This window comes from Balaenoptera acutorostrata, chromosome 20 (assembly GCF_949987535.1).
Source record: "Balaenoptera acutorostrata chromosome 20, mBalAcu1.1, whole genome shotgun sequence".
Classification (NCBI taxonomy): domain Eukaryota; kingdom Metazoa; phylum Chordata; class Mammalia; order Artiodactyla; family Balaenopteridae; genus Balaenoptera; species Balaenoptera acutorostrata.
Genome location: NC_080083.1, coordinates 51874270 through 51937342, shown reverse-complemented (window position 1 = coordinate 51937342; position 63073 = coordinate 51874270). Strand labels below are relative to the sequence as shown.

Genomic DNA, 63073 nt, shown 5'->3' with positions numbered 1-63073 from the left:
TTTTATTTTTTATTTTTATTTATTTATTTATGGCTGTGTTGGGTCTTCGTTTCTGTGCGAGGGCTTTCTCTAGCTGTGGCAAGTGGGGGCCACTCTTCATTGCGGTGCGCGGGCCTCTCACTATCGCGGCCTCTACTTCTTGTGGAGCACAGGCTCCAGACGCGCAGGCTCAGTAGTTGTGGCTCACGGGCCTAGTTGCTCCGCGGCATGTGGGATCTTCCCAGACCAGGGCTCGAACCCGTGCCCCCTGCATTAGCAGGCAGATTCTCAACCACTGCGCCACCAGGGAAGCCCTGTATTTTATTTTTACAAGAGATAAATAGACTGACACCAAGCATTGTACATGGCAAGATAAAGATTGACTGAAGGCCTGGGCCTCTTGGCTCAACCCCTCGCTGGGGACTTCTGCACAAGAGTGGGTAAAATAGGGGGTGGAGATGAGAAATTTCCAGGACTCCTTGACCCAGGAGCCCAAAGACTGTGGTACCAAAAGCCTGGGAGAAGCCCTGACTTGGATGCAGTCAGGCTGAGAGGATGTGACAGTGTCACGGTTGGTGGGGTTATGAGAGTTGGAATGTTTAGACAAGTGTTATGTACAGAAGTTGTCTCTCCCAACCTGAATTTACAGGGATTTTACAGGGATGGCTGGGGACACTTCCCCTACCCAATGTTGTAAAACTGAAACACCGGAGGCCACAGTTAGGCATGTAAGAGTTGATGGAAGTAAGGGAAAGATGTGTAGAATTGGCATGTGTGAACAGGCATTGAGTGAAGTGTTTGCATCTGTTTTACCTGATTGTATTATGGGGACGGACATTGTACCTGCCTGGGGGACATTCCCTCCACCTAGTCTTATAAAACAGAAGGCATGTAACTGCCTTTCAGGACATGCTAAATGGGAACCGGTAAGGTTGGCTGAGCCCACACAGTGCGGGGGTAGAAGCTGGGGTGCTAGTCAGGGACAGATTCTCTGTGCGGTGGCCCTGTGTGGAGGGTGAGAGCCTGTAAGCACCCCCCAGCGACGGCTGCTGGGACTTTGGACAGGAGAACTTCCACTTGAGGGGGGTTTACCCCCCTCAAGGTTTACTACCTTGCCACCTGACATTAACTGGAGCTACCCCAATGACTGAAGGACATAAGATGATCTTAAGCTCTGACAAAGCTATGATGTCTAGGACGACGTCAGAGAAACACTTTAATGGGGATGGCAGTCCCCAGAAGGGTTCCATATAAATATGAAAGTGGAAATGGTTTATACCAGACCAAGCTGCCTGGGGAAAGCAAGGAGGTGTAAGAGGCAGGAAGCCTCTTTTGCCCCCAGCACTGACTCTGGAACTGCATGAGGAAGTGCTGGATTCTACCTTCACTTGGACAGTGCCCTATCAACAGCTCTCGACTGACCAACAAAGAGCTGTTTGGTTTGTGGACGGCAGTTCCAAGGTGAATGGACAACATCTCGTTTGGAAAGCTGCTACGTATAGACCAGAGAATGGAGACTAACTGAAGAAGGTAAAAGTGGACCAGCTCGTTTGGGCTGAATTGCATGCAGTTTTTCTAACAATGATGGAAGAACTGAGCAGTGGTAAAAGCCCATATGCTTGAGTTATTACTGACTCATGGGTAGTGGCCAGTGGCCTGGCTATATGGTCAGGCAGGAGGGCAGTGGAAACCTGGCTTATTAAAGGATGCCCATTTGGGGCACAGCCCTGTGGAAATCACTGTGGGAATTTGAGGGGCACATTAGAGTAGGACATATTAGTGTCCATCAGAAGAACCTCTTTCCAGGTTTGGAAGGTGACTGGAACTGACAAGCTATCCCCACGTGCTTCCGTGAGATGGCCACCTGGGCCCATGAAACCTGTGGACATGGGGCACTGCAGCAACGCAGAGATGGGCTGAATCTAGACATACAGGCAGACCTCATTTTATTACGCTTTGTAGATAATGTGTTTTTTACAAATTGAAGGTTTGTTATAACCCTGTGTCAAGCAAGTTTATGGATGCCATTTTTCCAACAGCATTTGCTCACTTCCATGTCTCTGTGTCAAATTTTGGTAATTCTCACAATATTTCAAACTTATGCACTGGGGAACCAAAATACTTGTGTGGCTCGCTTTATTATGATATTCGCTTTATTGCGGTGGTCTGGACAGGAACCCACAGTATCTCTGAGGTGCCTGTAGTCCTCTTGGCCCTCTGAGGCCCAAAATGTCAGTAACAACTGTCCCGTCTGCCAACGTGAGACACCGAGACCACAGATGGCTGCACAGCAGGTGCCCTAGTGGGCAGGCCCTGAGCATAGGGGGCAAGTCAGACTGATGCCAGAAGCCTGGGGTTACAGGGGGTCCTGACATGAAGAGGCGCCAACTCTGGACTGTGCTTTGCTGCCCTGGTGAGATGCAAATGCTCAGAATACTACGAAAGAATCACAACAGAAGATATTGCACCAATTTGGACAGCAGACCATCACTTCTTCAGACCAAGAAACTCACTTTCATGTCCACCATGGGACAGACATTATTCTAGATGTTTCTGTGAAGGTGTTTTTAAGATGAGATTAACATTTACATCAGTAGACCTTATGAGTAGGGCAGATTACCCTCCATAATACAGGTGGGTGGGCTTCATCCAATCAGTTGAAGAGCTTAATAGAAAAGACTGACCTCCCCCTCAAAGCAAGAAGGAATCTGCCCTAGACGGCCTTCAGACTGGAAATATACCACCAACCCAGGTCACCAGCCTGCTGCCCATCCTGCAGATTTTGGACTTGCCAGGCTCCAAAATCACATGAGCTAGTTCCTTTTTTAAAATTTTTTCTTATTTTTAAAATTTTTTTCAACTTATTTTTTATTTATTTATTTTTGGTTGCATTGGGTCTTCATTGCTGTGCGTAGGCCTTCTCTAGTTGCGTCAAGCAGGGGCTACTCTTCTTTGCAGTGCATGGGCTTCTCCTTGTGGCTTCTCTTGTTGCAGAGCACAGGCTCTAGAGCATGTGGGCTTCAGTAGTTGTGGCACGCAGGCTTCAGTAGTTGTGGCTCGCAGGCTCTAGAGCACAGGCTCAGTAATTGTGGCACATGGGCTTAGTTGCTCCGCGGAATGTGGGATCTTCCCGGACCAGGGCTCGAACCTGTGTCCCCTGCATTGGCAGGCGGATTCCGAACCACTGCACCACCAGGGAAGTCCCGAGGTAGTTCCTTAAAATGAATTTCATTCTTTCTCCCTCTCTCTATATTTATAGATACATATAGATGCTGGAGCACAGCCCCTACCCTGCAGCTGTACCATCCAAAATATTTCCAGACTGTCCACTGGGGGCCAAACTGCCCCAGTTAAGAACCGCTGTGTATATAAATCTTTTCTGTTCCTTGCTGCTAGTTTGTGGTTTCCTTCATATGTGTCCTTTACATTTCTTGACAGTTTACTCCTAAATATTAAAAAACTATCACTTTGTGAATGAAATTCACAATTCATTAAATTATCTAATTTTACTGATTTATTTTTTTTGGCCATGCCACGTGTCTTGCAGGATCTTAGTTTCCCGGACCAGGGATTGAACCTGGGCCCTCTGCAGTGAAAGCACGGAGTCCTAACCACTGGACCGCCAGGGAATTCCCCTAATTTTACTGATATTTTAAAACTATTTTCTTTTACCCATTTTTAACAGGTGAGCAAGTGAATTATCTTAAACATATTGTTTTATATTTATATTTTATACAAATATAATGTATATAAATTTCATATAAATATATAATTATTTTTAAGTTTTTTTTATTTTTTATTTTTTTATTTTTGGCTGCATTGGGTCTTTGTTGCTGCACATGGGCTTTCTCTAGTTGTGGTGAGCAGGGGCTACTCTTCAATGCGGTGCACGGGCTTCTCATTGCAGTGGCTTCTCTTGTTGCGGAGCACAGGCCCTAGAGTGTGCGGACTTCAGTAGTTGCGACGCATGGGCTTTAGAGCATGTTGGGCTTCAGTAGTTGTGGCTCGTGGGCTCTAGAGCGCAGGCTCAGTAGTTGTGGTGCATGGGCTTAGTTGCTCTGTGGCATGTGGGAACTTTCCGGACCAGGGATCGAACCCATGTCCACTGCATTGGCAGGCGGATTCTTAACCACTGCGCCACCAGGGAAGTCCCATAATAATTTTGCATAATAATAAGAATCTATTTGTATACATAATACATGTTTCTGTTTCATATATAAATTCCATACGCTTTTAAACATCTGGGCATCTTTAAGCATAATTGTATCCAGTGGCATTGAAGGCCTCAGGCCACAGAGAAGGGCAAGCCAGCCGGCACTTGCACGTGACAGCACTAGTGCTCCAGGCCTGCTCTGGGCCTGGGGCCAGCAGGAGGCGGTCTTTGCTTTGGTCCTGGCTGATACCTGGGGGACTCTTGCACCCCCCAAGCCAGTCTGGGAACACAGACACCAGGTGGCGGCATCCGCACTTTTGAGACGTCAGTACTGAGTTCAGAGGGCCCTGTGGCATCCACATGGAATTTGGGGGTCCACGGTGGGCTGTGCAGGCAAGTACCACGGCTGCTGCTTTCCCTCCCACTGGATGGAGTACTTGCCCCAGCTTCGGGGTGTGTGTGTGTGGGAACAGAGCTCCTCCCTCTTAGGGCCACTTAGCTCTGCTGCTCCTTCTTTTAGATCTGGCACTCACTAGGCCCAGACCAAGAAGAGCAGAGGAACCCAACAGCAGGGGCAGGTGTGTCCGCTCCACCCGACACACCAGTTTATAAGGTGCGCTAACAGGGAGCCTGCTGGTTTGCAAGTGAGGCTGTCATTCAGGGTGGCCTGTTCTGCATGTCAGCTTAGGAGCCATAGAGCAAGGCAGTCTCCTCCCCTAGTTGAAACACCCTTTTTTCTTGGTAATAAAACCCAGCAGATCTGAGCAGCACATTATTCCCAGGTGTCACTCACTCCGTGGCTTGAGTCCATACTTGGAAACTCGGAGATGCAGGCTCAATGGCTTTTCCAAGCGCCAGTGGGCATTTCCATCACTGGATGGGGCCGTTCAGAACTGTCTCTCCTGAAATTTGTGGCCTTTGCTCGTAGCAGGGACCTGGAAATCCCAGGTCCGTCTCTCCCCCGACCTGTGTCTCTTCCTGAGCCGTTTTGGTTTTTTCCTGCTCTCTGGCACAATCCGCAGGACCCTCAGTGGAGGACATGGAAGGTGGAATTTACGTGTCATTTCTGGCACGTTAGCAGTTTGAAGCAAGGCTTGGTGGGAAGTGAAGCCCTGGCTGACCTGGAGCTCTCTACCCACAGCTGACCAGAGTGGGGGTGGGGGAAAACCTGATGGAAACACTGAGCAGGGGCTTGTGGGGACGGGAGGGCACGGAAGGAGAGGAGAGGAGGCCCTGTGGGAGGCTTGGCAGAAGGAAAGGAGGGCTGGGGGCAGCCAGAGCATGGCCGAGTCCAGGAGCCACCAGGGTGGGTGGCAAGGCCCCAGCAGCACCTAGGCCACGTCAGCAGCTCTGGGGCTGTCCAGCCACCATGTTGCCAAGCTCTGTAGGCAATTCTGAGAACGGGGACACTGAGGATGGATGGGCCCCTCCGATAGCCACCTTGGGGGTGGTGTTGGGGGGCCTAGCAGGACCCCAGCATTCAGAAGCTCACCCTGTAACCTGGGCGAATGGGGAGTATGTGCAGGTGGCACGTTCTCCAGGGAGAGTGCCCCGCCCCTCACCAGATTCTCAGGTCCCAGACAGCCTCTGCTCAGAACCTCGCTTCATCCCAGAAGGGAAAAGACAGGTTCCAGGTGGCCAACACCCCCTCCAGGGTCACAGTCACAGAGCGGTCCCCACCGGGGCTCCAAACCACCGCTGCACCCGTGTTCAGCTGTTATGGGCACCGCAGAGCACCGTTCCATGGCCTCAGACTGAGCCGTCCAGCCAGTCAACCCCTCCAAAAACCGGCTGCTCTGTCCTGCAGGTCTTGGGAAAACTGTTTTCAGGGCTCTTCAGGATCACCTGCCCAGCTCCAGGATCTCTTCACGGAGGACATTTACTCCAACCGAGAGTCGCTTCTCAGAGCACTTAGGGAAATAGGAGCGGGTCGAGGACACAGGGCAATGGGAGCCCAGACCCCTCAGGCCAATCTCCTGGAGTACAGATGTGGCCCTGCCTGTCCCCTCTGGGCCTGGATGTCTGGCCCTGGGGTCAGAGTGGCTGGGGAAAAGGCACAACCACAGGGGTGGCCAACGCAGGCTGGTGTGAACTGTTCCCGCCCTAGAGAGACCCAGGGGTGCTGGGGCCCTGGGGCCCCATGAGACCAATGGGGGCCATGCTGGCCTTCCAAAAGCCCTCGGAGGGCATCAACAGTGCCACCTGTACCAGCCTCATTTGGAAAATACTAAAATGCTTTGTTAAAACACACCTGCATCAAGCCAAAAGGTGAACTAGGCACGTGGCCCATGAATGGTTGACACTTCAAGGTCTGGCGACGCTCTCCTCGGTACCCTGAGATTGGGGGACATCTGCCAGCCAGTCACTGTGGGTCCTGTGAAATCTCCACAGGCCCACCACGGAGGGGGACCACTGGCATCTACGTGGTCTGCCTAAGAAGGTGGCACTGGCCCTGTACATCCAAGAGCCAATTGAGAACCTTCCCAGGGAGCGGCAGCACTGAACTGGGAGGCCTATCGTTTCAGCAGGGAAAGGAAGACTTGAGACCGCACTGCCCTGCAGGCCATACAGAGCTTTCTCGGGGCGCCGTTTACAGCCTCTGTAGAACAGAGCTCCCCTCACCCCTGCAGAGTGACCAACTGGAAACCGCAAGGAGGCTGAGGGCCTGGGCCGATGGCCCAATGAGCTAGACCACCAGCTGAGACAGAGGAAGCTGTTGTAGGAAATTCACAACCACACGCAGAAGCAGAGGGTTTCTTACCAGACTGCAGTAGGTTTAATAGTGGCCCCAAAAGATACGTCCAAGTTGTAACCCCCGGAACGTGCAAAGGTGACCTTTGGAAAAAGGATCTTTGCACATGTAACTGTGGATCTTGAGATGAAATCACCTTGGATTTAGGGTGGGCCCTACATCCTCCTTATAAAAAAAGGAGAGACCACCACGTGAAGACAGAGGCAGAGATTCAAGTTCTGCGAGACACAAGCCAACAACACCAAGCGGCACCAGCAGCCACTAGAAGCAGGGAACGGATTCTCCCTCAGAGCCTCCACACTTCTGGCTTCCAGCACCGTGAACGTTAAGTTTATGCTGCTGCAAGCCATTTGTGGCGATTTGTTACAGAGGCCCTAGGAAACAAATGCACCAAGCAATAGGTGTTTTCCCACAAGCTTCCTTATATTGTCAAGGTATCAGAAACTCAACAGGTTGGAGCTTGTGTCAGAGTTGAGAGAGCAGCTCTCCTGGGGGGAGGGGAACAAATCCCCTAGAACCATCTCAGGATGGCGTAGGACACAAGCCACCTGGCAGGCCTGTCCTCCTCTCCCAGTGCTGGAGCCAGAGGGCAGATGTCAGGAATTCTATAACCTGGGTGCCTCAGTTTACCTATCACTGCAACTCAGCACAGAACCCCATCTTCTAGGGCTTATCCTGCCCTTATAAAAGCAGCAGATGGCCAGAGGCCAAGCAGTGCTGCTTCTGCCTTCTTGCCACAGAGCGGGCCAGCCATGCTTCTCTGCCCTGCAGTCAACCATTCGTTCTGTGGGTGTCCTCGAGCCAGCGCAGCACTTCTGACAAGCCAGTGCCTTTCCAGGCACTGATTTCTACCGTGGTGATGTTCTGCTTGGCACCAGCAATGAGGTCCGGGAGCCTGATTAACGACTTTATCTCTTCTATGGTCATGTAACAGGGCAGGTCACTGGAGTGAAAGCAATACCTGTCAGACTGGGCTGCCATTGCTGCACCGCCCCCCACCCCCACCCCAACGAGCCACCCTCCTGGCTACACTCCACAGGAGCTCCGCCCTGGGGCACCCCCACGTTCCCTCTCAGCTCACGGACACGTACATTTTATTGAAGAGAATCAGAACCGATGCTTCTGCAAGTTGTTCTGCCGAAAGGAGACCCAGGAGCTGCACACAGGATGCAGAGAGCTGGGTGGGGTTAGAGGCATCCACCATGAACTAGAAAGAAGTAAATGGAAATTAGGACCCCCCTGCGATGGAACACCATCCCTGCCAAACCTCCTCTCCTCGCATCACGCGCCTGGCTCAGGAAGAGCAAGAAAGGTTTCCGGAAAGGCAGGAGCAGAGGGGAGCGAGCTGTGCAAGAAGGACCGGTGTTATCTGTTTCCACCTACGCAGAAGTCTCTACTTGTGTGGCCATTACTTTTCCAAGGACGGGTCCTAGAATTTGGGGCACAGGCCTTGCCAGGATGGGACGAACCAGGGGATATAGAATTCAAACATAAAACGTAAAAACACACCCAGGGCAATAAGGCAGTGAGTGGATGGCACAGTTACCTGCAGAAAAAGAACACTGCCCTCAGCAAGCCTTCTGTGAGTTTTCACATTAGCCTGGGCTCAGGAGCCCTAGGGATCAGGCTGGGGTCCCAGAAGGAAGCAACTCTAGTCTGGACCCTGTTTCCTTGACTCACACAGTTGCCCAGGAAACCAAACTCTATCCCACACAAAGTGAAACTGGGGACTAGACAACGCTGGAATAGGGACATACTTCCCCAAAGGAAGTTCAAAAGACTACGACCTACCAGGAGAGAATGACAGTTTCCATAGTAACTGGACCAGATGGGGCCCATGCACCCCCCCAGCTCTCGGATGGTGATCCTTCTCTGAGCCACGATGTCTGTTAGGTTGGTACCCACCTGTGGAAAAAACCAGGATGCACAGAGACCACCACAAGTGCTTTCCCACACGGAACTCCTGGATAGCAACGTGCCCAGCCCTTTACATTGCAACCTAATCCCCGGCATAGGTCTTCTCAAGTGTTTAGGCCCTAAGGCGGAACCCGTAAGGGAGAAGGCCTGAAGATGCTCCCAGGCGTCCAGAACCCTCAGGGCTGGCTGTGGCCAGGGCACCAATGCCCACCAGAGGGATTCGCCCTGTGCAGAGAGCAGCAAATGCAGTCCGACCAGTGGTGAGGGGCGGGAGGCTCCGGATCCCCTGGGGCTCTGTCCGGGGGCTCCCCACGGCGACACCACCTCCTGAAGTCTGTACTGAACACACTGACCCGCCAGACCCCAGCTTCCATTTAAAGGAACCCAGGGACTTCCCTGGGGGCACAGTGGTGAAGACTCCGGGCTCCCAATGCAGGAGGCCTGGGTTCGACCCCTGGTCAGGGAACTAGATCCCACATGCATGCCGCAACTAAGAAGCCCGCCTGCCGCAACCAAATAAATAAATATTACCCCCCCCCCAAAAAAAAGGAACCCAAATTGCTCTGCTAACCACAAGGAGACCCGCCTCTCCTAAACCTGCAAGAGACCGGACGCCTACCGTGGGCCGCGTAGGGGGAAGATCGCCCAGGTCGCCCTTCCCATCCCGGGAGCTCAGCTGTGCGAGGTAGTCAAGGTCTCCGAGCGGGACCGAGGAGGGAGCGCAGGCCAGACCCCGCCCCGGGCACCCCGCCCCCCGCCCGGGCGTCCCCTACCCCGCTCGCCACCAGCGCCCCCCGGACCCCCAGGCCCCTCCGGACCCCCATCCCCTCCACCCGGCGCGGAAGGATAGTCTGCAAGCGTTTCACCAACAGCGTCTTCCCCACACCCGTGGCCCCGAGCAGGAGACACATCCCACTCCCCGCTCCACTCTACACCCGTGGCTCGGCGTCCTGGCGACGCCAGGCCTCACCCCCGGGCTGCTCATTGGTTCTCGGCGCTTACCGTCTCAGTGGGCGCGGCCCAATCTGCGCCCAGCGTCTGGGGCGAGCGGAAAGGCCCGCCTCCCCGCGGCTCGCGGGCAGGCCAGCGAACGTGCGCGTGCGCGCACCCGAGGCGGCAGGCGGAAGCGGAAGTCGGGGGCGCGCCGGCTCGCAGTGGAGAGAGCCGCGGCGTCAGGTCGGGTTCCTGGGTCGCCATGGGGCGCGGCAGCGGCACCTTCGAGCGTCTCCTAGGTAACGCGGCCCCCGCCCCCCGGAGCGAAAGCCCCCCGGCGCCAGCGCTCCGGGGCGACCGCCGCGCCACCCGGGCCCTGGGCGGGCGCGCAGGCGACGCAGGGCCGGCGGTCCGGGGCGCGGGCCCGGAGCCGGCCGAGTGAATGAGGGTCCGCGCAGGAGACGGGCCAGGAGCCTTGGGGAAACGACCACCAGCGTCTGGCCGAGCAGGCCTCACGTCCTGAGTCACGAAAACGGGTGACTCAGTGAAATAGTAAAATCTCAGTAGACTCTCCCCACCAAAACCTAGGTTGCGTGGGATTTGGGAGTTCTGACCCATACATGGGCCCCAGAGGGTGGAGCCAGCAATGTCCTCTGTAGGACCTGCCAAGCTCTTTTTTAGCGCTGCTTCCCCAGGGACCCAGACCTGCGCCCTGTGTCCCCACTGGGCTCCCGGAAGCGCCCAGGGGTAGGAAGGCGTTTCCTCTGTTTTCTGGGGTGGATAGCTGATCCTTCTGAGCCTCCTGGAGGTCACAGATTTTAGAAAGGAAAATCGATTTTTATGGGCGAGCCCCCACCCCTCCATGAAACCATGTGTGCTCTGTGTTTGGGATCGGTGCTCTGGGTACTGGAATGGTCAGCCGGAGCCTGCCCTCCTTATTCCTTGAATATGGTTTCGGAGGGACCTCAGATGAGGTGCCTTCCTTGCTCATTGAACATACAGGCCGAGGAACTCAGCTTATGAGGTTGTTCAGCCCTTCAGTGGTCAGTCCAGAAGTTACTCCCAGATCCATGTTGACCATTTGTACAACTCCAAGGAAGATGGTGCTGGCTGGGCTGGAGAGCAACCCCTGAGCAGCACATCTGTCTGAGGCCACAGCAACATAGACTAGAGGTGGTAGTTGGAGAATCCTTGGTGGGTGAATCCTGTCTGCGCCCCACAAAACACTTGAAACAGAGGACTGGGGTCTCTGCTGCATGTCTCTCCAGCCATGCCTCAGCTGAGAGCTAATCAAATAGGTTAAGCTTCTGAAAAACTAGGAACTCTGAGGGATGAGGCAGCAGATTTCTCTTTGTTGAGAAGCAGCTGAGCATAGTGTTGAATTCTGGCTCTGCGCCAACAAGCTGTGTGACTTCAGGCAGTGACCTCACCTCTCTGTTTCAGTTTCTCTGTCTGCAGAGGGGGTGGAAATACCGCCTAACTCTTAAGGTTGTGTGAGAATTGAGTGAGTTCACATAAAGTGTTTGGAACAGCACTTGGCATGTAAAAAGCTCACAATAGCGTTCTCCATTGTTATTTTCCGAGCTGTTTGTCTGTCTTTCAGGAAGGACAGTGCTTTCATGGTTATTGTCAGGTGTCAGGAGCATTTTCAGTAGTTTTCTGTTTGGTCCAAATGTCTAAAATGGGAAGGGGGTAGTCCCTCCTGCCTGTTGCTGAGCTGGGGGGCCACCTGGGGAATCACAGAGCAGGATGAGCCCCTGCGTTTCTGCCTTAGACAAAGCGACCAGCCAGCTTCTTCTGGAGACCGACTGGGAGTCCATCCTCCAGATCTGTGACCTGATCCGCCAGGGGGACACACAGTAAGTGCTCCCTCAAAAGCAATGGGGTGGCCACCCAGTGGACTAGGGTTGCTTGGTGCCCGCTCATCTTCCAAGATCCTGCCCGGTTGGAAGCTGGCCATGTTAGGCCCTGGTGAAGGACTGTGTGGTCTGTGTGCTGGGGTTTTTGAGATCTTGGGACGATTAAAGGACTTTCTGTGTACAGCTTGGGAGGGCACAGTTACCTGGACATTTGCCTGGGGGGTATCTCAGGGACCAGATGGTGGCTGGGCTTTTCTCAGTTTTAGAGGCTGTTTTCTTTCTCATCTTCTCTTTCTGCTTTTATCAATGCCTTTTTCTGTTAGAGCAAAATATGCAGTGAGCTCCATCAAGAAGAAAGTCAACGACAAGAATCCCCACGTGGCCTTGTATGCCCTAGAGGTAATCAGACCCTGTATTCCAGGTGGCACTGGTGGGGATGGCAGGGATGGGCGTACCGCCAGAAGTGGAGGCACTGGGGCCGTGGGGCAGGGCTGGGAGCAATGCCTCAGCTGTTCCACCTGAGGCTGACACGTGTGGGCCCTGAGGTTGACTCCAGTATCTGTCCTTGGTGATAAAACACAGAGTTAGAAGAAGCAGCTGTAGCCCTGGCTGCTTCCTGCCTCAGAGGCTGTAACGCGGGCTTTCTTGTCCGGCTAGGTGGCCTGAGGGCCCTGTTGAGGCCCGCCTTCTTATGGGGAGGTGGGCCCGTCCAGGACGGGGAGTTTCTGCCCTGACCTGAGACTCAAGTCTACCCCTCCTTGGGGTCTGCAGGTCATGGAGTCCGTGGTGAAGAACTGTGGCCAGACAGTTCATGATGAGGTGGCGAACAAGCAGACCATGGAGGAGCTGAAGGAGCTGCTGAAGGTGGGTACTCTGCGGGGAGCAGAGAGGCCCAGACTGGGGTGCGCCACCCCACGGGCTTCTTGGGGCTTTGCTGGTGGGAACAGTGCCAGGTGCTGGAGGGCTGGAAGACGAGTGTTCGTGGTCCCTGCCTGGTGAGGTCAGGCCTTCCCAGAAGTCAGCGGGGCTGCGTCTGGGGGTGTGGAGGAGACCCCACTCCTCCTGCAAAGTTGGGAAGGCTTCCTGGGGGGCAGGAGCTGAATCTTGAAGGGCAGGAGATGCTCACTGAGCAGTGGAGAAGGTGGGGAGGGAGCTGTGTGCCATGGGCAGAGGATGTAAGTGGAAGCCTGGGGTCCCCAAAGGGCTTGGGTAGAATTCTGAGCAGGGAGGCACATGAGTGTGGAGGGAGAGTTGGGGAACAGCAACAGCAGAGCAGGGACGCCAGGGCCATGGGTTTCACGGCCCCCGGCCCCCCCATGGGTGAGGGGCATCCCACGGAGCTGAGGCTGCCCTGGGTGGCAACCAAGGAGTGAAGCCCCAGCACCGACTCCGCCGCCACTGTGGCCTGGGCCCTTTGGGCGCCTGTGGGCCTCACAGCCAGGAGCCCGTCTGGGGCTGAGCTGACAGTGGGGCTTCTCCAAAGCCCTGACTGGTGACTTGTCCAGCCCCTGCTCTGGCCTGGGTGGCGGCAGAGGAGTTAGAACCCGCCCTCCTTGTCCTGGCACAATCGTGTCCTGTTCACACTGCACATGGTCTGAGTCCTCACAGGGGCAGGGCTACTTGGAAAGGGGTCCACTGACTGGACCCCCATTACAGGGAAGAGCGGGAACCCTGGCACGTGAGCTGTGCTTGGCGTCTTGAAGCAGCTTTCTTGACCCACCGTCCTGAGCATTGTGTGTGGATAGGATCCTGAGAGAGCTCTAGAAATGTGATTGTCTGTGCTTTAGCTTGTTGGTGGTGGTGGCTCTGTATGTGGGGAACTTTCTGGAGCCACTCCCCTGCCTGCCCGCGCTGCCTATGACTGGAAGGAGGGGGCCAGCCGACCGTGCATCTACTTTCTCAGCCCAGGCCTGATTGGCTTTGCCTGTTAGAGGCTGGCCTTAGCCGGCACCAGAGTGGGTTACAGGCTGAGGAGCTCGCTAGGCGGTCAGGGTCCTGTAGGGCATGGGGATGGGGTGGGGAGAGACAGGTAGTTATGGGGCAGTAGGGGTTGGAGAGCCTCCACCTGAGGGATGCGCAGCTTCACCTAGGCGGTTAAAGATAAGTCCAGGTCCTGAGTGGGCAGACAGGTGCAATGGATTTGTCCTTGGGGGTAGCGCTCCCTAAAGGAGGCCTGGGTCACTACATGGCCCTGGTGCCCCACTTGGGGGACCCGCCCCACCTCTGCCAGTCCCAGTTGCTCGGAGTGTTGGGGTCTTGCCAGCTGCTTTTTCATGCTGAGATGTCTCTTTGGCAGCTGCCTCTCCCAAGGTTCTTATCTTCTTTCCTCCCTTCTCCACAGAGGCAGGTGGAAGTAAACGTCCGAAACAAGATCCTGTACCTGATTCAGGCCTGGGCACATGCGTTCCGGAACGAGCCCAAATACAAGGTCGTTCAGGACACGTACCAGATCATGAAGGTGGAAGGTGAGTCAGGGTAGTGGGGAGCAGGAGGGTCCAGTGCCAGGCTTGGGACATGCCACCAGGAGTTGAGGGGCTGCCCTGCACAAGGGGGGCCCAAGGGCGGCTGTGCCCACCCCTTGCGCGGTGGGGGTAGCACTGTGCTCTGGGCACAGTGGAAACCCCTGGAGAGTTGTAAGTGAGGGTCTGGCAGCCGAGGTGTGCTTCTTAAGGCCCACTGTGCGTTCCTCCTGGCTGTTGCGGTGCCAGTGGAGAGGTGGTGGGCTTTGGCAAGGAGGGCGGTGGATTCAGGCCTTGTTTGGAGGATTTGCTGGTGCTCTCGCCAGGCATGGAATGAGAGGGCTGGGCTGGGGCCTCTCTCACCTGTGCTGCGGGGGAGGAGGGCAGGTCCTCTGGCCCTGAAGATGAGGCACGGAGTGGGAGCAGAGGCAGTGCCTGCTGGCCGCGGGGTGGGCAGGACCGTGCAGACACTGTGATGAGGTTGGTGAGCTGGCCTCAAGCTCTCAATCCCTGGACGTTATACACGGGAGAGAACGTCCAAAGCTTTACGGGGGGGAATTCCCTGCCGATTCAGTGGTTAAGATTCCAGGCTTTCACTGCTGGGGGCCTGGGTAGATCCCTGGTTGGGGAACTAAGATCCCCATAAGCCACACGGCATGGCCAAAAACAAAAAAACAGAGCTTTTATGGGATTCCCAAGGGGTCCACGTCTCAAAAAACAGCTTAGGAACTCCAACTTTAAGAGCTCTGGGAAGCATGCTTGGCTGGGGTGCAGGACCAGGAGCCAGATGGACTGGGGAGTGTCTGTGAGGCCTTGATGAGGTGGGAGCAACGTCTGGCTCTGTGTGTGGTCCCCAGGACAGAGCGGCCAGTGGGGGGCCACCCCAGCTGGGGGGCGGGCCGGCTGAGCTGTGCCCCAAGGCGCCCTTGCCCAGTGTGGGGTCACCGTGCCTGCTGCCCGGGGGCTCTGGGCCTCTTCTGTCTGTTTGGGGAGGCAGATGCCAAGAGCTAGGATGTGGCTCTGGAGGCCTCAGGGCAGATGGATTCGGGCAGGTGAGGCTGTGGGCCTTGCCCACTAGGGCAGCACTTGGCAGTAACAGCGGCCTTCTTTCTCCAGGACACGTCTTCCCAGAGTTCAAGGAGAGCGATGCCATGTTTGCGGCGGAGAGAGTGAGTTCACGGGGTGCTGGAGGTCTAGGAGTTAGGCTGCTTTGAGAAGGCAGCAGGGAAGCCCTGGGATCTGGGCTTGTTGGCAGCAGGTGAGCTGCTGATCTGTCTGGAAAACGAGAAAGCTTGACTTTTTTCAGTAGAATATGCAGCTGTGTCTGCAGGTTGAGACAGGAACCCAGTTCAAGGTTCCTTAGGGCTGTGGTTCCCACAGCCATGAAGACAAATACTTATATATCCCCAAAGCTGTGGGAAGGTCTTGCTGTCAGGTCTTTAGAAAGAAAGAAAGACTGTTTTGGAGGGGGATCCTTCCTCGAGTCATGTCTGCAGTGAGTTGGCCCCAGTCCCCTGCACACACCTGTGGGAAGCGGGGATCGGCAGGGAGGGCAGGGACTATGTGACCCGACTCTGCCTGTCCCCAGGCCCCTGACTGGGTGGATGCTGAGGAGTGCCACCGGTGCCGGGTGCAGTTCGGGGTCATGACCCGCAAGGTGAGTGCGCCCGCCTTGGGGAGGGACCTGGCTCCACGCCTGGCCGGGGCAGACCCCAGGCCACCTGCTGTCATCACAAGGCCACGGCACCCACGCACGGGCCTTTCTCTCTTGGCTGGGACCTGGTGGTGTGGGGAGTGTGGTCACCTAGGGTTGGTGTCTGATGGTCAGTGCTGTCAGGTGAAGTTCGGGCGAGGCTGCACCCCTCTGGGAACAGGAGTATACCCCACGCCCGGGGCTGGGGGTTTGGGTCTGCATTGCCTCGGCCAATAGCCCCTTGGCCGAGTCTCTTCAGCTGACTTGGCCTGTGCAGCTTGGACCCTCCCTCTTCCCACCGAAGCCCAGGCTGGCCGTGGCAAAGGCTGGGGCCTGGGGCATCTGAGCAGGCTCACCGGACTCACCGTCCAGCAAAACTCGTTTATCAGGACAATTCATGCATGTTTTTTGTGAATTTTTCTTCTTAATTTGACTTCTTTTCCTCAAAGTGGAGGCTACAGTTTAGAGCTTGCAAGTGCACCCTGATCCCCCAGGGCCTTTGTGGCCTCCTGGGCTCGCCTTCTGCCCACCCTGGCCTGGGAGACCCGGTCTGGCGCGTCCTGCAGTGGGCGGTGCTGGGCGGGGGGTGGGCGTGAGGGGTGGCCGGCCAGGCTGCCCTGACCTGTCCCGTGTTGCAGCACCACTGCCGGGCATGCGGCCAGATCTTCTGCGGCAAATGCTCCTCCAAGTATTCCACCATCCCCAAGTTTGGCATCGAGAAGGAGGTGCGTGTGTGCGAGCCCTGCTACGAGCAGCTCAACAAGTAAGTCCCCTCGGACACTGAGCGGAGCCAGCTTCTACCTTGGTAATCAGGGGGCGGGGTGGTGGTGGGGGAGCGGCAGACTTGGACAGAGCCCGGCAGGGCCCCCGGCTCTGAGACCTGCTGGCCAATTGCTCAGGTTTGTTTTTGTAACGTCTTAGTTTGGGAGTGACACTTAGAGAAGAGATGCAGGAACAGTCTGGAGACCACACACCCTGCCCCTCCCACAGCCTGGGTCCTTCGGCCCCATTGACTCCATCACACCTGCCCTCCCCGCATCTGCCTGCGTGTCCACACGCATGCACGTTGTGTCCTGGACCAGTTGAGACCGAGCTGCAGGCACCCTGTCCTCCTCGCCTTGACCTCCTACGTGTGCTTCCCGGGAGGAACTTGCCCCATGTGACTGCTGCCGGCTGTCGAGTTGGGGCATTTGGCATCGGTGTGGTTCTGACACCTACTCCCCAGTCCCTGTCCAGGGTTCCCGTGTCCCAGTAACGTCCTGTGGCGGTTTTGTCCTGTCAGGACCCGGCCACCCCATCAGCTCCCTAACCCGGCATGTTTCAGCTGCTTCATTTTTTGTGACGAGGACGTCGCTAAGGGGTCTAGGCTGTTGTGGCACGTCTCTGGGTTTGGGTCCAGGGTTTCCTCGTGGTTAGAGACAGGTTCTGTGCGGCTGGCCTGGGAGCCTGTGCTGTCCATCTGTCCCAGCATCAGTGACGGAATCTGATCCCTTGGTGAAGTGGTGTCTGCAGGCTGCTCCACCGGGAGGTCCTTTTCTGTGGAAAGCCACAGGCTGGTGGGTGTTTGAGCCCCATTTGCAGGAGGGGGAGCTGTAGCTTAGGCCGGTGACTTGCACAGGGCTCCATAGCCCAGAGGTGACAGCTGGTTTGAGGGTCCAGCTTTTCTCTGGAACATGGTCTGTGGAACCCCCGTCTTCCTTCTGTGGGGATGTCGGAGGGAAGCCCCAGGCTGTGTCCTGAGAACTTGTGGGGGGCCAGGGGCACAGTGCCCGATGACGTACAGCATCCTGTCTCCTCCAGGAAAGCGGAGGGAAAGGCTGCCTCGACGACGGAGCTGCCCCCGGAGTACCTGACCAGCCCCCTGTCGCAGCAGTCCCAGGTACTGCCCGGGTCTGCGGGGGCGCCTCGCTCGTGGGCCCGGCTCACCCTGCCCTGTCATCCTCAGCTGCCCCCCAAGAGGGATGAGACGGCCCTGCAGGAGGAGGAGGAGCTGCAGCTGGCCCTGGCCCTGTCACAGTCCGAGGCCGAGGAGAAGGAGAGGATGGTGAGCCGGGGGTGGCCTCGCTGAGTCTGGGGGTGCCAGGGGAGTCCAGGGGCACCCTCGCAACACTCTCCTCCTGGTTCTCCTGCAGAGACAGAAGTCGGCCTATGCCGTGTACCCCAAAGCGGAGCCCACACCTGTGGCCTCGTCAGCGCCCCCCGCCAGCAGCCTGTACTCTTCGCCCGTGGTGAGCCCGCCCTCCGGCTCGGCCCCACTGGCTTAGACCCCCTTCCCATGGTGGGGTGGGGAGGCGGGGGGGTGGTGCCCCAACCCGGAGGCACATGTCTCATGGGCAGGGGCAGGGTGTGGCCTGGCGCCCGCGGGTCTCAGCTCCCTGGTCGGGACCCCTGTGGGATAGAGGGCACTGTAAAGGCTGGAGTTCTCACTGTCTAGACCCTGGTCTCTTCCATGCCCCCCAGAGCAGGAGGAGGTGAGAACCCCTGGGATCAAAGGTGCTCTGCGTTTTTCTAGCTTTCAGTGGGGCCGTCACAGGTCTGCTTTTTGGGGATGGACCTAGCCTCTCTTTGGCCTCAGTTCTCTTTGTAAAAAGAGGGTGGGTGGCAGGTGGGAGAAAAGGTTTAGAAAGTCACTTGCAAACTCCGCAGGGCTCTGTGGGTGGGGCTGAGAGCAGCCAGGCCACCTGCCCACCTGTTCCTGTGGTTCATGGGAGGGCTGGTGGGGCACCACGCTGCACCCTGTCTACGGTTTTGGAGCCCCTTGGGGCTCGGACTGGCTTTGGCCAGCCTTTAGGGTCCACTGTCATGACTGCGTCATCCAGGCCTCCTGAGCAATGGCTAGGGTTGATGCTGCTCCGGCCTATGACGCCTCACACCCCCCACGTCTCCCCAGAACTCATCAGCGCCTCTGGCTGAAGACATCGACCCCGAGGTGAGGACACCCTGTGTGTGGCGCTTTCCCCTTGCTGCCTCCTGGCCCTCGGGAGTGACCGCCTCTTGCCTGTGCAGCTCGCCCGGTACCTCAACCGAAACTACTGGGAGAAGAAGCAGGAGGAGGCTCGGAAGAGCCCCACGCCATCTGCACCGGTGCCTCTGACGGAGCCCGCCGCCCAGCCCGGGGAGGGACACACAGTCCCTGCCAGTGTGGAGGTAAGGGGGCTGCTCTCAGGCTCCTGGCCATGGTCCCTTGGGAGGGGGCCGCCAGGACAGGCCAGGGGTGGAGTCGCAGTCACTCTCTGGTGTCTTCCAGACTTCCCTCCCGGAGACAGACCCTCAGCCTGTAAATCCGGCCGGAGGCCCGTTTAGTGAGGTAAGCCATGGCTCCCTCCTCAGGCTGGGGGCATACTTGGCCTCCTGGAGCGCAGTGTGCTAGGCCCCGCCCAGGCACCTGTCAGGAGGGCCAAGCTGTGCCCGCAGTGACTTCCTGGAGGCAGGCCATTGCGGCTCATGGCTCTCCGTTAAACCTCCCTGGGCTGGCTGTGGGCCAGAGCTCGGCTACCCACTGGCTACTCGCGGCCTACCCTGAATGGATTGGAATATTCTGGGGCTCTGCACTTTGGTGCCCAGTGGAGTAAGAGGCTAGGGCCAGGACAGCCTGGTCTCGGCCACACTGCACCTCTGGGCAAAACCCAAGTCTCCCTGGGCCTTAGTTTCCTCACGTGTGAACTGGGTGCTGAGGGTGCCCCTTGCAGACCCACCGGGAGGACCAAGTCAGATGTGCAGCAGTCTCGGAGCTCAGCGGCCAGCATAGCCAGATGGTGGGTCCCTGCCCCTGCTCGGGGGCCTGGGGGCGAAGGAGGCACTCAGCCAGACCCCCTGTGCCCCGGCAGCAATACCAGAATGGGGAGTCGGAGGAGAGCCACACGCAGTTCCTGAAAGCCCTGCAGAATGCCGTCACCACCTTTGTCAACCGCATGAAGAGCAACCACGTGCGGGGCCGCAGCATCACCAACGACTCGGCCGTGCTGTCCCTTTTCCAGTCCATCAACAGCATGCACCCCCAGCTGCTCGAGCTGCTCAACCAGCTGGATGAGCGCAGGCGTAGGTGCCGCACACACCCTCCCGGGCATCCCTCCGGAGCCACGGGGGCTCCCGTCAGGGGCTGGCCACATCTCCTCGGGGCAGTGGGTGCCCTCGGACAGGCATCATCAGGCCTGGGGTCGTGTGGGCAGGGCTGCCCTGAGGGACCTTGGGTTCTACAAGACATAGTCCCAGTGGCAGGGAACGTCCCACTGAGCGCCGGACAGTCAGGTGGAGGAAGTGTGTGCATGCGTGCATGCGCGTGTGCGTGCGCGCCCTCCCACCCTGGAGCCCTTATGCCAGCTGCGCCCTGTTGACAAGCGCTCAGCTGGGGAGCCATTGCCAAGGCCCCCGCTCTGCCCCCTCCCCACAGTGTACTACGAGGGGCTGCAGGACAAGCTGGCGCAGATCCGTGACGCCCGGGGGGCACTCAGTGCCCTGCGGGAGGAGCACCGGGAGAAGCTGCGCCGCGCAGCCGAGGAGGCTGAGCGCCAGCGCCAGATCCAGCTGGCCCAGAAGCTGGAGATCATGCGGCAGAAGAAGCAGGTGCGGCAGCGGGGGTCCAGCCCTGCGGGTGTGGGGGGCAAAGCCAGCCCTGACAGCTGCCTCATGGCCCACAGGAGTACCTGGAGGTGCAGCGGCAGCTGGCCATCCAGCGCCTGCAGGAGCAGGAGAAGGAGCGGCAGATGCGCCTGGAGCAGCAGAAGCAGACCATCCAGATGCGGGCCCAGATGCCAGCCTTCTCCCTGCCCTACGCCCAGGCACGTGCCCACCACACGTCCCACTCCCTCCGGCCACCCTGGTGACCGAGAACTGCCCTGAAAGCCGTCTCTCTATCCCCAGCTCCAGGCCATGCCCGCAGCAGGGGGCGTGCTGTACCAGCCCTCTGGCCCGGCAAGCTTTGCGGGGACCTTCAGCCCGGCAGGCTCAGTGGAGGGCTCTCCCATGCACACCATGTACATGAGCCAGCCGGCCCCAGCCACCAGCGGCCCCTACCCCAGCATGCCCGGGGCCGCAGCAGGTAACGGGGGGGCAGGGGGGCGGGCGGAGGGCCAACAGCCCGGATGAGCCCCGGACCACTACCCCTTTCTTCTTTTATTATTTTAGTGTGATTTCAGAGTTACAAAACAGTTGGCAGAATGGTACAAAGAATTTTTCAGATGTCCAGACATTTCCTTGTCAGCACTTGCCCTCTCTCCACACACTCTCTTCTGACCCGATTTAGGGTGCATGGCAGGCATGACGCCCTTTACTCCTAGAGGCCTCGGTGCATTTGCTAAACCAGGATGCTCCCCACGGCCTGGGTACAGATGCCGGACCAAGGGCTCTGAGGCCGTGTTGTGACTGTGTCCATAGCCGGCTCAGCTCCCACACGGTCCCAGTACCCCGTTTGTGCCAACAGGAAACCCATCACGTGTTTAGCTGTCCTGCTTCTCTCACCTCCTTTAATCTAGAATGTTCCGTGGTCTGCCCTGGCATTCTGTAACACTGACTTCCCAAAGAGCACTGGCCCGTCGTCTTGCAGAAAATCCCTGTTTGGGTGTGACTGGTCTTCGGAGAGCGTGACATTCCGGGGGTCCTTTCCTATCTTTGTTGATTTCACTTACTATCGTTTTGTGAGAATGTGAAACACAAACTTGGCTCCAAAAGTCATAAAGAGAAGGAAAAGTCAGAGGAGGGCCCCCGCTGTCCTCCCCACATCGGGGTGGTGAGCTCTTTCCTCTTTTCCTCCAGATCCCAGCATGGTGAGCGCTTACATGTACCCAGCAGGGGCCGCTGGCACGCAGGCAGCCCCTCAGGGCCCCGCCGGGCCCACTACCAGCCCGGCCTACTCATCCTACCAGCCCACTCCCACGCAGGGCTATCAGGTAGGAGGGGAGGCCGCCCCCTCCCCCACAAGGCCGCTGGGGCACCTGGGCTCAGCCTTCTCCCATTGCCTTCTCCCCTCCACAGAACGTGGCTTCCCAGGCCCCACAGAGCCTCCCGGCCATCTCCCAGCCTCCACAGTCCAGCACCATGGGCTACATGGGGAGCCAGTCAGTGTCCATGGGCTACCAGCCTTACGGCATGCAGGTGAGAGGCCGTGGGGGCATCGGATAGGAGGGGCGGGGGGGGCAGTGCTGGGCAGGCTCCACCCTCTGCTCACCGCCCCACGTCCCCTCCACTGCGCTCTCCTCGCTGGTTGGCGTTTATCTGGTTACAGAGCTCCTTTCTCAGTGTGGGGTTGTTTTATCCTCCACAGAATCTCATGCCCACCCTCCCCGGCCAAGACGCACCTCTGCCGCCCCCGCAGCAGCCCTATATCTCGGGGCAGCAGCCCGTGTACCCGCAGGTGAGCCTCTCTCGGGGCCACCACCGTGGGTCATGACAGGGGACAGGTTTTGCTCTGGACCCCCCTCGGCAGCGGGGCTGCCCTGGGAAGTGCAGCCAGTGCGGGGCAGGATGGCTGCTCTGCGGGCAGGACCAGGACAGACACTTAGCAACACCTACAGGTGCCAAACCACGCATTTACTTAAAAGCCCAAGGTCACGTCATCTCAGGTCCACAGACATGAATCGGGAACACCTGGGGTCTGGGCTCTGCTGGGGACAGGAAGAGGGCAGGGAGTCGGGAGGGTGGGCTCGAGGGGCCTGAGTACCAGGGCGAGGCTGGGATGTGGCGTGTTCTGGAGAGGAGCCGGTATAGGGTGGGGAGGCTGGGGCCTGGGGAGGGAGGACAGACCCATGGTCCATGTGTCCCCCCCCACAGATGGCACCCTCTAGCGGCCCTCCCCAGCAGCAGCCCCCAGTGGCCCAGCAGCCGCCGCCACAGGGGCCGCCGCCACAGGGCAGTGAAACCCAGCTCATCTCGTTTGACTGACCCCGGCTGGGAGCTCCCCATCCAGAGTAACACTACGGTTCTCCAAAACCACCGCCTCCGTCTCTAACTAGCGTCATCCTCCTGCCTCGCTCTCTTCCCTCTGCGTGTAGTGTCCCTGCTCTGCGCGGGCGGGGTGGCCCTTCACCCTGGCCCTTCTCTGTCTTTGTTCTCGCCTGCTGGCTCCTCGTCCCCCCAGGCCCCATCCTTGTCCCTGTCTTCTTGAATTGGTGTCTGACTCCTCTCCCCAGGGCTGGGCCTCGGGGGGGAGGGTGGAAGGGAAGGACTTTCTCTGAGAGGAAGCCCCCAGCCCAGCACATCGGGTCCCGAGAGGGCCAGGTGGAGTGGGGTCTCTGCCCCACACAGCTCATGCCTTCCCGTTCCCACCCAGGAGACCTTAGGGCCTGTGGCCTGTGACTAGCGTGAGTGCTCCCCAGAGTCCTCCCCTGCAGGCTGTCAGCAGGGGTGCTTCTGGCCCTCACAGGAAGGGTGGGGCCTGTCTCCAGCTTCTCTGCTTCTGAGCCGTCATCTCATCCAGTGCCCTGAGTAGACTGAATGGAACAGTGATAATAAAATGTCTTTCAACAAGTATTCGGGTGTCTGCACAGAGAGAAGGTGCTGGGCAGCTGGTACAGCTGTGGACAGGGGTGTATAAGGTGCCTCCCCACAGGCCAGCTGCCCCTCGCCCCAGGCCCAGCTCCACAGGAGTCTCAGCTGGTGGATGCTGCTCGGCCTTGAGATCTGCTGTCCTCCTCCCTGAGACTGAGCACTGAGGAGCTGTCCTCTCTCCACCCAGCCCTGTGCTGCCCTGACTCCAGTCTGAGTCTGGGATGCCAGTTAAGAGTCGTAGCCTAGAAGAAAACATTTAAGACAACGCAGACTCACAGCCTCTTGCATTCAGGATTCAGAACATTTCACAAGACTTTGGGCAAACCTCTTGGGTGACCCCCATGTTAGCTTGTCTGTGAAGGAATGGACTAGTTTAATAGGCACAGAGCTCAGGTCCAAGGAATGGCCAGAATCACAGAGGTGCTGGGCAGAGGGCAGCCCTGCCTCCTTGCTCTGACCTAAAGTCAGGGCTGTTCTGCCTGGGCTCTTAGGAAATCATCTGTGGCGTCTGGGACAGCAGCGAGGGGGAATGCTCTCTGTTGCATCTAAAGAGCAAAGGCCTCAGGACCCGAAGGGCTGGGGATACCCCATATGCCAGATATTTAGGAGCTGGACTAAGGAGTGCAGAGGATTCTGGCAGGTGGAGACAGAGCCCAGGCTTACAAATTCTCTTCTCCCAGGACCCCATCTTTGACCCCTTCCGGGCTCAATCACAACCCTTAGCAGACGCTGTAAGCCGAGTCCCGAGCTCCCTGCGGGTCTGGTCCAGGAGGAGGGCGGCGGCCTCGCTCCCAGGGCGGCCAGGACGGAAGGACAAAACGTGCTCCCGTGCTGGCCGGAAAGGCAGCCGTTTAGGTACAGGAGGAAACCGAGGAGAAGGCGGCCCAGAGGGCAGGGGCGCTCCTGCCGCCAGGTGACCACAGGCCACGAACGGCCGGGCCCCCGGGGCGGAGCTACCCAGAAAGGGAACTGGGGACCCTCGAGCCCGCCCTGCGGCAGCGCAAACTTCACGAGCCCGGGCTCGGGTGCAGGCATCACTGCGCTGTCCAATAGGGCTCGGTCCCGGCCGGTCGTCCCTAGTGGGACTGCCCGGGGGGTCCAGCCCGCCTCCCCGACTCGGACGGACCCCACGCCGGGGCTCAGTCTTCTCTGGGCTTCATTCGCCCCGCGGGGCGGAGAGCCCAAGCCAGCCGCTGTCCGGCCGCCGCCAACGAGGCTCTGCGCCTGTCCCGTACGCCGCCTTCGGGGTAATCTGGGAGCGAGAGGAGGCAAGTCGAGGTGAGAGCGTCCTCCTCCAGCTCGTTTGCTCCGCGCCCCTGGCGGCTAGGGCGTCCTCCCCAGCTCCTGTGCCCGATGGCCCGGGCGGCTAGAGCGTCCTCCCCAAGCTCCTATGCCCGATGGCCCGGGCGGCTAGAGCGTCATCCCCCAGGTCCTAAGCCCAATGGCCCGGACGGCTAGAGCGTCCTCCCCAACACCCAGCTCGTATGCTCGGCGGTCCTGGCGGCTAGAGCGCCCTCCCCACAGCGTATGCTCGACGGCCCTGGCGGCTAGAGCGTCCTCCCCCAGCGCGTATGCTCGGCGGTCCGGGCAGCTAGAGCGTCCCTCCTAGTGGGAGCCGCGTGTGACCTTCTCGCTTACGGAGCGATGCTGCCGGCGGCCGCAAGCCTCCTATGGGGGCCGTGTCTTAGGATTCGAGCCGCCGCCCTCCGCCTCGCCAGGTACCGCAGGCCGCCGAGGGCCGGGCAGGCGGGCACTGAGGGTGCAGGTCGGGGCGGCGTCCGCGGGCGGGGGACCACCCCGGACTCGGTGGGTCCCTACGGGAGTGGTGGGCGCGGGGCCCCCTCCTGACGATCCCCTAACCGCGGGGGCCGCCGATAGTTCCGGGGTGGCCCTGGATGACCTTGGACCGGTCCCTGATTTTTTCCGAGCCTCAGTTTCCCCGGTAGCACAGTGACGTGGTAGGACTTCCATGAGTGGATCTGGCGTTCTACCGCCAGGGGCCCTAGGTTCTGAAAGGCTTTGTGCCGCAAAATGCATTCAAGTAATTGCCTTACCTTTGTGGGTTGGTGTAGTTCATCCAAGCCGGAAACAACATCGTGGGTAGCGTGTCTGCATACAGTTATGTGGGTTTCTAAGGCCCTTTGAATACATAAAGTAGCTGGGAAATCCCTTTGTTATCCACGTGGACCCTGGAGTCTGAGAACCTGAGTCAGGACTAAGGAGCTAGATCTTCTGAGCTCATGGCACCTACCTGCCTGGTCCGTGTCACCTGCTTGTGCCAGGCTGATGACTGTTTGAATGGGGGTTAGGCAACAGGTACCTCGTGTCTGCTCCGTGCGCCTGATGAGATGCAGCAGCCATCGAGGGGGGGAAGCCCTTGCTGGTGCCCCCTTGGATAACACCCCCAAGGAGTACCCCCCCAAGATCCAGCAGCTGGTCCAGGACATTGCCAGCCTCACGCTGCTGGAGATCTCAGACCTCAACGAGCTCCTGAAGGTATCATGGCTCAGGCCGGGTAGGGAGGTCTGGGGCCCTTTCCTGGGGTATTTGGGAGTTTGGTAAATTGTCCAAAGCGTGCTCCATGAATGCAAGGACCTTGCCAGGCATGTCCCTGAGCGTGTCTGGGTGTGATGGCCAGCTCCTGAAACTGCCTTTCTCTGTTCCTGCAGAAAACGTTGAAGATCCAGGATGTGGGGTTCATGCCGATGGGTGGCATGGTGCCTGGTGCTGCCCCTGCCGCAGCAGCCCCCGAGGTGAGATCAGGCTGGTGTCCCATGCACAAAGAGGTGTTTCTCTGGTGTTCAGCTGCCATCTTGCCTCACCTCACGTAGCCAGGTTTCTCTCCTCGTCCCTAATCTGGCTCCTGTGTCAACCAAACACACCCTGTGGGTCTGTGTGCGCTTTCTGGCTGTGGGTGCCCCTGCAGCCTCCCTGGGACCTCCTCCTTGCCAAGGATGTGCAGGTCCCTGCCCACATGAAGACCATGTTCCTAGTAGAAGGGGAACAGCCAAAGGAGAGGAAACGAAAAAAAAAAGAAATTGTATCAAACAGAATGGGGAAAAGAAAAAGGAAGAAACTTAAGAGACGGGGAGGGTTACAGTTTCAAAGAAGGCTGCAATGAGGAGGTGACCCTGAGGGAAAACTTGAGGAGTTGAGGACGACAGTGAGGCAGAGGGATGGCAGGCACGTGGGCCATGGAGCATGTCGGTCTGGAGCAGAGAGTGGGGGAGGTGAGGGGCAGCCCCATCCTCTGGATAGCTGGGGCAAGTTTGGGGCTTTTTGTGGAAACCAGAAGACTTGGGTCCACAAACTAATTTTGGGTATGGTTTGGTTTGGGTTTTTTGTAATTTTTTTTTTTTAAATGTCATGTAATGTCTGAAACATTTATATTAACATATTTCCATACAAATAACCCAATGAAAGTTTAGTATTAGTTGTTTTGTTTGTTTCTTATTTTATATACTGCAGGTTCTTATTAGTCATCAATTTTATACACATCAGTGTATACATGTCAATCCCAATTGCCCAATTCAGCACACCACCATCCCCCCCCCCCCCCCACTGCAGTTTTCCCCCTTTGGTGTCCATATGCCTGTTATCTACATCTGTGTCTCAACTTCTGCCCTGCAAACTGGCTCATCTGTACCATTTTTCTAGGTTCCACATACATGCGTTAATATATGATATTTGTTTTTCTCTTTCTGACTTACTTCACTCTGTATGACAGTCTCTAGATCCATCCACGTCTCAACAAATGACTCAATTTCGTTCCTTTTTATGGCCGAGTAATATTCCATTGTATATATGTACCACAACTTCTTTATCCCTTCGTCTGTTGATGGGCATTTAGGTTGCTTCCATGACCTGGCTATTGTAAATAGTGCTGCAATGAACATTCGGGTGCATGTGTCTTTTTGAATTACGGTTTTCTCTGGGTATATGCCTAGTAGTGGGATTGCTGGGTCATATGGTAATTCTATTTTTAGTTTTTTAAGGAACCTCCATATTGTTCTCCGTAGTGGCTGTATCAATTTACATTCCCACCAACAGTGCAAGAGGGTTCCCTTTCCTCCACACCCTCTCCAGCATTTGTTGTTTGTAGATTTTCTGATGATGCCCATTCTAACTGGTGTGAGGTGATACCTCATTGTAGTTTTGATTTGCATTTCTCTAATAATTAGTGATGTTGAGCATCTTTTCATGTGCTTCGTGGCCATCTGTATGTCTTCTTTGGAGAAATGTCTATTTAGGTCTTCTGCCCATTTTTGGATTGGGGTGTTTGTTTCTTTAATACTGAGCTGAATGAGCTGTTTATATATTTTGGAGATTAATCCTTTGTCCGTTGATTCGTTTGCAAATATTTTCTCCCATTCTGAGGGTTGTCTTTTCGTCTTGTTTATGGTTTCCTTTGCTGTGCAAAAGCTTTGAAGTTTCATTAGGTCCCATTTGTTTATTTTTGTTTTTATTTCCATTACTCTAGGAGGTGGATCAAATAAGATCTTGCTGTGGTTTATGTCAAAGAGTGTTCTTCCTATGTTTTCCTCTAAGAGTTTTATAGTGTCCAGTCTTACATTTAGGTCTCTAATCCATTTTGAGTTTATTTTTGTGTATGGTGTTAGGGAGTATTCTAATTTCATTCTTTTACATGTAGCTGTCCAGTTTTCCCAGCACCACTTATTGAAGAGACTGTCTTTTCTCCATTGTATATCTTTGCCTCCTTTGTCATAGATTAGTTGACCATAGATGCGTGGGTTTATCTCTGAGCTTTCTATCTTGTTCCATTGATCTATGTTTCTGTTTTTGTGCCAGTACCATATTGTCTTGATTACTGTAGCTTTGTAGTATAGTCTGAAGTCAGGGAGTCTGATTCCTCCAGCTCCGTTTTTTTCCCTCAAGACCACTTTGGCTATTCGGGGTCTTTTGTGTCTCCATACAAATTTTAAGATGATTTGTTCTAGCTCCGTAAAAAATGCCATTGGTAATTTGATAGGGATTGCACTGAATCTGTAGATTGCTTTGGGTAGTATAGTCATTTTTACAATGTTGATTCTTCCAATCCAAGGACATGGTATATCTCTCCATCTGTTGGTATCATCTTTAATTTCTTTCATCAGTGTCTTATAGTTTTCTGCATACAGGTCTTTTGTCTCCCTAGGCAGGTTTATTCCTAGGTATTTTACTCTTTTTGTTGCAATGGTAAATGGGAGTGTTTCCATAATTTCTCTTTCAGATTTTGTATCATTAGTGTATAGGAATGCAAGAGATTTCTGTGCATTAATTTTGTATCCTGCAACTTTACCATATTCATTAATTAGCTCTAGCAGTTTTCTGGTGGCGGTTTTAGGATTCTCTATGTATAGTATCATGTCATCCGCAAACAGTGACTGTTTTACTTTTTCTTTTCCAATTTGTATTCCTTTTATTTCCTTTTCTTCTCTGATTGCCGTGGCTAGGACTTCCAGAACTATGTTGAATAATAGTGGTGAGAGTGGACATCCTTGTCTTGTTCCTGATCTTAGAGGAAATGCTTTCAGTTTTTCACCGTTGAGAATGATGTTTGCTGTGGGTTTGTCATATATGGCCTTTGTTATGTTGAGGTAGGTTCCCTCTATGCCCACTTTCTGGAGAGTTTTTATCATAAATGGGTGTTGAATTTTGTCAAAAGCTTTTTCTGCATCTATTGAGATGATCATATGGTTTTTCTTTTTCAATTTGTTAATATGGTGTATCACATTGATTGATTTGCGTATATTGAAGAATCCTTGCATCCCTGGGATAAATCCCACTTGATCGTGGTGTATGATCCTTTTAATGTGTTGTTGGATTCTGTTTGCTAGTATTTTGTTGAGGATTTTTGCATCTATATTCATCAGTGATATTGGTCTGTAATTTTCTTTTTTTGTAGTATCTTTGTCTGGTTTTGGTATCAGGGTGATGGTGGCCTCATAGAATGAGTTTGGGAGTGTTCCTTCCTCTGCAATTTTTTGGAAGATTTTGAGAAGGATAGGTGTTAGCTCTCCTCTAAATGTTTGATAGAATTCACCTGTGAAGCCATCTGGTCCTGGACTTTTGTTTGTTGGAAGATTTTTAATCACAGTTTCAATTTCATTACTTGTGATTGGTCTGTTGATATTTTCTGTTTCTTCCTGGTTCAGTCTTGGAAGGTTATACCTTTCTAAGAATTTGTCCATTTCTTCCAGGTTGTCCATTTTATTGGCATAAAGTTGCTTGTAGTAGTCTCTTAGGATGCTTTGTATTTCTGCAGTGTCTGTTGTAACTTCTCCTTTTTCATTTCTGATTTTATTGATTTGAGTCCTCTCCCTCTTTTTCTTGATGAGTCTGGCTAATGGCTTATCAATTTTGTTTATCTTCTCAAAGAACCAGCTTTTAGTTTTATTGATCTGTGCTATTGTTTTCTTTGTTTCTATTTCATTTTTTTCCGCTCTGATCTTTATGATTTCTTTCCTTCTGCTAACTTTGGGTTTTGTTTGTTCTTCTTTCTCTAGTTTCTTTAGGTGTAAGGTTAGATTGTTTACTTGAGATTTTTCTTGTTTCTTTAGGTAGGCTTGTATAGCTATAAACTTCCCTCTTAGAACTGCTTTTGCTGCATCCCATAGGTTTTGGGTCGTCGTGTTTCATTGTCGTTTGTCTCTATGTATTTTTTTATTTCTTCAGTGATCTCTTGATTATTTAGTAACGTATTGTTTAGCCTCCATGTGTTTGTGTTTTTTACGTTTTTTCCCCTGTAATTCATTTCTAATCTCATAGCGTTGTGGTCCGAAAAGATGCTTGATATGATTTCAATTTTCTTAAATTTACTGAGGCTTGATTTGTGACCCAAGATGTGATCTATCCTGGAGAATGTTCCGTGCGCACTTGAGAAGAACGTGTAGTCTGCTGTTTTTGGATGGAATGTCCTATAAATATCAATTAAATCTATCTGGTCTATTGTGTCATTTAAAGCTTCTGTTTCCTTATTTATTTATTTTTTTTAATTATTTATTTTATTTTATTATTTATGGCTGTGTTGGGTCCTCGTTTCTGTGCCAGGGCCTTCCCCAGTTGCGGCAAGTGGGGGCCACTCTTCATCGCGGTGCGCGGGCCTCTCACCATCGCGGCCCCTCCTGTTGCGGAGCACAGGCTCCAGACGCGCAGGCTCAGTAATTATGGCTCACGGGCCTGGTTGCTCTGCGGCATGTGGGATCTTCCCAGACCAGGGCTCGAACCCGTGTCCCCTGCATTAGCAGGCAGATTCTCAACCACTGCGCCACCAGGGAAGCCCTCCTTATTTATTTTCATTTTGGATGATCTGTCCATTAGTGTAAGTGAGGTGTTAAAGTCCCCCACTATTATTGTGTTACTGTCAATTTCCTCTTTTATAGCTGTTAGCAGTTGCCTTATGTATTGAGGTGCTCCTATGTTGGGTGCATATATATAATTGTTATATCTTCTTCTTGGATTGATCCCTTGATCATTATGTAGTGTCCTTCCTTGTCTCTTGTAACATTCTTTATTTTAAAGTCTATTTTATCTGATATGAGTATAGCTACTCCAGCTTTCTTTTGATTTCCATTTGCATGGAATATCTTTTTCCATCCCCTCACTTTCAGTCTGTATGTGTCCCTAGGTCTAAAGTGGGTCTCTTGTAGACAGCATATATATGGGTCTTGTTTTTGTATCCATTCAGCAAGCCTGTGTCTTTTGGTTGGAGCATTTAATCCATTCACGTTTAAGGTATTTATTGATATGTATGTTCCTATGACCATTTTCTTAATTGTTTTGGGTTTGTTTTTGTAGGTCCTTTTCTTCTCTTGTGTTTCCCACTTAGAAAAGTTCCTTTAGCATTTGTTGTAGAGCTGGTTTGGTGGTGCTGAATTCTCTTAGCTTTTGCTTATTTTTTTGCTTGTTTTTTTGCTTGTTTTGTTACAAGTCTCGAACTTATATACGAAAGGAGGAATAATAATACAATTACCCATATATCCATCTCCCAGCCTCAATAATCATAAAGGTTTTGCCATATTTGTTTCTCCTGCCTCTTGAAGCTTGAGGCAGATTTTGGACCTGTTTTGCCTCGTGTGCTGCAGCATCCATTCTGACCAGCATCCATCGCTGAAAGCGCAGGTGTTTCCTTACGTTGCCGTGAGCTTTTTTGCACAACAAATGCAATTAGCAGGGTTTTCTATCCCAGCCCTTTCAAGTTTTGCTCATAGTTCTAGACTTTCTTTAAAACAGTCGGTTTACTCAAATCCAAACAAGGTCTGTGTGTTGCATTTGGTTGTTGGGTTTCTCAAGCCTCTTAAATCTGGGTCGCTGCCCTCAACCCCCTCCCCCCAGCCATCACCTACTAAGGAAACCAGGTCAGGGGTCCTGTGGAGCATCCCATGTCCCAGATGTGTCTGATGGTTCCACCAGCGTCGTCCATGGTCCTCCCCCCACCATGAACTGGAAGGTGGCTTTACAGTCTGAACATTTGGAGCAAGGAGAGAGAATTACTGTGTAACTTGTCTAAACTGGAGCGCTTTTAAGAATAAAGGGGTGCTGTTAATAATTAGGCAGCAGACCCAAACCAGGACTGCCCCAGGCTGTTGGGTCATGTGGTCCCTGCTCTAGGGGCGCTGCAGTCTTCACTCGTGACAGTAGGAGCTCTGTCACGCCCAGTCGTCCCATTGTTGGTCACTTGGTGGAGCTGAAGCTGGCTGTACATTTGTCATCAGTATGTAACCTTGGGCTTGGCTGACCACTGCACCAGCACTGCTTTTCTGTAGCGTTATTTTATGTGCAGAGCACTTTTGGTGTCACTCTTCCTTGTCTCGTATGTTACAATTTTTTTTTTTTAATTTTATTTATTTATTTATTATTGGCTGCGTTGGGTCTTTGTTTCTGTGCGAGGGCTTTCTCTAGTTGCGGCAAGTGGGGGCCACTCTTCATCGCGGTGCGCGGGCCTCTCACTATCGTGGCCTCTCTTGTTGCGGAGCACAGGCTCCAGACGCACAGGCTCAGTAATTGTGGCTCACGGGCCTAGTTGCTCTGCGGCATGTGGGATCTTCCCAGACCAGGGCTCGAACCTGTGTCCCCTGCATTAGCAGGCAGATTCTCAACCACTGCGCCACCAGGGAAGCCCGTAAGTTACAATTTTTAAAGGATAAGGAAACTAGAGAGCTGGGTGGTAGGGACAGAAGGCAGTTTTCGAACAGCCTCTGGAGAGATGGAGCGGAGTGGATGAGGGAGGAAGAGCACCCAGTTGGGCAGCCTGGGTCTCCCTGGCCTGCTGCGGCCTCCCACTGGAATCGTAGGCTTTTCTGGGCAGCCGGCCTGGGCCTTGCCTTTGGGGTTACAGAACAGGGTGGCCCGGGAGTGAATCTGCTTGCTTCACTCCGTCCTTTCTCATCTTGCCACCCGCTTTCTCCCTCCCTCCCTCCCCCAGGCAGCAGAAGAAGACATCCCCAAACAAAAAGAACGGACGCATTTCACTGTCCGCCTGACAGAGGCAAAACCCGTGGACAAGGTGAAGCTGATCAAGGAAATCAAGAACTTCGTCCAGGGCATCAACCTCGTCCAGGTGAGGCTCCGTGCAATGCACAGCCCTCTTCCGCCGTCACTGACAGCTCTCAGGCCTGCCCAGGCCCAGGCCAGGTTCTGACTTTGCTCTCTGGCAGGCAAAGAAGCTGGTGGAATCCCTGCCTCAGGAAATCAAAGCCAACGTGGCCAAGGCCGAGGCCGAGAAGATCAAGGCAGCCCTAGAGGCAGTGGGCGGCACCGTGGTTCTGGAGTAGCCGCCCAGAGGACTGTGGACAGGGGTCCCAGGCCCCGAGTGGGGCTCTACCTGCTCCTCGCGAAGCACCCAGGCTCAGCGGACAGAGTGGCCTCGGAGCAGAACTGGGCACCCGCACCACATGGCCAACTCCGTTCTGGGACAGATGTGGATGGACCTGCTGCGATGGGGAGGGAGGGCCAGCCACTGCCCGTGCAGCCCCAGGGAGGACTCTAGAAACTACCAGAAGTGTACATGCCCCGCTGTGGCTGCTGGGAAAAATGCATTGTCCAGGCCCTGTGTGTGGAGTTGTTTGTCAGGTGGGCACTATATGCAGGGGGCTGTCCTCTGAGATCCCACTGCAGACAGCAGCCCAGAGGCAGCACAGGGGGCTCTGGGCATTGCCTGTCCTGCTTGCAGGGGCAGCAGCTGCTGCGTGGCTGGTACCAGATCTTCACCTAGGAGCTGGTGTGGGGCGCCTGTGGAACTCCTTGCCCTTAAACTTTGGCGGTCTTCAACAGCACATGCAGACCCTGGCCTGGGCAGGTGGGAGTGAGGTGTGTACCGTAAGTGGGCATAGCAGCCCTGTGAGAGGCTGCCCAGCAGGCAGGAGGATGTGTTTTGCAACCTGCAGCAGTTGGGGGTGTCAGCTGCTCCCTTAGAGGGGGCTCAGGGAGCTGTGTCATGGAGCCAGGGGTGAGGTGAGAGAGGTGGCCTGGTGCCAGAGTGGCGTTTACAGATGGCAGTGGCCGCCCGAGCTTGCAGGCCCTGCCTAGTGCCCTCTTGCTCCAAGGACCCTTGTCTTCCTTCTTTTGGGGAAGCTCCATCTCAGCAGGACCCGGGAGGGGGCGGTAGATTCCTTCCTCACTGGCCCATGGCAGGAGGCCCCTGGGGCTTTGGGCAGAGCGGGAGGGCGGGTGGCTGCAGGGCTTTTTGAGTGTCCACTCTGGGAAGGCACATAGTTCCTGTGACCCACGGGGGCCCACCCCTTCTGGCCTGGGTCTCCAGGTCCCACCTGGAGCCCCCTCCCTTGGCTCTGAGGGACCAGAAGGGGACACTAGGTCTGGGAATGCCACCCTCTGGGTGGGACGGCTCTGGACAGGCCTGGGAGCTGCCAGGCTCCCAGGTGGGTGTGCCCAGCATCCCCCACGCCACCTAGGTGTCCTCCCTGAGGACGTGCCCCCTGCTGGCCCTCATTGTAGGAAGGGTCCGAGGACAGGGTAGGCAGCCCTCTGACCAGAGAGCCCCACTGGCCAAGCCTGTGGCCCATGAGGTTACTGATTCACCAGCAGCAGATCTCTGGGTGTGCCTTTGCTTAGCAGAGGGGACTGTTGGTCACCTGGGGCTGGGTGTGGCCTGCTGATCCTGCTGCCTTTTCCTAGGGGCAGGGAGTGGTTCCGGGCTCAGGGACACCCCCCAGCCCAGACGTGCGTGGTCACGGGGCCTCCCCCACCCCCGCCAGTGACCTGGAAAGGCCGCTTGTGCTCTGAGCTCCTCCATCTTTCCAGGGCAGCTGGTGTGACGACTGGGGCTCCCCTCACCCCCCCCCCCAAGGATGGGGCCCTCTGTTCCATGCTGGGGGTGACTGCACTTCTGGGACCATCAGGCCCGACTCCTCCTGCCTTGCATACAACAGATGGGATGCTGCCATGGTGCTCCCACCTGACCTCGAAGTCCTACCTGAAGGCTCTGTGAAGATCCCGGGCCTTCCCTTCCCAGGCAGCTCCCTGGCCCAGGCCTCCTGTTGGGGGCCCTGGCCCTTCCACCTCCCCCTGATCTGCTCCAGCCTGTTGGTGGCCCTAAAGTGTCTCAGACCTGGAAATAGGTGGAGTGTCCCACTGGGGATCGCCCTGGGTCCCTGGAGCCCACTTGGCCCTTAGGCTTGGCGTTGGGAGGTGGGTCTGCTGGGTATCCTGAGTTGCCCTGCTGACACCCATGCAAGACCTTACAAGATTCCATTGGCGCCTGGTAGGATTTGGCCTTCGTCCAGGCTCATGAAATGGTCACAGAGGACACAGCAGTGGGAGATCCAGAGCTGACTCACGTGCTTCTCACCCCCATAGACACCCCCACCCCCCTCCCCGCCAATTCCAGGGACCCTGGCGTCTGCCAGGCCACCCACGTAGCTCCATCCTCCCTGCCCAGGCACCAAGAGGAAATGTGTAAATGCCGCAGCACAGACACCAGATCCCAAAGAGGCCTGGCCTGGCAGCCCTGTCCTTAAGCCCTTGCCTGACCTCCCCATCACTCTCTCAGACTTCTGCACAAGTCTTTAGGATCCATTTGAAAATTAGACTGGGATCTTTTTGAGTTCCTTGACCTATAGTTTGCACAATCCACCTTTTTCTAAAAAGGGTGCTCCAGTCTTGGGGCACTTCCCGTTTTCCAGGATTCCTCCCACATTTCCAACTGCCCTTTCAGCATAGCACTATCCCTTGCCCCACCCCGGGCTCCTTGGCATTTCTGGGCTGGAAATCTCCTGGAGCCAGCTGTTCATGTTCCCAACTGATGACAGGGGTCAGAGGCCTCCTGGGGTTCTGGAAGACACAGTTTCCTTAGTCTCCAGGTGGCTGCTTTAAGCAAATAGACAGCAGGGTTTGCTCAGGCACCTAATGCCTCTCACAGAGAATCCCTGGGTGCTCAGAGACCAGGCTGGACTTGTTATTCAGGGTGCTCGGTGGGCCCAGGGGGCCAGGAGTTGTTTCCCCGATGCCCGTCACCCTTCTCCCTTGGGGTGGGGGCTGCAGTGGCCAAGCTAGGACAGCAGGACATAGGTCCTTACTAGTGCAGGGGTCTCTGGCGCTACCTCCCCCGAGATCCATGTGGCCCCACCCAAAAGCGGCCCTGGGGACTCAGATTTCTCTGCCTGACAGGTGCGCCTTTGGGCTAGCTGCACACCTGCACTTCCGGTTTGCTGGGAGGTGTGCATCTCCTGCTGGGGCCAGGCCGGAGCAGGCAGTTTGCTGATTGCCGCCTCCCAGGAGCCTGAGCCCCCATGCCCAGAACCCCTCTCCTGAGCCGCCTCAGGGTAGCTGCCTGGGGCCGTGTGGTCAGAGCAGGCCTAAGGCTGGACTCGGCTGGGCGTTCTGGGAGGGGTGGGTAGGCGGGGCGGCTAGTCTCTCCGAATTGCCTTTGTCCCTAGTTTTCCTGTAATCCGCAGGTTGGTCCTAAGGAGGTTTGCCGCAACCTCTAGGCAGCTCTACGCGTCCTGGAGGCTGCGCCGCGGGGTGGGACACTGGGTGCAAGTCCAGGGCCGCGGCAGGGGGCGGGCACTTGCGGGAAGCAGGCCTCTAGGAGGGGTGGGGGCTGGCAGAGCGCCCAGGCCACTCGGGCCGTGACCCTAGCAGACGTGCCCTAGGCTCCAGGGCGGCCCCGCGGGCTGGCCGGCGCAGGATGGGGGAGGACGCAGGTCCCTGGGGGGAGTGAGGGAGGTTCACCCGCTAGCTCCCTGCGGTTCGCGCGGCCCGCACCAGTGGGGGTCCCCTAAGCGGCTCGGTGGGGCCCACTAGGTTGACCTGCCGGGCCGCGGCCGCTTTAAGGCGCGGGACCCGCCCCCGGGCTCGGGGCGGGGTCTTACAGGCCACGCCCCTCATGCCCCTCCCCCGGGCCGCGCGGGCGCATTGGCTGTGCGGGGCGCGGGTGGCCGGCGGCCCTTTGAACGGACGGCGGCGCGGACCGGGCCGGGTCGGGCCGGGTCGCGGCTGGGGCGGGACTGGGGCGGGGCCTGTGTCCGGGCTTCAAGGGCCGTGTCGGGGCCGGACACCTGCGCTCCTCGACGGCGGTGGCGGCGGCATCCGGGCCATGGCGGCCGAGGCGCGCGTGTCGCGCTGGTACTTCGGTGGGCTGGCGTCGTGCGGGGCCGCCTGCTGCACGCACCCGCTGGACCTGGTCAAGGTGAGTGCGGTGCTGGGAGGGCCCGCCGAGAAGCTCTGCGTGGAGCGGCCGGCGGAGGTGCCCCTCGCTCCCCACTCTGCTACCTGTGTGACCTTGGACTGGTCCCTTGGCCTCTCTGAGGCACTTTCCCCCGCACTTTTGAGGACACTCGTTCTCCCGGCTGACATGTTGAGGGAGTGGTTCTCTGAGCGCAGCTGGAGGCACCCCGGCAGGACCACGCGCTCCCTCTGCCTACTGGGTGCCAAGCACACACACAGAGAGACGGAGGAAGGATGTGGCCGGCAACCCTGCTTTGGGCTGCTTCTTCCTGGGAGGTGGGCACCTGGAAGCCATGATCCCAAGGCTGCATGCAGGTGCTGCCCAGTGAAGGTGATTGTTTCTCTCAGCGAGAAGCAATCACACTGTTTCTACGTTGTTTTGAAAAAATCCTTATGGGTCAGAACAAGACAGAGATTCCCTTGTCCCTGAGGCAGGCCAATTTCCTGCCCTTTTGTCACCACAAACAACAAAGAAGGGCCAGAGGCACAAAGCATATTTTGGCCAGTGGGCCCTGGGCCAGGGAACCTGGGCTGTGGTCTTGTGGGGCCTGTTGGCAAGGGCAGAGCCTCCTGGCCACCCCTTCCCTTCCTTATCCCCACCCAGAGCAGCCTGCACCCCACATTGGCCCCCTGGGAGGGATTGGCACCTGTGTCCTGGGCTGACCCAGCCATCCCTCAAGCCTGGCCACCAGGAAAGGCAGGATTAGCAGATGTTGAGGGTGGGGCTGAAGCTGGTAGCCCCTCTGGCATTTCAGAGACCTGGGAGAGGCCTGCATGGCTCCTGGTAGCCCCCAGGGCCCATGACGTGGCCTGGCAGAGCAGGGCCAGGTAGGAAGGTGCTTTTTGGTTTGTGGAGAGAGGAACCCCTTCTCATGCCTGTTTTGTTTTACTTTCTGGATGCCCGTACAGGTCCCTTTGCCCTCCTCCCTCCCCCATCGCCGGCTCGGGAGGATCAAGCTCACTGTCTCTGCCTGGATGTGGACACAGCCTCCAGGGGCTCTTGGAGCCCTCCCTGGCCCTGGGCCAGCCTAGAGTCACTTGTCCAAGGCTCCTTGGGGCATCACTGCCCCTTGCCCCCTCCCTTCCACCCAGGTGCTGTTTTGCTGCAGAGCGCTTGGGGCGGGGGTGGGAGTCTGGGAGGCCAGCAGACACAGGAATGTGGCTGCCCTCTGGCCCAGGGAGCACACGGTCCTGTGATGGGGTGAAGCGGGCAGTGCCGGCAGCCATGGAGGCCTCCGGCAGGGGAGGCCCTGCCAGGGTTTTTACTTCTCGGCATCGTCTTTGGAAAAAGTATCTTAAAGCTCCTTGATCTCTCCGTTTGCCCCACGTCTTGGCTGAACCCTCACAGTGGCTTCTCGCCTTCACGGAGGCTGCTGTGTGGCCACCCTGCCCCCAGGCCCAGGGCCCTCTGTTCCCGGCTCACAGCACACTGAGAGAAACTGAGGCAGAAGAATCAGTAACTTGCCTCAGCGGGTCCAGCCAGGACCTGACTTGGCTGGAGAGTGTGCTGCAGGGATGGACTCCGAGGCGCCCTTCCCCCTGTGCACCCTCTGGATTCTCACCCACCTCTTCCAAGTCTCCCATGTTTCTTCAGGTCAACTCTGAGGCCCCTAACTCTGTCTCTCTCGAGAGGCAGGCGAGGCTACAAAGTGGGCCCCTGGAGTTGCCCAGTGTCTTCATCTAAAGGGTGGAGCTGACGACTCCACCCCATGGCAGGTGGAATTGGGCTCACATGTTGGCTGGTATTTTCTCTTGTGAGATGATGGTGTGAAAAAGAGGTTGGCGCCAGACGTGGACACTGAGTTCCGGCTCCACTCCCCGGCTGGTGCCCTTAGGAGGCTTCAGTTTCCTGTCTCTTAAATGCGGGTGCTGGTAGCACTTGGCCCACAGGCTCAGCATGTAAAGGTGGAAGATTGTGGAAAAGGGCTTAGAGCAGAGCTGGCCCTGGTGGGCTCCAGATGGGCCACGGCTCTGAGCAGGTGCGACCCGCTTCCCCACAGGTGCATCTGCAGACGCAGCAGGAGGTGAAGCTGCGCATGACGGGTATGGCGCTGCAGGTGGTGCGCTCCGACGGCATCCTGGCGCTCTACAATGGGCTGAGCGCCTCCCTCTGCAGACAGGTACCTCGGGGGGGCTCCCCACCTCCCGGGGTAGTGGGTGGGTGGGACTCTCGGCCAGGGGTCCCTTAGGTCTTGATTCCAGAGCCCACACTCAGCCCAAGGAGGCAGAGGGGTCGCTGGCCTCCCCCAGGCCAGTCGCGCCTCTTGCCCACCGTGGATGCCCTGTGGGCATGGAAGCTACTTTCTCCTTTTCAAGGCTGCTTATGAGGAAGGAACCGCAAGGCCTGGGGAGCCAGCAGCCCCCGGGTGGGTGCAGGGCGTGGCAGTGTGAGATGTGCTTCTGCCTTGCACAGGGTTGGCCATGCTCTCACAGCCGGCCCGAGACCGCCGCCTACAGATGGGGATACTGATGCTGGCAGGGGCGAGGCGGGAGAAGAAGAGGGTGCGGGGCCTGGACTCAGCCAGCCCCGGGTTCGCGAATTGGCTCAGCTGCTTGCTGGCCGAGAGGTCCCTGGGTGTCCCTGTGGTCCACGTGGTGATGACCATGCCCTGGAGGGCCAGGGGTGTGGGGGGTGCCCAGCGCCGTCCCTCCACCCGCACCCTCTGAGCTGGGCCCCTTCTCCCCAGATGACCTACTCCCTGACTCGGTTTGCCATCTACGAGACGGTGCGGGACCACGTAACCAAGGGCAGCGAGGGCCCCCTGCCCTTCTACAAGAAGGTCCTGCTGGGCTCCATCAGTGGTGAGCAGCCGGGTGGGCAGCGGCGGGGCAGGTGGGGCGGGGGGCCTTGCCAATGGTCACATGTTGGCTGTTGTGACAGGTTGTATCGGCGGCTTCGTGGGGACCCCCGCGGACATGGTCAACGTCAGGTCAGTGCGGTCCCCGAGGCTGGGGTCTTGCTGTCCCCTGGTGGGGCTGGCCTCACTCGCTGGGGTCTCAGTGTGTTCTGCCTGGAACAAGCCACTCAGACCTCAGGGTCTGGGACGCTGGGGGATGGCGCTGAGCCTGTGGCGGGGCAGCCCTGGGCGGGGCCGGCTGCTCACTGCCAGAGGGAGCCCCTGCCGCCTGCTGGGGTCTGTGGGGCGTCTGGCCCTGCCGCCCCCTGAACCCTCTGCTTGTTTCAGGATGCAGAACGACGTGAAGCTGCCCCAGAATCAGCGCCGAAAGTGAGTAGCATGGTGTGCCCTGGGGGTTTTGGGGACGGGGCTGAGAAGACCCCTGAGCAGCTCTGCCGGGACCCGGTGGGGACTCCAGCAGGGCACCGCTCCTGTGGGGTCACGTGGAGCAGGTCGGGCGGCTGACGGCCTTTGGAAACATACATTGTGAGCGTCTGTTCTGGAATCCTGAGGGGACTTCCAGGACCTCTGGGTTCTTCTTCCCCTGTAGGAGGACCCCGGGGTTGGGGGCTGGACTGGGAGGTGGGCAGGGGTTGGTCACTCTCTACTCCCTCTTGCACCTGTGCACATTTGCATGAAGGGTGGTTTAGAAGTTTAAGTGAGTTTGGTCTTCAAAAGGGTTTGGGAGCTGGGTGGTTGTTTTACACCGTTTTGCGTGAAACCTAAGACACGGGGGATTCTGAGGCCCTGTTTATGGACCGATGCTGTAGTCAAACACTGGGCGTTGGTATCAGCCAGTTCAGGGAGAAGTGTGGCTCCAGGTGATCCCATTGGCCACTCACTGGCCAGAGCATAGGCTGTGGGGAAGGTGGACCAAGTGACGGGGTTGGGAAGGGGGCCCGGCAGGGCGTCCCATCCTCCTGCCCTTGGTAACGGCCTGCAGACAGGACTAGCTTCAGAGCTGGCAGCCCCCCCCAGAGAGGGTGTTTTCCTGTGGAACTCGGGATCTTCAGGCCCTGAGGTCCACTGAGCAGGGAGACTGCTCTGAGCTGTCAGAAAAGGCCATTGTTCTCTGGCCCCTATGGCACTTTGAGTTCCTCCTGGCCTGTGATGGGGGTGTGGCCTGTGATGGGGAGGACCTTCCCAAGGGAGCCAGTGGTCAGGGAGAGCTTCACATGGGCCCACTCTCTGTCCCCCGGCAGCTACGCCCACGCCCTGGATGGCCTGTACCGTGTGGCCCGAGAAGGTGAGAGGGGAGGTCCTTTGCACGGTGGGGGCTGGGGCAGCCTCCAACTGGGACCCAGGAGCGGGCCTAGGGAGAGCGCTGTTAAGGACTTGGGGGGAGGCCGGAGGGGTTTGGGCCGGGCACCCAACCTCTTCCCTTTCCCCGACAGAGGGTCTGAAGAAGCTGTTCTCGGGCGCAACTATGGCGTCCAGTCGAGGGATGTTGGTCACCGTGGGCCAGGTAGGGCTTCCGCTTGGGGTGGGACTCGGGCAGCATCTGGGGGGCCTGGCCTCAGCCCTCTGAGAGGTCCCATAGGAAGGCAGTGGGCACGAACACACATGGGGCCAGGGAAGTGGGCTCAGGCCGGTCTGGGCCTCATCTGTCCACCCAGGTGTGGTGACGGTAGGTGACCCACAGAGCACGTACTTGGTCAGTCCAGCTGGTGTCACTGTGGGCCCCATCTGTCTTCCCCCGAGCTGTGGGCTGTCCCTTGGGCCCTGACCATCCATGCTCCCCCGACAGCTGTCCTGCTATGACCAAGCCAAGCAGCTGGTTCTCAGCACAGGGTACTTGTCCGACAGCATCTTCACTCACTTTATCGCCAGCTTCATTGCGGTGAGTGGCGGAGGTGGGGCCCTGACCAGCCTTGGGAGCTGAGGGCGCCTGGGATGAGCAAGGGCTCAGAACGGCAGGAGGCTTTGGCAAGTCTGGTGGCTGCCCCTCTCAGGCTGCATTAGTAGGCGTCAGGGTCCTGGGGAGGAGTCCATGGATTCCCCCAGAGCCCAGGCCGAGACTGTTCCTGTTGTCCCCCATGGCCCTGGGGACAACTCCTGGGGGTCCAGGATAGGCCTGTGGTGAGGCGGGTGAGGGGTGCCCACCCGCCCTGCCTGGCAGACCCATTGGTGACGACCTGCCTTCCAGGGTGGATGCGCCACATTCCTGTGCCAGCCCCTGGACGTGCTGAAGACCCGGCTGATGAACGCCAAGGGCGAGTATCAGGTGAGTGGGGGCCCCGCCCTGCTGCTGCTGCTGGGTGAGCCTGTGTCCCTGTGCCAGGGTGTGGACGAGGCTCTGCTCCTCCACCCACGCCTGCATCCCTCCCAGTCGCCGTCAGGCCTGCAGCAGCCTGGGCCCTGTGTGTGTTTTTGGTTTTTTAAAATAAATTTATTTATTTATTTATTTATCTTTGGCTGCGTTGGGTCTTCGTTGCTGAGCGCGGGCTTTCTCTAGTTGTGGCGAGCGGGGGCTACTCTTCGTTCCGGTGCACGGGCTTCTCATTGCCGTGGCTTCTCTTGTTGCAGAGCATGGGCTCTAGGCGTGCGGGCTTCAGTAGTTGTGGCACGTGGGCTCTAGAGCACAGGCTCAGTAGTTGTGGCGCACGGACTTAGTTGCTCCGCGGCATGTGGGATCTTCCCAGACCAGGGCTCGAACCCGTCTTCCCTACATTGGCAGGTGGATTCTTAACCACTCTGCCACCAGGGAAGCCACCCGTGTGTGTTTTTAAATCAGATTCTTTGACACGTTAACAGAGGCAGTTGGGTCACTGCAGTCAGTGAAACTCAGCACGGTGCAGGTCGGCAGGTCCAGCGCCTGGGGCCTAGCACCTGTCCGAGGCTCCCTCCATCACTCACGGTGTCTTCTGTGTCTTTATGGCAGCCGCTCAAGCACTGTAGGTGCCTGGCAGGTCAGCCTGGCCCTGGGTGTGCTTTCAGATTCTAGTTTTGTCTGGTTAGTGGGCAGGGCAGCCCTTGACCTTTGTGCCTGCCGACCCCACCTCCCATGTTTACCTTTGAACTTCCAGGCTGTTTTGCACACTCATGCCCGCCATCAGGTGCGGGGGTGGGGGTGGGCGTTCGTGCCTTTCGAGAAGCAGCTTTCCATCTTATTGCATTATCTTGCATTTTTTGCAGGGTGTTCTGCACTGTGCCATGGAGACAGCGAAGCTTGGGCCGCTGGCCTTTTACAAGGTTAAGCAGGGGCGTGGCTGGGGCAGGGGGGCAGGGCAGGGCAGGGGGGGTTCCCTCCAGGGCTGTCTTCACGTCCCCCCTCCTCTCTCCCTCAGGGCCTCGTGCCTGCCGGCATCCGCCTCATGCCCCACACCGTGCTCACGTTTGTGTTTCTGGAGCAGCTTCGCAAACACTTTGGCATCAAAGTGCCGTCCTGATGTGGCCGTGGGAGCAGCTGGGTCATGCCCAGCCCCCTGCCTCAGTTTTTTCCAGAGTCCTGGAGGGTCAGCAGCTGAGCGCTGCCCTGAGCCCAGCACCTGCCCGCCGTGCTCCGGCCCCCTCCTCCCTGGCTCAGGACCCCCGCCCCAGCCTGCCTGGCCAGCCCAGTGACCGTCGTCCCCTCCTGAGCTGCTGCCCACACCTCCACCCCCTGCTGCCCACCCCAGGCTCTCCCCACCTGATGTCCAGCGGCCTCCTCTGCACGCCAGTGACTCCCTCAGAGGGAGGTGCCTAGGCCCCAGGTTCAGTTTTCTCTCTTCCCAAGTAGGCAGTTAACCCTGGAGTTGGGAGGGGCAGGCTGTCCAGGCTTTCTGGGGTCTGGGGTCTCCAGCCCCTGAAGTCTCTTCCTTTCACTAAGCCCAGGGCCCCCAGCACTGTCTTCCAGCAGCTTCCACTGAGGACCTGGGTGATAGAGTGGGGGTGTGGACCCCCAGCATCACTCACCGAATGACATGTGCACCTGCACTTTCATCCCAGGAGAGGGACCATAGCTTTTATGATGTTCTCAAAGTTAGCTGCGCACCCACAGCTGCCAGGCCAGGGCAGAATGAGTACCCAGGAGGGAGGGTCTGGGTGTGACCCGCAGGTGCCCCACACCCCTGCTCCCCCGGTGCAGCCCATCCCCAGTTGCTTTAACAATCAGTTTCACCAAAACCTCTCAGTGCCAGCAGGCGGCTGCTGTCTTCATGGAGCGTGCAGTGTCCCCTCCTGGCTCCCTGGGCAGGAGTGGCATGTCCACAGGGGCTCCTGTCTACACAGCGGTCACTTGCAAGGTCCCCAGCAGCTGGTCAGCCAAAACGCCACCGCCCAGGTTCCGCTGCCACAGCAGCCTGCAGATGGGCTGGGAGCTGCATCTGTCTGCCTCCCCCAGTCACCTGGCCACTGTGCCACACCCCCCGCCCCCCAGCAAGTGGCCAGCGCTTCCACGTCGCCCCACAGGGGTGTTAATAAAGGACGGTGAAGTGCTGGGTCTGGTTTCTGTGTCCAGGCCACTAACTAGTCTGCCTCGCTGTCGCGGGCTACAAGACCATCCTCTGCACCTTCCAAGGAGGGCTCTTGGGTTTACGGAGGAGTAGGGCCCAGAGCAGGGGAGAAGCTGCAGCCCTGCCTGGATACACTTGGATCGCCTGTGGACAGACGGCTGGGGGGAAAGCAGGGCCTGCACATTTAGGGGTGGTCAGCGTTGAGGTCCTAGATCCAGGTCACTGTGGATCCCACAGGGCTGCCCCTTCCCAGCAAGCACCTGGTGCTACAAGCCCCCTGGGGATGAGAGTTCCCAGTAGGACTGGCTGGTCTCCCTAGAGGTGCCCCCTTGAGTCAGAGCCCTGGGCTTTTGGACACTGGCCTATTGTCCAGCAAACCCAGATGGGCCTGGGAGACCCTGGTTCTGTGGGCTGCAGACCCTCAGACAGGCTGGGGCAGGAGCTGGTGTGAGTACCATCCTGAGGCCTTTTGATGTCCCAGGACAGGTGGAAGCTGCCCCAGCCAGGGGACAGGACAGATGCCCTGGGCAGTTCATTCAGACATCAATGCCCCTGACACCCTAGCTGTGAAGCAAGGAGAACTGTGGAGCATTTCAAGCAGATAAAAAGAATTTTAGGTCGTGGTGATAGTTGCATAGCTCTGTAACCTGATAAGCACTATATCTCAAAAAAGCTGTTATTTTAAAAAACAACAGGGGCTTCCCTGGTGGCGCAGTGGTTGAGAATCTGCCTGCCAATTCAGGGGACACGGGTTCGAGCCCTGGTCTGGGAAGATCCCACATGCCGCGGAGCAACTAGGCCCGTGAGCCACAGCTACTGAGCCTGCGCGTCTGGAGCCTGTGCTCCGCAACAAGAGAGGCCGCGATAGTGAGAGGCCCGCGCACTGCGATGAAGAGTGGCCCCCACTCGCCGCAGCTAGAGAAAGCCCTCGCACAGAAACGAAGACCCAACACAGCCAAAAATAAATAAATAAATAAAATTAAAAAAAAAAAAAAAGAACTTTAAAAAAAAAAAAAAAACAACAACAAACTACCCACATGCCCACCCCAGCCTCAGCGGTGAGCTCTCGCCAGGCTCACATTGAGGTGTTCACACCCCACAGACCCTTCCCTACCCCGGATTATTTGGAAGCAAATCCCAGACGTCCTGTCATTTATAGATAAATACTTCACAAGTCTCTGAAAATGGTCTTTAAGAAAATCTAACGTAACTACAATAGTAACTAATAGGTAAGAAACAAAGTGTCCCATGTTACCATCATCAGATTTCCCGGTTGCCACATGCATGATGTTAAGAAGTTGGTTTTGTTTGAATCCAGTCCAGCTGAGGTCTCCTACTCACGTCTCTCTATTGCTGGCGTCCCCACCCCGTCCTTTCTTCACAGGATAAGCCAGGTCCTTGATCCGGCTGCCTCTCCTGTCACATTTGGCTCCTTCCTCCATCTATGAATTTCCTAAAACTGGCAGATAGATCTGGATTAGGGTCACATTTCTGGGCGACTGTACAGGGTATGGAGTGCATGTCCCGCCTCAGCATTTGGGCGCGATGCAGCTACTGGCCTGGAAATGCATGGTCGGTGTGGGAGGCTGGGGTGTGGGCCAGACTTCCTGGGCAGGTGGGTGGGCGGGGGGCCACAAGGAGCCTCGCCCTGGGTCTGGCCTTATGCTGCCCCCGCGCTCAGGCTGGAGCCCCGCTGAAGCGGTTGGAACCCAGAGCCCACGCTGTAAAGCGGGAGGGGCGAGGGCACGTGACTGTTCGTGGGGCAGGCTGCTGCTTCTCTCGGACCCCTGGCAAGTTGAAAAGGCAGCATATTTCAGAAATGACCACACAGGGCCACATTCTCGGTCCTTAAAAGTTGCTTTGATTTGGAGCATTGGGATCCTCTTTCCTTGCCTGCAAAAGTGCCCGGGCAAGCCGGGAAGTTGGCATTTCACCAGCCTCCTTCCAGCCCAACCAGTTTACGTGGCACTCCCTGGACCAGTGTGTGGCGGGGGGGAGGAGCCCCGTCTGGTTTGGGGTGGGGCACTGCAGGGCAGGGTGCAGAGGGTAGTGAAGGGACGCTAGGTTTCCAGGTGGGCCGTTGGGGTGGGCTTCGGGCACAGTGTCTGCCCACCCGCCCTGCAGAGGCCCAGCTTCCTGGACAGGGGCACAGAGGGGGGAAAACGAGGCAGACCCGGGGCAGCAGGAAGGTTGGGGCAGGTCAGGGGCAAGGCCCTTCCCCGGGGAGTTCTCCACTTGTGTGGGCTGAGAACCAGCCTGAGAAGGTGAGCTAAGCAGTGGGCCGGCCCCACCTGCAGGTCACCTGACCCCAGGTAAGGAAGCGATGGATTTTACACTCTGGCAGGGAAGCAAGCTCAGCATTTCATGACTCAATGTCCACCTTTCTTCCTTAAAGAAAGACGATCGTTTACAAAAAGTTACACAATGAGTATCCGTTGTCAAGAAGTTTCAACAAGGGTGCCAAGACAAGGCAGCAGGGAAAGACAGTCTTTTCAACAAATGGTTTTGGACATCCACGTGGAGAATGAGCTTGGACCCTCCCACACACATACACAAACCGCCTGGAAATGGATCACAGAGCTGAAACTGTAAAACTTATAGAAATGAAAAAAAAAAAAAAACTTATAGAAATGAACGAAGACCACGCAAATGAGAACAAGCGGGGCTGTGTACTCAGCTTGCTCTAGCAGGGAGACAGCCCTGTCACTTGCATGTTGGCAGAGACTCAAAGGCAGGCAGAGGAGGGGACAGCTTCATAGTGAAAGGGGGGCTCAGGTGCGCCCCAAGTGGGCTTGGGGAAGCTGTGGGCAACCAACTGGAGGTGCTGCAACCTGTGTGGTTGCTTAGGGGAGCCTACTTGGCTTTCTCTGGTTGGTCCTGAGCTGGAAGTGGAGGCAGAAATTAGGGAAGCTGGCAGTTATTGGCCAAGTTTGGGCCGGTTGCTACAGGGGCTTAGAAACACACATCCACACAGAAACTTGCACAGGAATCTTCAGAACAGCGTTACTCATAACACCGAAAAGGTGGAAACAACCCAAATGTCCATTCCCTGACAAATAGATAAGTAAAATGTGGTATATTTTGTACAATGCAATACTATTTGGCCATAAAAAGGAATGAAGCACTGACACACTACAGCATAGACAAACCTTGAAAACATTACGCTGAGTGGAAGAAGCCAGTCACTATTATGTGATTCCATTTGTATGAAGTGTCCAGATCAGTCAAATCCAGAGACAGGAAGTAGATTAGTGGTTGCCAGGAGCCGGGATGGGGTGTGAGGAAGTGGGGAGTGACTACTGAAGGAGACTGGTTTCGTTCTGGAGTCATGAAAATGTTCCAAATGTAGTTTAGGGATGGTTGCACAATTCTATGAATATACTAAAAATCATTGAATTGTGCACTTTATTTTTTTAAAATAAATTTATTTATTTTATTTATTTTTGGCTGCGTTGGGTCTTTGTTGCTGTGCGCGGGCTTTCTCTAGTTGCAGTGAGCAGGGGCTACTCTTCGTTGTGGTGCACGGGCTTCTCATTGCGGTGGCTTCTCTTGTTGCGGAGCACGGGCTCTAGGTACATGGGCTTCAGTAGTTGTGGCACGCGGGCTCAGTAGTTGTAGCTCACGGACTCAGTTGCTCCGCGGCATGTGGGATCTTCCCAGACCAGGGCTTGAACCCGTGCCCCCTGCATTGGCAGGAAGATTCTTAACCACTGCACCACCAGGGAAGCCCAAATTGTGCGCTTTGAATGGAGGGATTGTATGGTATGTGGTAACCAAGGTTTTTGCTCCTTGACCAAACTCTAGCCAGGTTCCTCTGAGCCTGCTTCTGCATCAGGCCTAGAAAGCCTTGGTTTCCGACAGCTCAAGCCGCATCCCTGGGATGACTCCAGCCCCCCTTAACGTGCCCGCCTGAGAAGACTCCAGCTGCCACCTGAGGACGGGCATCTCGGGTCTCTGTGGGAAAACAGAGGCTTACCTTGGGCAAGCGCTGTTAATGAACCAGATGGGGGTCTCATGGTCCAGGCCCCTGCATGCTTTAACTGTCTGCTGCCTGACTTCACTAAGCTACCCCTCCCAATTCCCACATTCTCACTTTAAAACACCAGTCACCGCCACACAAATCGAAATTGAGTTCAATTTACCGTGGAATTGTCCCCACTGCGAGTATAGTGCTGATTAGAACCTGCCCTTTGCAGTTCCCATCCAGCTGTGTTTATCTCTGACATCGGACTGTGTCTCAGTGATGCTGTCTGGTGCTCCCTCTGGCAGCACATACACGAAATTGGAATGATACAGAGATTAGCATGACCCTGTGTAAGGGCGACAAGCAGATTTGTGAAACGGTCCGTACTTTTTCAATTAAAAAAAAAATTCAAGCAGTACAGAATGGTGGAGAGAAAAGAGCAAAACAAATAAAAATAACCTTCCACGTCTATCCATGCCTCGTCAGCTGGTGTGGGTGTAGGTGACACAGAAAGAAAACTTCTTGTTAAGATGGGATCATACCGGGACTTCCCTGGTGGCGCAGTGGTTAAGAACCTGCCTGCCAATGCAGAGGACACAGGTTTGAGCCCTTGTCTGGGAAGATCCCACATGCCGCGGAGCAACTAAGCCCGTGCACCACAAATACTGAGCCTGCACTCTAGAGCCTGCAAGCCACAACTACTGCAGCCCACGTGCCATAACTACTGCAGCCCGCATACCTAGACCCTGTGCTCTGCAACAAAGAGAAGCCACCGCAATGAGAAGCCCGCGCACCACAACAAAGTGTAGCCCCGCTCGCCACAACTGGAGAAAGCCCACACACAGCAACGAAGACCCAACACAGCCAATCAATCAATCAATCAATTTATTTAAAAAAAGATGGGATCACACCATATGTCATCATTTATAATATTTCATAAAAATGTTAAATCTCGTATTCATTACATGTTTTGCTTAGAAGGGAGATGAGTATATTTAACTTGGAAAAAAGAATTGGGTTGATGCAAGGAACACATTAAATGAGGGATGCAGGTGCCGCGCCCACAGAGCCAGAGGTGGTCAGAGAGCCACACTGATGTGATGGACCCTGGGGACTTTGGGGGCATGAGGGGACGTGAGGACATCTTTGTGATGTACACACTCCTCACAAGTGCCCATCCTGCTCAGGCCCACCCCCTTTTTTTTTTTTTTTTTTTAAGAGCCTGGGCCACCCCCTTTTTTTAAAAAATATTTATTTATTTATTTGGTTGCGCCGGGTCTTAGTTCCAGCTTGCGGGCTCCCTAGTTGCAACATGCATGTGGGATCTGGTTCCCTGACCAGGGATAGAACCCAGGTCCCCTGCATTGGGAGCTCGGAGTCTTATCCACTGCGCCACCAGGAAAGTCCCTGCTCCAGCCCTTTGAACCAGCCCTTCATAGAATTTTGGATCCTGGAATGAGGCCGCTGGCATTTGGGACAGCTGGGGACGAGGTGTGAATCTTGAAATCAGCCCAAAGGAGCACAGAGGGCCAGATGGAGCAGGTAAGGGCGGGTAGCCTGGGAAGGGAGCTGGCCTCCACCAGCCGACCCAGGGACATGGCTGGGCCATCCAGGTCTTCCCTGCCTTGCTCCCTTGTTACTGCCAATGGTCAGTCTATGGTGTTTATAAATATTTGGTTCAAGTTGGTTCACCACAATACAAATTTGCACACACAGCAGGGTTTTCTGGGGCCCTGACCCCTCCCCGGAAGAACAACCAGGCCACCAGATATTTTCCCCACGTTGCTTAAATTTAACAGAAAAAAAGAAAAACAGAAGTGAGGTGGAAGAATCTCCAGTCATTGGAAAGTATTTATTTTTTACAAGAGATATTAGTTCCCAAAAGATGATGGAAACACCGGGAAAGAGGAGTCACTTGGTTTTGTTCCCCTCCCCTCCTTCTGACACCACCCTCTCCCCCACCTCCTAACTGCTGACAAGCTGGAGGGACCAGAAGGCAGTGGAAGGGGCACCCAACACAGCACCCAGGGGCCCAGTACCACCTCTGGGAGGCTGCTCTGAGCTCGGCTCCCACAGCTGCCCTCCCCATCTCCGGGGGCTGGGCAGCGGCCTTCCCAGACCATCCAACTGCCTGGCAGTGGCAGGGGCTGGGGGGTTGTGCAGCTTGTCTTCATGGTCAAGTTGCTGTCCTGCTGGTGCTACAAGCTGGGGGTCTGTCCCTGGAGCTCAGATCCATGCTCGGTGGCCAGGAGGACCCCTTCTCAAGGCTGATGGGAGTGGGGATCCTGCCCTCTCCTTGCCCACACCTGTGACCCTTAAGGACGCCCATCCCGTTGTGTCCGTCCTCACAGCCACACTGTAATAGGGAAGAACTTTTGTATTCTATTACAAGTTAATCACTAAAGAGATGTTGCCTATAAGCTTAAATTATACATAATGGCCCATCTCTGGGAATCCTGCCTCCCAGGTAATGAGCATTAAGCTAAAATACCTTTGTTTAGCTCACAAGAAACATCCTGACCAGGCCCACCTGTGAATGACTGCAGGGAGGAAGAAATTAACACATACCTTCCGGAGGCTGACTTGAACCAGGAAATGCTTGACTTTGACTCCCTCCCTTTTTAGTATAAAAGAAGCCTGAATTCTAACTCAGGTAAGGTAGTTCTTTGGAGCACAAGCCCACCATCTTCTCAGTTTCCGGGCTTTCCAAATAAAGCCGTTATTCCTTGCCCCAACAATTTGTCTCTCGATTACTGGCCTGTCATGCGGCAAGCAGTATGAGCTTAGACTTGGTAACGCGCCATAGCTTTACATCATCGAAATCTAAACACTAAATGCTGTGTTTTGTGTATCTTTGTTGCACAGAGGTTTTGCCTCCATCCCGTTTGTAAAAGCTGAGCTTTGGTCTTGATTCTGCTCGAGGACGCCCAAGTCCCCCCACCTCCGGCCTCCCTGGGGGCCTGGAGGGCCATCCAGTGTCCAGGACCGAGTGGGCCTGTCCCGGCCTCCTGGGAGGAGGCGGTTGGCGGTCCTGCCCCGACCCTGGCCTCTCCAGCAATCTTCTCGCCTGCCCGAGTTTCATTTGTGGGTGGTCTTTCCCAGAAAGGCTGGGTGGGGTCGGAGGTCTGGGGTCTGCCTGTCACCTTTGGGCCTGAACCACAGTTTGGCTTCTGCAAGCTTCCAGATTCCACCTCCCCTGTAAACACTGACCCGATTCCCCACCCTCTCAGGGTGACAGGCTTGTTCTGAGTTGAGGCCTAAATGACTCTCTAGCCCTTAATGTCAGTAACAACCAGGATCTATTTGTCTCGGGGTCGTCTTGGTAAAGCTCCCGGAGCCAGGGCTGCCCTTGGTCTGTACGTCAGCTCCTCCCCGTCCCTGCTTGGCCTCTGCTGTGTCTTCGAGAACATTTTCTGCCTGAGTTACAGGGTCACCTCTGACCACTTCTCTGCCCTCGACCTTCCTGAGTGTCTGTCCTGGCGTTTCTAGCCTGTGTCCTGCTGTCACATCCCACGCCCTCCAGCCCTTTGCTCCCTCAGCCGCCACCCCCTCACCATGGCCGTGTCCCCTCCTCTCTGAGAGCAGACGGTTAATTGGAGCGATTCCTCTAGTTCTTTCTGATGCCCTTGGCCCCTGATTGGGTTAACTCTCCCTGATTGGGTGTTTGGCGTGTCTCCGTGCAGGCTGTGGACTTTCTTTTTCTGACCCCCTTTCCTTCCTCTGTTTCTGGCACCCCACTTGCAGGTCACTCTGCCCCTTATCTGAGCCTGCCTCGTTTCTGGCCCCCCTGCCCTGAAGCAGTTCAGTCCCCGGGCTCCTCGGCGGCTGCCCTCCTTCCACCCTGGCCCAGGGCCCAGGGCCTCCCGGGGGACCTGCCCCAAGAGGGTGGAGCCAGAGGGGTTGCTACCTGGCCGCCCAGTCCCAGGGCCGGTGCTCAGGGCGACCAGGAGCAGAGGCCTCCCCGCCCTCCGTGCGCTGGTCTCTCTGGCCAAGGTGCTCTAGCTGCTGGGTCAGGGTCTGCGGTGACAGAGCCGGGACGTGGCTCCCACGAAGGGGCTGAAGGGAGGCCGGCTGCTGACCACAGGGCCGAGTGGCCTCCCTGTGGCTTGTGGCTCTCACAGCACGACCACTGGGTTCCAGAGGGACCTTCCCAGAGCCAGTGTTCCAGAAGACCACTTGAGAGGTTCTAATAGTTTCCCTGAGGGGACTTCCCTGGTGGTGCAGTGGTTAAGACCCCATCCTCCCCAGGGAGATCAGCTCGGTGCTCTGCGACAACCTAGAGGGGTGGTGTAGGGAGGGTGGGAGGGAGGCTCAAGAGAGAGGGGATATGGGGATATACATATGCTTATGGCTGATTCACTTTGTTGTACAACAAAAACTAACACAGTATTGTGAAGCAATTATACTCCAATAAAGATCTATAAAAAAATTTTTTTAAAAAGACTCCGTGCTCCCAATGCAGGGGGCCTGGGTTTGATCCCTGGTCAGGGAACTAGATCCCACATGCATGCCACAACTAAAAGTTTACATGCCTCAACTAAGGAGCCCACCTGCCACAACTAAGACCCAGCGCAACCAAAAAAAAAAAAAAAGTTTCACTGATGTGTCATTCATCCTAACACACGATGAACTGCACACAATCACAGTGCACAATTTTAGAAGTTTGTGCAGACAATACACCCTGAAAGCATCACCCCAGGCAAGATGGCAAACATCACCCCCGCAAAGTTTCCTCCTGCCCCTCTTCATTCTCCCTATTCTCGGACAATCACTGACAGGCTGTAGATTCCTATGGATTTCTTATGGATTTCTATACTCTATACTTTCATATAATGGAAACACATAACGTTCTCTCTTTTTGTCTGACTTCCTGGCTCAGCATAAGTACTCTGAGGTCCATCCAAGTTGCTCACGACATTTTACGCTGGGTACCATCCCATTGTGTGGATGGAGATACCTCAGTGTGCTTGTACACTCACTCCCTGATGGACATTAGGGCTGTCTCCAGTTTGGGGATATTACAAATAAAGCAGCTATGAAAATTCGTGTACAATGTTTGTATGGACATATATGCACTTTTGTTTCCCTTGGTAAAAACCACTAAGAAAGTGACAAATTGTTTTCCAAAGTGGTTGTACCATTTTCATCCACTGGTAGCAGAGGAGTTTCAACTCCCACCAGCACTTGGTAGAGTCAGTCTTTTTAACTTTAGCCATTTTCATAGTGTGTGGTGGGGTCTCACTGCGGTTCTAATTTACATTTTCCTAATGACTAAAGATGTGGAGTATCTTTCACGGGCTCACTTATTTGTCATCTACGTATCTTCTTTGGTGAGGTATCTGTTCAAATGCTTTGACCATTTTTTTACAATTAAATTGTTTTCTTTTTATTGAATTTTGAAAAACATAACCCCACCAAGCTATTTCAATTTTCCTTGTTGGAAGATTTTATTTTATTTTATTTTAGTTCCTTTTTTTTTTGGCCACACGGCATGTGGAATCTTAGTTCCCCAACCAGGGATCCAACGCTCGCCCTCGGCAGTGAAAGCACAGAGTCCTAAGCACAGAGTCCTAACCACTGGACCACCAGGGAATTCCCAAGGGAAGATTTTAAACTAACAGTTCCATTTCTTTAATAGATATAGGGCTATTCAGGTTACCTTCTTCATTGGTGAGCTTTGGTAGTTTGTGTTTTTCAAGGAATTTATCAAAGGTATTGGCATAGAGCTGTTCATAATATTACCTTATTATTCTTTTAATCACTATTGATTACTAATTATTCATGTTTTCTAAGTTATGCATTTAAGGCTATAAAGTTTGTCCTCTGAGACTGACTTGGGCTCTACTCCACAAGTTTTTGACCAATAGTGTTCTCTCATTATTTGTCATTTAAAATTTTTAATTTGCTCTTTTACTCAAGAGTTAGTTATCTGAAGACTCTTATTTTTTAAAATAAGACAAATCCATAATTATAGCTGGAGACTTCACCACCTCTCTCTCAGTCGTTGATAGAAAATTAGACAGAAAATCACCCGGGATGTAAAAGACCTCGGCATCATCAACCAACAGGATCTAATCGGCATTGCTCAGACATTCCACCCACAACAGCAGGACACAACTTCTTTTCACAACACAGCGTACTAGCCACCATACAATCACGATCATGGCAAGCCACCAGGAGTCACTTGGACACACATCCTGTTGAAACGCCTCAACAGATTTAAATGAGTTGAAATCACACAAATTATGTCTCTGACCACAGTGGACTCAAACTAGGAGTCTTCAACAGAAAGATAACAAGAAAATCCAAACACTTGGAAACTAAACAACACACTTCAAAATCATTAGTGGATCAAAAGAGGACATCTCAGGGGAAACTACAAAATAAGTTGAACTGAATAAAAATGAAAATACAACATATAAAAATGTGTGGGCAGCAACAAATAGGGTTTAGAGGGAAATTCATAGCATTAAATGTTTATATTAGAAAAGACTATATAAGAATGTATTTTTCATATGAAAAAAATGTAAGCTTCCACCTTATGAACTAGAAAAAGAAGAGCAAAAATAAACCGAAAGCAAGCAGAAGGAAAGGAAATTCTAAAGGCAGCAGAAATCAGTTAAAATGTAAATGGACAAATAATAGAGAAAATCAATGAAACAAAAAGCATTTCTTTGAAAAGATCAATCAAATTGACAACTTCTAGAAAGACTGATAAATGGGGACATCACTACAGATCTTGCAGACACCAAAAGGAAAGTAAGGGAATATTACAAACAACTATAAAACATAATTTGACAATTTAGATGAAATGGAAAAAATCCTAGAAAAGCATAAACTACCACAACTTACCCAATTTGAAATGGATCATGGGAATAGCCCCATAACTATTATGGACATTGAACTCATAATTTTAAAAATCCCAAAGAAAGAACTCTCCAGCCCAGATGGTTTCATGGAGAATTCTACCAAACATTTAAAGAAAAATTTTACACAATCTCGTCCAGAAAACAGAAGAGGAGGAGATACTTCTAAATTCATTTTATGAAGCTAGTATTACCCAGATACCATAACCAAACAAAGACAATACAAAATAAGAAAACGAGAGACAAACACTTCTCGTGATATAGATGCAAAAAACCTACAGCTAACATTATACTTAACGATGAAAGACTGAATGCTTTCCCTGTAAATCAGAACAAGGCAAGGTTGTCCACTCTCACCACCTTTATGCAGTGTAGTACCGGAGGTTCTAGCCAGTGCATGAAGGCAAGAAAATAAAATAAAAGGCATCCATACATGAGAAGGAAGAAATAAAACTGCCCCTATTTCAGATGATATGACTATCTATGTAGGAAATCCCAAGGATGCTACAAAAGAAAAAAACAAAACAAAACAAAAAACCTCCTAGAACAATTTTCTTTTTAGTGTAAAAAGAGAGTTGTTTTTTGTTTTTTTTTAAGAATGCCATATTCTTAGAAACTAAAATGTGCACTCCCAAATAACAGCTGCTGAAGAGACAATCACAACAGAAATTATGAAAAATTTAGAATTGCCCAACAACGAAAATATGACACATCGAAAGTTGCAACACTGAAAGGAAGCTTATAGCCTTAAATGCATTTATCACAAAACTGTGTTAAAAAAAAAAAGTATCTAAGCATTCAACTTAAGCAATTAAACAAAGAACAGAGTAAATCCCAGAGAGAGCAGAAGGAAGTACCAAAGATAAGAACAGAAAGGAATGAAATAGAAATTGACTAACAAAAACTCAAAACTGGTACTTTAAAAAGATGTGTCGGGCTTCCCTGGTGGCGCAGTGGTTGAGAATCTGCCTGCTAATGCAGGGGACACGGGTTCGAGCCCTGGTCTGGGAAGATCCCACATGCCGCGGAGCGGCTGGGCCCGTGAGCCACAGCTGCTGAGCCTGCGCGTCTGGAGCCTGTGCTCCGCAACGGGAGGGGCCGCGATAGAGAAAGGCCCGCGCACCGCGATGAAGAGCGGTCCCCGCACTGCAATGAAGAGTGGCCCCCGCTTGCCGCAACTGGAGAAAGCCCTCGCACGAACCGAAGACCCAACACAGCCAAAAATAAATAAATAAATAAATAAAGTAGGGGAAAAAAAAAAAATTATTAAAAAAAAAAAAAAAAAAAAGATGTGTCAAATCATCACACCACTAACACATCCAACAAGGACAATGAGAAAAGACACAAATCTGCAACGAGAGAAAACATACGAAAGAAATATTAGAGATTGAAATTATTAGTGAATCCTACAAACAACTTGATACCAGTACATTTGAAAGGGAAGAAGAAATGGGTAAGGCTCTAGAAAAACACAGAGGCTGAATGTACACTGGGACGATGGTTACTAGATATGCCAACAGAACTTGGCTGGCCCCAAACGGCCAGGACTTGGCCAACACCTGCCAGCTTCCCTAATTTCTGCCTCCGCTTCCAGCTCAGGACCAATCAGAGAAAGCCAAGTAGGCTCCCCTAAGCAACCACACAGTTTGCAGCACCTCCAGTTGGCCGCCCACAGCTTCCCCAAGCCCACTCGGGGCGCACCTGAGCCCCCCTTTCACTATGAAGCTGTCCCCACCTCTGCCTGCCTTTGAGTCTCTGCCAACATGCAAGTGACGGGGCTGTCTCCCTGCTAGAGCAAGCTGAGTACACAGCCCCGCTTGTTCTCATTTGCGTGGTCTTCGGTTATAACCACAATATGTATTACCAAAATTCACACAGGCACACCAGATCTAGCTGGTTTCACAGGTGAATTTTTACTAAGCGTTCATGGAACAGAAAAATCGTTATCTTAAAAACTTCAAAGAAGGCTAGAATGATCTCAACTCCAAAATGAAAATGAAAAGACCAATCTAATTTCTGACCATAAATGCAGCAAGCCTAAAGAAACTGTTAATAAACTCAAGTCAGCTGTATATCAAAAATGTTAGACCTCTGATCATGCTGGGCTTAGAGCAGGATTTCAATGTCAGAAAACCGATGAATGTACTTCCCAATACAGGTTAAAGGAGAAAAAAAATCCATGATCACCTCAATAGCTCCAGAAGGAGGACCTGAGACAATCTAATACTCATTTGTGATTTTTTAAAAATCGCCTAGCAACCTAGGAGTAGAAGAACAACTTCTTGATCTGATAAAGGGCATTGTCTTCAAAAGATATAGTAAAATTAAGACCCATCAATTATAGGAGGAGAGATAGACATTTGATTATATAACAAATTTTGGAATTATGCATGGCAAAAGATTCTATAAAGAAACACACACACACGGGACTTCCCTGGCAGTCCAGTGGTTGAGACTTCGCGCTTCCACTGTGCAGACGTGGGTTCAATCCCTGGTAGGGGAACTGGGTTCCCACAGGCCACGTAGTGTGGCCAAAAATATATATATATATACAAGAAATACACACACAAATATGCACACAACAGACCAGAGAAAACATTTGCAAAGTATACAATAAAAAGTTCCTAATACACTAATTGCTCTTACAAATTACTGTACTAAGAAAAAACCACCTGATAGGAAAATGGGCTAACATTGCAAACCCTTTCTGGGCTGTAGACCCTGCATTAATCAGGAATCTTTTGATTACATGGTACAGAAACCCAGTTCAAACCGACTTGCGCGTGAGGGAATGTATTGGCTCACCTGGGCTTCCGGCGTGGCTCAATCCAGGTGCTTCATCCATTTCTCTTTTCCTGTCTCAGTCCTGCTTTCCTCCACATGGCTTCATTCCCAAGCAGCCTCTCCTCAAATCCTGTCCACATTCTGCCAGCTTGGATTCCCCATGGAGAAGGGGACAGCGAAGACCCGGATGACCTCTCACTGCCCCCACCTCAGCCATTTGCCTGCCTGAATCAACCTCAGCTGCCAAGGACAGGCTGGCCAGCCAAGCCTGGATTTCCAGCTTCCCCCAGACTGAGTGGGGAGAGAATCCCTAAAGGGAAACCAAGATACTCTTACCAGAAAAGTGGGGAGAGACTAGAGACTGTTGTGTAGGCAAAAGAGAGTGGGCCCATCGCAACCCCGTTTAGAAATTAAAACAGCTCTGGATCCCCTTCTGCTCAGAGAATTTCTTCTTCCACCAAATGATTTGGAACATCTATTACGTGCTTTAAAACACAGAGTAGTGGGACTTCCCTGGTGGTCCAGTGGCTAAGACCCCATGCTCCCAATGCAGGAGGCCCGGGTTTGATCCCTGGTCAAGGAACTAGATCCCACATGTTGCAACTGAAGATCCTGCATGCCACAACTAAGACCCAGCGTAGCCAAATAAATTAAAAACAACAACAACAACAAAAAACACACACACAGAGTACTTGCCCTCCTGGAGCGTCCAGACCTGGATTCTAATTAACTAATTGCACAAACACCATGGAAGCAAAACAAGAAAGGAGTTCTGGGAGGCTGCCTGGGTCTGAGACCTGAAGAAAGGCAGGAGGGAGGCAGGAGAGCTCCAGGCGGAGAACCGGCCGCTCGCCAAACCCCTGCGGTAGGCGGGAGCTCAGGGCCTGAGTCCCAGGATGGAAGCCTGTGGGTGGAGGGCGGAGGGCGGAGGGCGGAGGGCAGAGGGCGGGCTGACAGGGCCTGGGCTATGCGGTCAGGAGCAGTTAGAGGGCCTTGATCAAGGCAATGACTGGGTCAGGTGTGGATATTAAAGGATTCCTTGGGCTGGCAGTTCATCAAACAATTAAACATAGAGTTACCATATGACCTGGCAATTCTTCGCCTAGGTTTATTCCCAAGAGAAATGTAAATATGTGTCTACATGAAAAGCTGTACACGGGTGTTCACAGCAGCCTTACTCAGTCCCCAAAAGGTGGAAACAACCCAAATGTCCATCTGTGTATGAAGGGATAAACAAATTGTGATCCACCATTCAATGGGCTCCTACTCAGCCTTTAAAAGGAATGAGGGCCTCACACCTGCTACAACACGGATGCACCTTGAAGACATTAAGCTCAGTGAAAAGAGCCAGACACAGAAGGACAAATAATGCATGATTCCACTACCTGAGGTTCTCTAGAACAGGCAAACTCATAGAGACAGAAAGTGTATTAGCGCTTGTTTAGGGCTGGGGAGGGAGGGCTGGAGGGCTGGGGGCTAGAAGCCAGGAGGTTTTCTTTTTCTTTTTTTTTTTTTTTTAAGTCTGGCTGCGCCTCGCGGCATGTGGGATCTTAGTTGCCCAACCAGGGATCAAACCCATGCCCCTTGCAGTGGAAGCGCAGAGTCTTAACCACTGGACCACCAGGGAAGTCCCAGGAGGTTTCCTTTTGAAGTGATGAAATGTTCCAAAAATTAACTGTGGTCATGATTGCATGGCTATGAACATACTAAAAACCACTGAACTGTACATTTTTTTTTGGATTTTATTTTTTTTAATTTATTTATTTATTTATTTTTGGCTGCGTTGGGTCTTTGTTGCTGTGTGCGGGCTTTCTCTAGTTGTGGCAAGCGGGGGCTATTCTTCGTTGCGGTGCGTGGGCTTCTCACTGCGGTGGCTTCTCTTGTTGGGAGCATGGGCTCTAGGCGCATGGTGTTCAGTAGTTGTGGCACTCAGCCTTCAGTAGTTGTGGCTCACGGGTTCTAGAGCGCAGGCTCAGTTGTTGTGGCGCATGGGCTTAGTTGCTCCGCGGCATGTGGGATCTTCCCAGACCAGGGCTTGAACCCGTGTCCCCTGTATTGGCAGGCAGATTCTTAACCACTGCGCCACCAGGGAAGCCCTGCTCAGTTGTTTTAAATTATATGCACTGTGTCTGTGTCCCTGCTAGAAAGTCGGCCCCAAAGGGAGGAGGGCTGAGTGTTTTCTCTGGCCGCGTCCCTCCAACCATGAAGCCCGTCTGAGTCTGGCTCAGCTGAACTCCCTGTGGTTTGCTAAATGAATGAATGAGTGAACAAATGAGTGAGCGAGTGAGAGAGGAAAGGGGTGGGAGAAGCAGCTGGGCCTGGGTGGGTCCACCAAGTAGGCCAGTTGCCAAAGGGAAAGCTGGACATTCCCCAAGTGGCCGCTGGTTGGCAGCCTGGTGACACTGACAGCCAGGAGGGCTGGGAGCCAGAGGTGCAGGCAGGCTGGGCTGGGTGAGGTGGTGACAGAAACGGGTGTGGCCCCGTGACAGGGAGGCTGCCTGGCCGCCACCAGGCGGGGCTCCCCTGTGCCAGGCTGCCTTCCAGGGGGAAAGGGAGCAACCAAAGGGTAAGTCGGCTGGAATGTTTTCCAGGAACAAGAATGGTCTGGAAAGTACAAAACTCCAAAATGCCAGGGTCCAGATCCCATCTAAGCCACTTGCACAGGGTGGAACCCAGGGGCTTCAGAGAGAGGGCGGCCGGGCCCAGGTGGTAGGAGAACTCAGGCTTCAGGGCAATGTTTCCTGCATACCCGTGGCCTTCCTGGAACTCAGCCAGCCTTGGGGAAAGGGGTGTGACCCAGGTCCAGGGCCAGACGGTCCACCAGCATCGCCAACACCCAGTGCAGGCTACTGGGCTGATGGGAGAGAGGATGCAGGCACCAGAGCCTGACCCACGATGGGGGCGTGGCGGGCAGGCAGGGTGCAGGGGCAACCCAGGAGGGCTCTCAGCATGCTGTGATCGGACCTGGGATCGGGCCTGGAAGGGCCAGCTGGGTGACTGCGGGGAGAGCGCAGAGCCGTTCAGTGTGCTCTGAGAGCTCGCTGGGGAAGATGGAAGGGGGCGAGGCCAGACCCTGTGGCCAGTGTGTCCCACCAGGAGTGTCTGTTCTCATTCCTGCTGGGGACAGTAGGGATTCTGCAGCAGGGGCAGGACCCCAGCTGGTTGTGGGGCAGAGTGTAGAAAGAAGGCTCTGGCTGCCTTTGGTGAATAATTCTGGGGGTGTGATGGTGGGGTTCAGGTGGGACATGGGAAGGCTGGAAGGAGAGGGTGCTGCAGAGGGAAGCCGTTACCGCAGGCCCTGAGGGCACTGGACGCAGGGTGCAGTGGAAGGGTGCTGAGAGGGGCCTGGTCAAGTTTCCAGTGTGGCCCCCCCAGGTCTTTGCACCCTGCCCTTCAGCCTCCAACCCCCATCTCCTGCCCTGCGGGCGACCAGGTCTTTCCTCACACAAGCCAACTGGGCCCAGCTTTATTTTCCAGACCCTATGAGGGTGACCAGGAAGCCCAGGACCCCTGTGGGGCTCCCTCTCTCCCAGCACCCAACACTGAGAGCCCCCAGTGAGGGGAATTGGAGGACCAGCCATCACTGCCCACACTGCCACCCAGGGCCACTGCAGGGGTCACGCCTGGCAGCAGTGATTAGTTCTCTAGGGACACCCTGCACCCTGGGGGGGACCACTTCCCACAACAGGTCCTGGTGTCCAGGCTCAGCCCCAGAACCCGTCACCCCTGGAGGCCTTGTCACTGTGGGCTCTGCAGGCCGTCCCCTCCAGGGGGTCCACCAGGCCCCGGTCAGGGTCAGGGTCAGGGTCAGGTTGGACCCTAAAGCATTTTGTCTTCCCATCCATTTATCCTTCCAGCCAGTTAGTTGAGTTTCCAGCGACTCACAACCAGAAACATCTTCCCCGTTTCCAAGTATTAGAGTCGGCAGCAGCAGGAGCAGAGACAGGGCCGTGGGGCAGCGGTGAGCCTGCTTCAGGGCAACGCGCCACTTCCCCTCTGATGAGGACACACAGGGGAGCGTGCTCCCCAGGCGGTGTCTGCAAGACGCAGCGGAGGCTGAGGAAGGAGCAAGCCTGCTCGGCTGCTGTGCTCAGGCTCCCGCTTGGTGGAGCTCCTGTTCATCCGTGATTCCACTGGTGCTGGCAGCGGTCGTGCCCCGGAATTAAACAGTGGTATGATGGGCACCACCCCCTGCATCTTAAGACTTAAAAAAATTTTTATTGCGGTAAAATACAGTAAGATATAACAAATAATATAAATATATAGTAAATGTAATAAATTATATATAATAAAATTTACCACTTTAGGTGTACAGTTCAGTGGTATTAAGCATATTCATATGGTTGTGCAGCCATCACCACCATCTCCAGATGACGCTTTTCATCTTCCTCAAGTGAAACTCTGTCCCCCTTAAACACTAACTCCCCATCAACCCCTTCCCCAGCCCCTGGAAACCTCCGTTCCACTTTCTGTCTTTATGAATCCGACTACTCTGGGCCCCTCATACTAGTGGATCCTACAGGATTGTTCTTTAGTGACTGGCTGGTTTCACTGAACATCATGTCCTCAAGGTTCATCCATGCTGCAGCAGGTATCAGAATTGCCTTCCTTTTTAAGACTGAATAATATTTCATTACCTGGATGGACCACATTTTGTTTATCCATTCATCCATCCATGGACACTTGGGTTGTTTCCACCTTTTGGCTGTTGTGAATAGAGATGCTATGAACGTGAACGTACAAATATCTGTTCGAGCCCCTGTATTCAGTTCTTTTGGGAATATACCCAGGAGTGGACTTTCTGGATCACATGGTGATTCCATGTCTAACTTTTTGAGGCGCCTGTGTCTTAAGTCTTTAAGACTCTGGAATCCCCCATTTAACAGAGAGGCCTCATAGTACCTTGGTGTCTTGGTCTCAGGGTCAGCTCAGACCCTCATCTGCAGCGCTGGAGAGATCTGAGTGGTCTCCTCTCTCCTGAGTCCAGGCTCGGTCTGGAGTGTCAGGGAGGGGTCACCCACCCTTGACCTTTTTAGGGGATAAAAGTGAAGCAATGTTATCACCGGCTGCCCACCCCCACTCCCTGAGGGGGCTCCTCTAAGCTGCCCCAGGACCCTCCCCCGGCATCCACGCCCTCATGAAGTCCTCTCCCCTGAGCGCAGACTGGACTCAGTGACTTGCCTCTGACAAATAGAAGGTGACAAAGTGACGGAGCGTCC

At 54.7% G+C, this 63073-nt stretch overlaps 4 protein-coding genes and 1 non-coding gene across 8 annotated transcripts; 4 read left to right on the top strand and 1 right to left on the bottom strand.

The window, feature by feature from the left end:
* Nucleotides 1–6872: 6872 nt before the first annotated feature.
* Nucleotides 6873–10017, bottom strand: ARL16 (ADP ribosylation factor like GTPase 16). Of its 3 annotated transcripts, XM_057535785.1 has the most exons (5): nucleotides 9652–9776; nucleotides 9421–9479; nucleotides 8676–8789; nucleotides 7976–8091; nucleotides 6873–7827 (listed from the first exon to the last, which is right to left on the bottom strand). In XM_057535785.1, exons 1-5 carry the CDS (start codon nucleotides 9710–9712, stop codon nucleotides 7656–7658), a joined length of 522 nt encoding a protein of 173 aa, XP_057391768.1. In that variant the 5' UTR covers nucleotides 9713–9776; the 3' UTR covers nucleotides 6873–7655. The 3 variants fall into 3 exon arrangements, with proteins under 3 accessions (XP_057391768.1, XP_057391767.1, XP_057391769.1); XM_057535784.1 differs by lacking the exons at nucleotides 9421–9479; nucleotides 9652–9776 and adding an exon at nucleotides 9804–10017; XM_057535786.1 differs by lacking the exon at nucleotides 9421–9479 and having other exon boundaries at nucleotides 9672–9743.
* On the top strand, nucleotides 9891–23209 carry HGS (hepatocyte growth factor-regulated tyrosine kinase substrate). Of its 2 annotated transcripts, XM_057535782.1 has the most exons (22): nucleotides 9891–10033; nucleotides 11509–11593; nucleotides 11917–11992; nucleotides 12365–12457; nucleotides 13935–14058; nucleotides 15169–15221; nucleotides 15641–15709; nucleotides 16384–16508; nucleotides 17546–17624; nucleotides 17691–17789; nucleotides 17878–17973; nucleotides 18636–18674; nucleotides 18752–18892; nucleotides 18993–19052; nucleotides 19573–19783; nucleotides 20136–20308; nucleotides 20383–20523; nucleotides 20606–20783; nucleotides 21497–21630; nucleotides 21716–21835; nucleotides 22005–22094; nucleotides 22511–23209. In XM_057535782.1, exons 1-22 carry the CDS (start codon nucleotides 9997–9999, stop codon nucleotides 22619–22621), a joined length of 2334 nt encoding a protein of 777 aa, XP_057391765.1. In that variant the 5' UTR covers nucleotides 9891–9996; the 3' UTR covers nucleotides 22622–23209. The 2 variants fall into 2 exon arrangements, with proteins under 2 accessions (XP_057391765.1, XP_057391766.1); XM_057535783.1 differs by lacking the exon at nucleotides 22005–22094.
* Nucleotides 23210–24766: 1557 nt separating this feature from the next.
* Nucleotides 24767–33274, top strand: MRPL12 (mitochondrial ribosomal protein L12). The gene is made up of 5 exons (XM_007185863.3): nucleotides 24767–24945; nucleotides 25537–25723; nucleotides 25897–25980; nucleotides 32652–32786; nucleotides 32884–33274. The coding sequence occupies exons 1-5, from the start codon at nucleotides 24872–24874 to the stop codon at nucleotides 32998–33000; spliced, it is 597 nt and encodes a 198-aa protein (XP_007185925.2). The 5' UTR covers nucleotides 24767–24871; the 3' UTR covers nucleotides 33001–33274.
* Nucleotides 33275–36619: 3345 nt separating this feature from the next.
* On the top strand, nucleotides 36620–44223 carry SLC25A10 (solute carrier family 25 member 10). Its single transcript, XM_007185862.3, has 11 exons — nucleotides 36620–36872; nucleotides 38911–39030; nucleotides 39598–39712; nucleotides 39792–39840; nucleotides 40096–40137; nucleotides 41010–41053; nucleotides 41202–41272; nucleotides 41555–41647; nucleotides 41954–42031; nucleotides 42943–42999; nucleotides 43095–44223. Exons 1-11 carry the CDS (start codon nucleotides 36780–36782, stop codon nucleotides 43194–43196), a joined length of 864 nt encoding a protein of 287 aa, XP_007185924.2. The 5' UTR covers nucleotides 36620–36779; the 3' UTR covers nucleotides 43197–44223.
* Nucleotides 44224–48493: 4270 nt separating this feature from the next.
* On the top strand, nucleotides 48494–48595 carry LOC114238314 (U6 spliceosomal RNA). The gene has a single exon (XR_003623705.1). It is a non-coding gene; the product is annotated as a U6 spliceosomal RNA (small nuclear RNA).
* The last annotated feature ends 14478 nt before the right edge of the window (nucleotides 48596–63073 follow it).

Excerpts from the sequence above, each read along its gene's own strand:
- HGS (XM_057535782.1), top strand. The coding sequence starts at position 9,997 with ATGGGGCGCGGCAGCGGCACCTTCGAGCGTCTCCTAG. Across the intron at positions 11,594-11,916 it reads ATCCGCCAGGGGGACACACA|AGCAAAATATGCAGTGAGCT; the intron begins GTAAGTGCTCCC and ends TTTTTCTGTTAG. Across the intron at positions 21,631-21,715 it reads CTCCCACGCAGGGCTATCAG|AACGTGGCTTCCCAGGCCCC; the intron begins GTAGGAGGGGAG and ends TCCCCTCCACAG.
- ARL16 (XM_057535784.1), bottom strand. The coding sequence starts at position 9,998 with ATGGCGACCCAGGAACCCGACCTGACGCCGCGGCTCTCTCCACTGCGA. Across the intron at positions 8,092-8,675 it reads GAAACTGTCATTCTCTCCTG|TTCATGGTGGATGCCTCTAA; the intron begins GTAGGTCGTAGT and ends ACTTCTTTCTAG. Across the intron at positions 7,828-7,975 it reads CTGATTCTCTTCAATAAAAT|TGACCTGCCCTGTTACATGA; the intron begins GTACGTGTCCGT and ends CTTTCACTCCAG.
- MRPL12 (XM_007185863.3), top strand. The coding sequence starts at position 24,872 with ATGCTGCCGGCGGCCGCAAGCCTCCTATGGGGGCCGTGTCTTAGGATT. Across the intron at positions 25,724-25,896 it reads ACCTCAACGAGCTCCTGAAG|AAAACGTTGAAGATCCAGGA; the intron begins GTATCATGGCTC and ends CTGTTCCTGCAG. Across the intron at positions 32,787-32,883 it reads AGGGCATCAACCTCGTCCAG|GCAAAGAAGCTGGTGGAATC; the intron begins GTGAGGCTCCGT and ends GCTCTCTGGCAG.
- SLC25A10 (XM_007185862.3), top strand. The coding sequence starts at position 36,780 with ATGGCGGCCGAGGCGCGCGTGTCGCGCTGGTACTTCGGTGGGCTGGCG. Across the intron at positions 36,873-38,910 it reads ACCCGCTGGACCTGGTCAAG|GTGCATCTGCAGACGCAGCA; the intron begins GTGAGTGCGGTG and ends GCTTCCCCACAG. Across the intron at positions 41,648-41,953 it reads TTATCGCCAGCTTCATTGCG|GGTGGATGCGCCACATTCCT; the intron begins GTGAGTGGCGGA and ends CCTGCCTTCCAG.